Raw genomic sequence first — 72,089 nt, 5'->3', positions numbered from 1 at the left:
AGGGTGGTGGTCACAGTCTGATTAAGCAGTGGTTGCACTCCTGGTGAAGCAATGTTTGCAGGTTTGTTGAAAGCAGTGATCCTGTGGAAGGACTGGTCCTCCTATTGAAGTTTGGGCTCTCCTCCGGATCTGTCCAATGGCTGTGGCTGTCCCAAGTCCCCAGGGCACCCAGATTATATGTGGTCAGATTCAGGCAGGAAGGTTCAGTATCTCCCCCAGGGCAGGGAATTTCACAATGGGATGATGTATTTCTACAAGTCACAGGATATTTTGGGGATTCCTTGGTGGCCTAGGTGCTTACAGCTGCCCACTGGGCCCGTTGAGCCATTGTGGGCCATTGGCAGAGCCCCTTGGGCTGGGGGTAGCTACCACAGCTGAATCCCTTTGTGAGGATAAAGAAACGCTGTCCTGCCCAGGCTTTGCCTCTTTCCCGTATAACACCCTGCCTGCAGCTGTGTGTGCCCTGGGCAGCTGCTGGAAACCAGCACCATTGAGAGTTCATCAGGAATAATAATAGTAATAATAAATAATGCAGTGGGGTAGAAGCCATTGTCTGGTTAATCCCCTCGCTGTAACCCAGCACACTGAACGATAGATTAATTGCAGAGAGTGGAAATAGAAGACAACCCACTGGAGGGTTTGGTAACTGCTCCCAGAAAATCCCGTGCAGTGGCCACAGGCACAAGACCTGCTGTGTGGCTTTTGTGCAGCACTGGGGAGCTCCTGGCTGCCAGGACTGGGGGCTCCTGAGCAGGGAGTCCCTGGTGGCACTTCCCACTGCCTGGCACCAGTGTCCAGCCATCCCACAGGTTTCAGCAGGCTGAGGAGAGCAGGCTGCAGGGGCCTCACTGGTGAGAGTGAGTGTACACCCCCTTCCACCCTTCCCATCAGCTGTGTTGGCAAAGCAGAGTTGAGGGCTGCTGGTTGGGAGGATGATGATGGTCTGGTGACTGAAATGAAGAAGAAGCTGCCAATCCCTCACTCCAGTCATCCCTTCTGCCTGACATGAACCTCCCACAACAGTGGTGCACACAGGGTTTACCCTGCTCCTGCCCAAGCACGAGCCTCAAACAACACTATAAATTCTGCATTTTTTCCTATTCTCAGGGAAAACATTTTCTTGTTGTGCTCTCAGTAACTGCAACACAGAAAGAGTTTTACTTTGATTTTAAGAGGAAGAAAGTTACTGGCTTTTCAGCCTAGAGAAGAAAAGGACAGGGAGACTCCAGTGTGGCATATCTTAAGTGGGTTTATGGATTGGAGGGGCAGGAACTTCTCAATATGGGGACAGAGCAACAGGAAAAAGGGCAATGATTTTAAAATGGAAAAAGGCAGGATTAGAGCAGATTTTAGGAAGTTCTTCACAGTGAGGGTGGTGAGGTACTGGCTTCCCAGAGAAGCTGTGGATGCCCCTGGATCCCTGGAAGTGTCCAAGGCCAGGCTGGATGGGGCTCTGAGCAGCCTGGGATAGTGAGTGGCATCCCTGCCAGGGCAGGGGGCTGGAAATGGGTGACCTTTAAGGCCCCTTCCAACCTAAACCATTCTATGATTCCATGACTTTAAATTCTACAAGATACATCAAAGATTTCCTGACAATTTGTAAGTTCCTTTCCCTCAGCACTAAAACATTGATGCATCTTTTGTATGGAATGAAGCTGGAGTTTAAAGCAAAGGCATCTATTTGTTGGTATCTGCTACTGCATCTCTATTTGAAATTTGATTTTGCAACTAAATTAAACTATCGATGTCATTTGATAGCTTAGGAACCTCATTTAAAAAAAACCTATAAAGGAATAGTTTATCAATATTTTATTTATAATTTAATAATGATTTAACATAAATATCTGTAAATAAAAAGATGTCTAGTCATTATTTCTGTTGTATTTCATCGTGTGCTTTTCCCATCTGAAAGCTGAAGGACAGGAAAGGATTTTAGTTTTCCCTGACAGTGCGTTTTTAATTTGAGGACAGTCAAAAAAAAAAAAAATTATATATATATATCTATACCCAGGACAAAGTGCTGGATGTAATAGCTCTGATCCAGGGAAATGCCTTTATTCAGAAAAGAATTTTAACTGTATTTTAACATTATCAGTGAGAAAGAAGTAGGTGTGTGTTTCCAGAATAAAAAAATCAGCTTTGAACAATTTCCGTGCTTCATCCTTCTCCCCAGGAGGGATGGGAGGTCTGAGTTCCTTGATGAATGGGAACAATGAATATGCAAATCCTGTGCAGCGGCCTCTTAAGTCCTTTCAGGAGACCTGGTAAAAATAGACAGATCAAATAGAAGTAGGGGAAATTTTGGTGTGAATCTCACATCACTGGCTCTTTGAAATACAGAGTGCCTGAAGCAAAGTGAAACCAGTAAATGTAAGGACAGGATGGCAAAACTGGAGTAAGAATCTTTCAGAGGAAAAAAAAAGTTTGAAAAAGTAGTAAATGTTTCATTGCCTTAAATTCTGAAAGTTTAATCAATAATGGGAAAGCTACCAAGAATTTCTGTATCTCAGTATTGATTTTTATGCTATATTTATCCTTTGAAAGGCACAAGCAGGTCATTACTGAATCAGATACAAGAGCCCTGAAAAGCTGAGGACTTTTATCACCCTCAAAAGCGACATATTTGTCACTTAAGATCACAGTAAGCATTTATTTTTGGAAAACCATTAGTTCCTCATGGTATGTAAGAGAGAACAGTCCCAGCTGTCAGAGAACAAGCCTGATGTTTCTGTTGCTGTTTGTGAGGGTTCATACATCATCCTTTATGTTTCAAAAGAAGATTATTTTTCTAGCCTAACAAATAATTTATTAATTTACTTTGGCTTTTCAGTTAATCATTACCCAGCACTGCACCATTAGCAGGTTTGTGACCCTCTTTATTACATTTTTATGTAAAACCCATAGCATTTACATGTGGGACTTTGTATAAATAAACTCTGGACTAACCAGAGGCTCTGTAAAAGAAAACAGATACCATTCCAATGGCTAAAAATTTCCACCTCCCCTGAGGAGACTTGACAAGCTCTGCATTTGTGTGAAGGTTTTCAGGGCTTGGGCTGTTCACTCCTGGGCTTCCCACACGGATCCTCCTGCCAAAGTGCAATGTGCAGCCCTGTCGTAGCAGCAGTCCCCAAAATGCCCCTTGTGCAATGTTTATTTTACAACTTCTCTATATTAGCTTGCCAGTAGGTCTTCTGTTTAATTACAGTTTAAACTTAAATGCTTTAAAAAAACCAAACAGCTCTATCCCTTTTCAGTATCTCATTTCAGTGTCCTCTCTGCTTTCTGAGTACTTTTGCTTAGCCCTTTGTTTCCTTCTATTGCCTCATGGGGAAGACAGTATTTTCTTTGAATATTAAACATACAGTAGGATATAAAGGAGAAGGAAATCTCCAAGTTAAGCCTTATATCTCCTTATGCTTTACAACTTCATTTAGATTTTTCCTCTAATAGCCTACGAAGATTATGATGAACTGCTCCAGATAACCCTTTTCCCTCCACAGAGATGCAATGATTGTGTTGGGGTAAAAACCAGGAATTGTTTAGGAAATGATGAATTAACACCATGACAGTTCATAATCAATTTCATAATCAATTTCCATAATCAATTTGACTGTGAATAAGGGGAATGTGCTCTTGGGGGCTGAGCAGCTCCACAGTGGGTCAGACCCCTAACTCTGTATCTGCTGAGGCACCAGCAAACAGCTCCACCTGCATCCTGTGCATAAAGCAAGACTAAACTGCCTGAATTAATTCTGTGTTATTCTGGGGAGTGGGGAAGACCCCCAAAAAATAAAAGAAATAAACCCCCTGCCCCCATTGGTTCTTTTTTGCAAGTAAAAGATGATTGGGATGTTAAAGATAGCATGGTGTCTATAATTTATTCAGTTGTTTTTACTTCAGGTTTTGGTGCCCCAGTTAATAGAAATGGTATTCAGGCTTTCTTTGAAAAAAATAATTTCAAAATTTCCCTGCAGATAGGGATTTTTTGACAAGGGCTTTGTGATGAGTGTCTGATTTAATAAATGTGTGAGCTGCAGTAAAAGAGAGTTACAGTGAACCTGAAACTCAGCCCCAGCATCTTTTATATTCTTCCAGTGTCTAATGTCTGTAATTTACATAAAATCTGCTCTGAAGATTTTTTTCTCTTTGTGAAAAAAATGCTTCTTTTGCTCTTTTAATCAGACAACCGCTGCATCTTGTATTATTGACAGGTTGCCAGACAAAGTAGAGATTTAAGTTGTACAGTTTAATTTCTTCTCAGTTTTGAAAGATGTGGTTATTTCTGTTGATTTTTTCCTAAAGATTATAGGTCTTCAGGCAGAGAGCTTTAAACAGTAATTATTCCTGTCAGAATGAAAGGTGAAATAAATGGACTTGTAGGTATTTCCTATTTACACTGATGATATTCAGCCTTGCTCTAAATGTCATTATGTTTACAAGATAAAGGAACCTCCATGTTTTGGCACCAAATTTTGCTGCCTTTATTAATGTACACAGTCCAGGCTGTCAAAACAAGTAACAAATAGAATGAAAAGGAATCAATGAAACCTGTAGAAGACATGGACAAAATATTAGTTTTCTTATTGAAAAGAGAACTGAGCACACGAACCAAAGAGACTTCTTCCATTAATACTCTTCCCTGCATTTCCACTATTGCAAAGGTGCTTTAGTGCTGAAAATCAGAACTTGCATTAATATTAGAGCTGATTTATTCCATATTTTCCTGTTAAATAAAACCGGCTTCTATAAATGAATAGACCTGCATGTTCCAGGCTAATACCTTTTTACTCTGTGTTGTAATCTCTGTAAGTGTTGCAGTTCAGAGATTGCAGGAATGCACATGAAACACTGACTGCTGGACACTGTGCTCACTGCATTCTCATAAATATTCCTGTAAAGCATGTTAGGAATTGTCACATATCCAAATCAGCACTGGGTAGCTCTTAGCAAATGTTTTGCTTGTGTTCTAAGTTGTTTCAGCCATGACTATTTAAATTCAGATATCTTCAGGTAAAATGAAACAAAATACTATTAAAACCTGTGAGGTTGTTGTTTTATGTACCCTAAGGCTCTAATCTGGGGCAGTAATACAGCGGGCATGCCTGTGACAAACTGGATTCTTGCAGAAGTTTTGGAGGGAGGCAGATTTTTTATTTCCCTTTGTAGCTTGGTTTTCAAACCTTCTCCTTGTACCTTACCCTAAGAATTTTAATGAAATCAATTTTGAGCAGGAGGCTCTGTTCCAGTGTGAAAAATGTCACTGCAGGCTTGGTACTGAGAACATGATTTCTTGTGAGCATAAACTCATGTGCCAATAAAGTAATAATTCAGCTGGGGCTACTCTACACAGGCTCAGTCCCAGCAATTTCACAGCTAGTTTTGAGTTGATGCATATCCAATGTGAGGGATAACTCAATTTGAATGGACTGAAGGCAAACACCTTTTACCCTGCTCATCTGTATTTATTAAGTCTTTCCATTTACCTCTTTTAATTTCATGAAAAATGGTAGTGGACCAGCTAGGCATATTTTATCTGTCTACAGAGGGTGTCATGTTTTCTTTTACCACAGTACATTAATAATGATAATTTGTTTCTAGTTTTGATGTAGCAAAGGCTGTTCTTTATTTTCAAGGCTTGTATTATGTATACTGAATGTATTATGTATAATGAATACATTACTGGGACTTGTGGGTCCCATCCAACTCAGGACATTCTATAATTCTACAAAGTAGTTAATTCACATTGGCTTTTGTTTAAGTGGATTTTCCTAAAACCACCTAGAAGTTGATGTAGGTGTTTTTAACCATGAACTATGACTTGTTCACAAGGATTTCCTTCAGCAGCTCTCTGATAGCTTGTGCTGAGATGAAGATTGTACAATTTGAATTTTGCTGTCCAGGACTGCTCAGGAAGGCAGTGATGGTGTTTTCTGGCTGGGTGCCCGATGCCATGGTTGGGGTCACACTGGGGGTGTGACAGGTTTGGGTTCAGCTCATGATGGGTGACACTGGGCCAGTGCAGTGTTTGCTCCTGTAGTTCACCAGCAACACTCTGCTGCTGGCAGAAGATGTTGTGGGAATGTTGTTGGCTTCAATGCTGTCCTCTTGAAGGTCAGCTGCTTAACTGCTCAAAAATAGATTCCTTCCCTTGTTTTGTTAGGAAAGTAACTATTTCATTATCCCAGTTTGGGATTAATGGAACTCTTTGATGAGTCTGGCTGGGAGAGAGAGAAAGAAAAGCTTTCCAGGCATTCCTTTGGTTTATGGCTTATCTCAGCTTTAGCAAGAGACACAGCAGCATCACCATGACCTCCAGAGCAGGGTGCTGAGCATGTTTGTACTCGGTAATTTTACTGCATCCAGCAAAGGACTGATGATAGCAGCAGGTTTGCTCAGCACAGGGACTGTGGCATGTGGATCTTCATGAAACTCAGTAAAACTGACCCCTCAGCCCCTAGAAAGACAAGACATCACCCTGAGAGCCCCATACCTACAGATACAATGCCTGTCTCTGAATCTACGTTTATTCCATACAATGACACGATCAAGGTGACCTTTGTCGTATGCCAGAAATTTACCCTTGTGATGGGTAAATGTGTGGTTTTGCCACAGGATTTGGAACGGAAAGCTTTGGCTGAGTGGCAGCCTTGGTGTTACAAGCAAATATAGGTAACTACTTTAGCAGTGGCCGGGCGTGGCTCACAGATTAATGCCCACTGCAGTCTCAGATGCTGAGAACACAAACACTCACTGTAAGCACCAGAAGTCAGTTCCCAGAAGGCAGAATGTTGGTTTCTCTGCAGTTAGAACTGAACAAGAAGTGCAGTTGCGGTATCCTCCTTTACCTGACTTTCAGGCTGTTACATGAAAATCGCAATGATCAGGTTTCTCTAGACACTCACACCACCCCTTACCAATTTTTCCAAGCCATTCTGGCTTATCTGGATGTAGGATCAAGTGCTTGGACACAAGTACTGCTGTGTAGAAGTGCTGATTTGTTTTAGACACTCTCAGAAGCTTAGGGATGCTACAGAGATGGTATAAATTCATCTCTGGGGCTTCAATTCCTTTAAATTTCTTTGTCCAGGTAAATCTCTGGACTCTCACAAGGCCTTTGCAATACAAAAAATCTTTTACTGATAGTTACTTAGGTCCTGCAGCTCACTGTGGACACTGACATGTCAATGGAAATGGTTCAAAACTGCCCTAGGGGAGATTTAGACTGGGTATTAGGAAGCATTTCCTTACTTTTGGGGTGTTCAAAACCTGGACCAGGTTTCCAGGAGAGGTGGTGGATGCCCCAGGGCTGTCAGTGTTTCCCAGGCGTTTGGACAATGCCCAAAACTATGTACTTACAGCTGGTCAGCTCTGCTGTGGTCAATTCAGTGCATGCAAGCAATCAGCCCCTCTGGGACCAGCTCCAAACTAGCGGTAAACTGGATTATTTTATGTTTGTGTACACACACATCTACACTCTCAGACATCCTGCTAGCAGGGCAGGTAAAGGTAAAACTATCAATATCTTTTTATCAGATGAAAATAAAAACAAAACAGGTATGAGTACTCATATTGTGGCTCATGTCACAGATACTCCCTTTGTAAGGAACTTTTCTTTGTTAAATTCAGTGATTCAACTGCAGTGGAAAACCCACCAGAGCAATTGCAAAACTCCATTTATTGGAAAGTGAGAAACAAAAGAAAATATGACCTTGGAGAGGCCTGTGCATCACACCAATGTAAATTGAGACTAATTCATATTGGTTTTGTTTTCAAAATCTGTCAGGGATGATAAAACCGATGGATGCAGAGCAGGTTCTAACTGCTCCCATGCCCACAGAGCTGGAGATCTTGCCTCCTACTCCTTGCATTTCTCCTCTTGGGAGGAACAGGGCACTGTTTCAGTGCTCAAGTGATAATGTTGTTCTTTGTAGGGAATGTCTGAAACTTTAGAAAAGGGCTTTGGGATTAACCTGTCAGAAATCCTGAACTACTGCAGTGTGGGAATAAATGTGACCTGAGGACTAAGAAGTTTGTCTTGAAGAAATATTAGATTTTACCAGCATCTTCTGTCAAAGCTGATGAACAAAACTAAGTCATATAGACTTAGCGCTACTAGTGCACCTTTCAGAATTAGTGCAGCACATCTGGCAGCCTTACCTTAAAAAAAAAAAAATTAAAAATCAGGAAAAAGAAAAAAAACAAGGTTTTCAGTCAAGGTGTGACATTTAGAGCTTTAATCTAGATTATACCTCTCCCTACAGCACATGAAGGGGCTTAATCTGCAGCAGACTTTTCATTCCTAGTATTTGAAATGGTGGCAAACTGAACATACTCCTTGGTAGAATTTTTATACTGTTGCATTCATGAGAATCATCCCTGAGCTGATGAACTGCATTAGGAAAGAGGAAATCAGAGAGAAAATTTGGCTGTTTAATTGTTATCTATTTATTACAAAATAATAGTGAAAGTATCATTTATATTTTATCTGACCCTTTTTCTTCTCTTTTGGGAAGAGGGCAATAAGGGCAGACTTGGTGAGCAAGTGCCCCCAGGACGTTTGCAGATGACAGCAAGATGAATGATGCAGGTGACAAACCTGAAGGATGGGAGGGCATCCAGAAAGACATGGAGAAACTTGAGCAATGGGACCATGGGAATTTCATGCAGTTTAACAAGACCAAGTGCTGGTGCTGGCCTGGCCTGGCCAGCAGCACAGACTGGGAGAAGAGCTCACTGAGAGCAGTGCTGCAGAGAAGGACTTGGGGGTGCTGCTGGCTGAGGGGCTGGCCTTGACCTAGTGCCCAGAAAACAAGTGGTGTCCTGGGCTGCATCAAAGAGGAGTGGCCAGCAGGTCCAGGGAACTGACTTTCTCCCTCTACTCCGCTTTCATAAAACTCACCTGGAAAAATAACCACTACCAGCAGAAGTTAATCCAAATGTCTTGAACACAGGTACCAACACATCTCTCTCTTGATATTCCTCACTATTACTTTACTCCTCTCACACCTGAATAATGATTATAAATAAAAATGGCAACTGGCTGTAGTTCTTCCCAAATTCTGTCACTAAACTCTTAAATCTGTAGTTTCAAAAGGAGTAACTCAGATTGGCTGCCCCAAATCAGAGAGAGAGAAGCAGAGAGGCTCTGAGAAGCGACCAAGATCATGAGAGGAGCCTATGTTTGAGGATGCTGGGATTTCTGAATCCTAATGGCACCAGTGTTGACCTCTTCCCGTAAGAAAGTGGCATGACAGTGGATGACACACAACCAGGTCACACACGTGTGCGCCTGTCACAGGACAGTGACCTGCAGGAGCCCAGAGAGGCCTTTGCCTGCAACTGGCAAAGGCAGGTGGAAAAATGTGATAGCTGATAAAGAACATGACCTTATAACAATCTGAACATCTGCAGAAGCTAGAAAAACCCAGACAAGACAAAATTAATATCTGGGAGACAGTAAGTTATTCCTCTGGATATGAAGGAGGTCCTTAATTTGTCAGGACAGAGAATTTCCTTCAAAACAGTTGCTTATCTAGAAAAAATTTGATGCCAGTAGAATTTGTGAGCTGGAAAATGAGCAAAGTGGTTATCTTTCACTTCCAGTTTTAAGGAACAGCTTTGAAAACTACTGGGAAACATTCACACACTCTGCATTTATTGCTGCAATAAACTTGCTTTCATTTTTGAAGCTGAGCATCACCATGTGGGAATTCCACGCACTTGGTGGTTTTTATAGCTCATGAAAACATCTGCATTTCCCTTCTTGGTGTAGAGACGATTTGAGTCTCACCCAGAATACTGAAATAGTGTAGCTGTATTTCGTGTAACACCCTGCTATTGCTGTGCTGCCGTGGGTATGATCCTCACACCGGCTCCTGCGCAGCTGGGAGCGCACAAACACATCCAGCGAGGATGCCCCGGCAGCGGGGCTGACATGGAGTCCCTCGGGGAGCAGCCCAGCCTCTCCCTTTCCCCTGCTGCTGGCACCTCTGCTTGTGTGCACTTGGGTTCTCCTCCAAAGCCTTTCTGGCTTCCTCCAGAGGTGGAGGAGTCCACCCTCCCTGATCTAGGACTACAGCTTGGATCCCCAAAATCTCATCTTCCATAGCCCCAGTAGTGTGGACATCTTTTCACTGCAGTAAGACAACCCCAGTTCATTCCCAGTGAGGGACAGTTTATTTGGAGAGGGCACCAGAGCACAGGAGTCCTTAGAGATGGAAGTGAGTCTCAGCGTAACCATTGACCCAGGCAGATCAGAAAGACAAAAAGGCAGAGTGACCATGGCTTCTCAGCCCCACAAATCAAGAATACAACTGGATTTGAAAACAGTCAACCTCTCATGAGAGACAGCTGAATTCCTACCAAGAATTTATTTTAAGATACAGACACCATAACAAATCAGAAATGCTAGGGCTTTGCACCTCAGCCTCTGAAGTGAAGAGGAAAAATCCAAAATTGGTAATTAACTAGCACCAAGCAAGAAATCAATACAGTTAACTCATTCTTTTCTAGTATTGAATTCAGAGAGAACCTGAAGTTCTACATGAACAGTGGCCCTTGCACTGGGATACAAATTGCATCAGATCCCATTGCAGATAAACATCCTGGAATGTCTCAATAATGGTTATTTTTCATTACATATCCTGCCTGCACACACCTGTTCAACACTCAAAAATTGACTTTAAATGTTCATAGTTCAGCTACTCAGATTTTTCCACTTCTAAGAGTCTATTCCATTTACAGAAGTGCTTCTGGAGAGAAGGTGATGCTCACCAGGTGAACATTGATACCAAGATCTGTATTAATTCAGAAAAATTTTGCTATCCATTAGATAGCCTTGGTAAAGGAGCCATCAAATACATGGGGAGTCTCCTTGGCCAAAGTAGGATGTATTTTATCTTAGATTGGTATTGAAAGGCAACTGAGCAACTGGGAAAATATGACAGAACATTTAAAGGGCACATGGTATCTTGTCTGGCAAGTTTAATAGTGCTGTAGTGAAAAATAAAAAGGATTTTGCTATCACTTCAATCATGGACCTCAGTTTTAACACTGTGAAACCCAAAGTGCTAGATTAATGTTGTGCATGCAAATCACTAATCACATAATTGATTAAATAAAAAGCAAAGTTCAACATACATTTTAAAAAATCTATTTAAAATATCTCACTTCAGTGTATACAACACAAGGTATGTAAGTTTTGCTGGCAGCTGCTGTTTCACTGGAGGTAACAATTCTTACTACTAGCATTGGCTTGGCTTTCTTAAAAGGGCACCAGGATCACGGCAGCCTGTCTGCTGCTCAGTTTGAAATTGAAAAGAACACTAAAGCCTGCACTAAGTTTCAAAATGACGTGTTCTTTTCCTAAGATTTGCTTTATTGATTCGTATTTATCCAGTTCTGTGTGATACAACACTGACCTGCACAGTATCAGTGTAGTGAGGAAGGGTGTGAACGCACACACAGCTTGTTACCTACACGCTGCAGCCTTCAAATTTTCATGGGCTGAAGGATGATCATCAGGGGAAGCTTCATGCTCGTACATTATTGGTAAAAAAAAAAGCAAAAATATAAAATAATGTCTTTTTGGCTTACGAACTATCAGTTTTGAGACAAATGGGGGTTGGGGGAAATGTGAAATCAGTTACCTGGAACAGCAACCAAGCCATGAGGCTTCAGGATCCACGGTGATGAATGTCACCCAAGGTTCTCCACCACAGCTCTCACCATAAAGCAAAGTAAGGCATATACAGAAAATTAATAAGAGGGAAGGGTTCACAAGCTCTCATAGAGCTCAAGTCCTTCTCTGCAAAGTTTTCTCAGACCCTGCTTACTCTCATCACCCAAGTGGAAAATGTGTTTGACTGTCACTCTGCCCATCCTTGGCGGGTCAGGGGGCTGCTCCACATGGATCTGACTGCAGGCAGTCACAGCAGGCACTCTTCAGCACACAGGGTATTCCCAAAAGCAACTGTCTTGCAAAATCATTAGATTTAACTGACTGACTCAAAAGTAGAGAGTAATACTTTCAGGTGAAAGGAAATATAATTCCCCAATCCTGAAATGTGTAAGACTGGTTCAGGATACTTTAGAACAATCCAGCAGAGAGCCACTGAGAATTTGGGATGAATATTTGAGCTGTGACTATTCTGCCACTGCAACCAACACCAGAATTTGGCACCAATTGTACAAGACACTGTTGAGCTGCACCAGTCTAGAATTAGAACATGACATTCAAATATATGAAAACCTTCCTCACCTACCAGCTTTTTTCCTGAAGTATTCCATATTTTCCCTAAACTTCTTTTCCTAAAACTCTTCAGAAAAAAAATAAGCCTTTAGTCAAAAGCAAAGCAGCACCTGTATTACACATCTGTCATTCCCAGGATTTGTGGTTTAAGAACAGTAACAGAACCACAGTGACTTCATTTTAAAGCAAACATGGCAAGAAAGATTTTGTTAACTGCAAGAAGGAAAAAGGGACAATGAATTTGTATCTTCAAAACAGTTTGCAAAAGCAGCAAATACATGCAAAGTTTTAAGTGTTGCCTATCTGGAAAATTACCTGAAGAGTTGTTTGTTTGTTGCAGGTTTTGGGGTTTAGTTTTTTTGTTTGTTTGGTTTAACTCAATACATTACTGCTTTCTAGAGAAACAGAATATTTTCTGAAGCAGAGTGGCACCCCTGAAAGAGGCTTTTACAGGTCTGGCCTGGTTTTACGGTCAGATTAGAACATGTCACAATCACAGACCTTTTAGCTAAAAATTAACAACGTCCCTTCTTTAACAACTTCACAAGGGCTCCACAAAAAATCAGGTGATCCATTGAGTACATAACACTTTGAGTCCAGCTGTTCAGACAAAATCAGGTTATCAATCAGCTCCTTCCAAAAAGTGCATTTACAACCAGAGATGGTGATATAAGGGATACACAGCACCTACCCATTACAGCAGAGACTATCCTGACTAGAAGCAGCAGCGCTAAATTCCAGGAGTACTTACCAGGCCACAGGACAAACCACATCTCAAAGAGCCACAGGTTTAAGACATGGTTCACTGCTGACAAAAATAAAGCAATTCTGAGGAATGAATCAACCAGTTTTATGCAATTCTGCCAGATCCTCCTCCTCCTCCTGAGTTCAGGGAAACAGCAAAAAAATGGTGACCACTTGTTAGACTGGTGTCTTTTGGCTCTGTATGGTCTCCATTAGCACAATATAGGTACCACAACTTTTGTATGATTTTATTTTTTAAAATTGGTTTCAACTGCAATGATTTCTAAAGCAACAAAAATCAAATGATTAACTAAAATACAAACCTCTCCTGAAACTGTGATAACTTCAACTTAGCAAAAAGAAAGCAAAGTGAAATTCTTACCTGTGTTTCCTGGCTGAAGCACAGCAGGTTTGTCAGTGGGAAGGTGCTGAAGGACCTTTGGTGTATGTGAGAACAGAACCTGGCAGGGCACAGCCGGCTGTGGGGAGCTGATGCCATCAAGGCGATGGAAAACACAACCCTAGAAAAGTGCCGGATTTGTGCACTTCCACCTCTCCACCCTCTCCTGGAGCAGTGCCTTTCCAAGAGGTTAAAGCAGCAGAGGAACTTCTGTGATGCAGACACTCGGTACTGGTGCTAAGCAGGGATCCAGCCCATCATCCAGCCCACAGCCCAGAGCTGCTACAGCAGGTAAAGCTACTCCCTTCAGTAACCTTCCACTCAAAGGGAAGGGAGAAGTGCTAAGGTCAGCCTCACACTCTGAACATGCTATGTCCCGTTTCCACACCAGAAACTCCACAGAATATCCATCATCTAAATGGGATGCCTGCTCATTCACATCCACGGGAGCAGGATTTGGACCCCAGTTCAGTATTCAGCAAATGCATAATGATCACCAAAACAAAAACCCTGGAAGTCCTGAAACAAACTTGCTATAGCTACAGGTCCAAGTGGGAGACCAGAAACAACCAGGCTATGAAGGCCAAAAAAGGCTGTACTTTTAAAATGTTTCCTACTACATACAAGAACAAATGCAGGATGTGATGTTTGCTTAGTTTTATTAATTTATTTTTGCAGGAATCTGCAACTTGGAGTATGCACTTTCTGGAGGTACCATGCATGCATAGCCTCTGAATGCTTTTATACAATTTCATCTCTTAGTAATAAGTTCATTCACAGCATACACAAATCTAGAATGTAGACACCATATATACAGGATTAAACAAGATCGTGTCTTCTTTTTTTAATGAAAAAATTTAACAGGGTTTCACACAGCAGGAAGTATGGATTAGATACACTGGTGCCACCATAAATAAATAAGTTTCAAGAACACAGTTTTTTAAAATTGGTTTCAAAGATAGTGGAAATCCAGGATTATAATATTGCATGAACTCCATTGATTTCTGATTATTCCAAGAAAAATATCTGAATTTATGGACATAAACAGCAATGAAAGCCCCAACTGAAAAAATGTGGCAAAACTCAGTCATGTCTGGGTTTATGTAAGATTGACACTTTGAAACGAAAACAAATGCAGCTGCACACAGAGACAGTACTGACTGTGAGATGTGATATCTGTGCGTGTCTTCCTTCCTTGTGGGATTTGGAGTCACTGCAGTACAGAGCACATCAATTCTGTGGTACCAAATTGGCTGTTGAATTGTTTATGTCCAACCATTCACTTCTCATCAGGATAGTCATGGTCACATTCTAGGGTACATCACTGGATTTTAAAAGAAGGACCATCATCCTGATGACAAGCTTGTTTTTAACATATTTAATATTCTCACATTCTTTTTTAAAACATTCTTTATTGGTTTTATTTTGTCCCCATTTCAACTCAAGTATTTCTATTTCCGTTTCAAGGGATTTTACAATCAATATTAAATGTAAAAGTATTTAGAAACTGAAAAAGTATTAAAGTATTTAGAAACTGAAGTGAGAAATGTATAGCTGGGAGAGATAAAGTTACTGAGCAAAAGTTGTTTTTCTTTTTAAAAAAAAAAAGTGATTCAGTAGCGTATCATAATCAGAAAGTACTGAGACCAGCTCTTTTAAGAATTATTACACCTTTTCACCACACCTCCCATTTTTCAAGGGAAACACACACATACCACAGACACACAGATACACAATTCAATCTGATCTAAGACTACATTTTACAAAGTACTTCCTTTTGCTTGACTTCCCACCCCTTTCCTCTTCACCCACGCAAGACTAATAATTACATCAAATTAAAAGTAGATCCAAAGTTTAGGATTTCTTTTGGTTTACTATGTTCTGAATAATTTTTCCACAAGCCCCACTCTAAATAAACTTTTAAAGAACTACAGTAGTATCCTATAATTATAAGGGAATTCATCTTAATAGCACAGGAAATATAAAATAAGCTTTATAAAATTTCAATGAACAGTGAGATCATTTTCAATAACTGAATGTCCAAGTCAGTTACAAACTCTACCAATCTAGTAGCATGATTGAGGGAAAGCTCAGTCAATAAGGAAAAAAGAAAACACAAGTAGTGCATTAACTCAACACAACAGCATCAGCATCCCAACATTCTCACACACACACACATACACGTTTTATACAATACAGTGCATTTTGTATGGCAGCTGACATTAGGGTTTTATGTGCATTCAATAAATATTCCATAAACCAATCTTTTTGGTATAATCTACAATTCAGTTGGGGTTTGAATGGCATCACCTGCTTTCAGAAGGAAAATGGATCTTCAAATATTCAAAAATACAATTACATTCTAACAAACTAGAAATATTCAAGCACCATGTCAAGTCTTCACTATTAACGTTTGAGTATGGGCATTTACAAAAAAAAAGAATACAACAGAAGGTGTGGTGGTTTTGTTTGTTTGTACAAGCAACAAATGAGAGTAATTGAAAAAAACAAGTAAAATCATTGGTACAAAGGACTTCTTTTTCAAATTAATGGCACTAACTCACTCTTCCAATAAGTACCTTACTGTGGTGGCAGCCCTTCTTTCTCTTCCCCTGGTGAAGCTGGGACTAAGATTTGCAAGTCTCCATGTATGGTTACTGCAGTTCAGGGCATTTTTGGACCGAATGCATATTTGCACCTCCTCCTTCAAACAGTCACATCTTCAAAACTTCAAAACATAACTTCAAAATATAGTAGCATCTATTCTTTCTGAAAATGGCACAATGTATTTTTGCATGACAGCCCTACTCTCATTTGCTGTCACTTCAGTTGCTATCTTTTTGTAATTCCAGCAAAAACAAATGCTTCTAGAACTTCACCAGAAGTATAAAGAAACAGAAAATTGAAATAATACAATGACAAAGGCATCAGGATAGAAAAGCCATGAAGTTACTGCTATTATTTGGAGTCATTCATTATACAGCTGATAAGAGGAATGCTTCTGCTCATCTGCTTTCTAGTCCTCAGTTTTGTCAAACTGTCCACTGATACGCACAAAATTAATATCTGCCTTTCAATTACAGCTGACAGTAATTGACAGTAACTTGCTTACCCCCTTCCAAATGTGATGAGCTCCCCCCACAGAAATGTAAATCACTAGGAAGGGTGGAAAACTATCTCTGATGCCTTTGACTTTGTTTTGCTCATCAGTGGTACACACTGATTGCTGGAGATCTAGCTTATTTAAAAATTATCCTGAAGATTTAGTTAGTGCAATAACATATTGAAAAATGCCAGATAAAATATTGGTTCCTCATCTAAGATCAACAGTTCAATTCTTACTGATGTCTTTATAAAATTGTGAGGACAGAAGACACCAGATTGAGCAACGCAGTCAAGATGAGTTTATATCCACCCACCCCTTGCAAATGCTGCTTTATTTTAAATAAGGATTCAGACATATGATTGTTCTACCACAGCTTAGCATGTTATCACACATCAAGAGAACTGTGGTAATTGACAATATGGATGTGGCTGCCATTAGCTAAGAACAGCTTAAAATGAAGTAGTTTAAAACTCTCATGGTAAAGTTAATAGCAAATTTTGCTTTACCAAGTCAATTACCATAATTCAGCTGAAGTGCTTGGCTGCATCTCTGAATTGTGATGAAGTTATACCATAAAACTCAAATGCACTGTACCAGCCTCTGACCAGGACACAGAACACCATACTCAGTCACACAGTTGTGTCACAGAATCATTCAGCTGCTCAAACCCAAGTTCGATCACAAAGTATCGAGTGCTTTATTCCAGCAGCCTGAAGCATTCAGACAGATTGAACATCACCCTTAGAATACAGTGTATCATAGGCAGATAAGTACCAGCAGGATTTTCAATTGCAAGTCTTGTATTCTTTAACCTATGACAAATATTTTTTGATCAAAATAGAAAGAATGCTGTGTGTAATTCTTCAGGATCTGGTATCTGCTATTTTGTACAGGCTGGTTTATTTATAATGTGCAAATAAACCTTTACTGAAGAGCTGATTAATTATCTTTCAGCTAACTTTGATCTGGGGCACAAAGTACCTTCTGTGCTGTAAACACCATGAATTCTTCACAAATTGGAAGCTGAGAAGGCCTAAGGAACTGGGTACAAACTCTTCTCAAACACAACCATGGCTGAGCCCAAGTCTTCCAAATGGAATTTGGAGTAGCCTGTGTTTGGCATATGTCACTGTGCTGCTGCAGAGCACAGGCTCAGATGGTTGTATAGAAAAGCATCCTTTGAGCTTGGAAACACGACGGCCCAATGAAAGCATGCAGCAGGATTTTCATCCGCAACGTGGTAGAATTCATTCTTGGTTTATTACCAGTGTTGACACAGCCAGGTGAGCACTGTACAAGCAAACGGGATTGTAAAAAATTACCTCTGATTACACTCTCTATTACACTCACAGAGTTCCTCATTTAGTCACCTCAGGTCACTATTTCAAACAGCAATTTTTTGTAGACATAAGTTACCCTGAAAAAAAGCAGCAATTACAAATACCCTTCTCCTTTTTTTTTATACATTGCAAAATTTATCATTGCATTTACCTGTCTTCTTTTTCAGTAGCTTACAATCTAGAAGCACAGGGAGCCTTTGTTTTCCAGCTAGCTGTGGCCAGGTTAAGTCAGCTCTGGCTCTTCAGTTTTTCTGGTTAAGTGTAACACTTCACACCATTACTAAGAGTCCTATAATTTTCTTTTAAAAAACAGTAGTTTCGGGTTGTTTATTTTTAGAGCCACTAAGCAGTAACTATAACCACAGGAATAAACACCAGTAGTTACTTGCTTTCCTGCATACATTCTTCTCAAAATTAATCCTTTTACATTTTCAGGTTTCATTTTCTGCTTTGCTCACTGCAATGGAAAGGAATTTAACCCTTAATTTATTTATTTTCTAGTGCAGCAGAAGCAGGAACATCCTAACACATTACTCCCACCCCTTGCAATATGAAGATTGTTGACTGGCAAAGGCCGGGCAGATGGACTGAAAGGTTCCCCATGTTTCCTTCTCTTACAGCTGTTGGCTTGAGAGCCTGTGTTCAACCCAGTGCAGTCCCTTCCTGAATTTCAGGTGTATCGTGGCATTTCACATTGTTCACAGCGATTTAGTGCTGGGTGATTTAGAAAGGTGCAGCTACCACAATTCCATGGAGCCCCTTCAAAGTCTTCATCTCTTGGCTGAGTTCGTGGAGTCTGCTTGGAGCTGTTTTGATGCTCTAAAGAAAAGCCAAAAGAAAACATTTTTTTTCAGAAGAGAAGGATTAATAGTCAACACCACACGACTGGAAGGTCACCTATTAAACAGTCTATCTTAAAATGAACACGGAAACCTTTTCCTAAAGCAGTTCTAATTCAGTTTGTGAAATGAGAATATTTAAAGTATTTCTTCTGTAAAGAGTCAACACAAAACCAAGTAGAGCACTCACCACTGTTAAGTCACTGATACCGCTAAAGGTTTAATAGCTTAAAACATACAAGTTTGTTACTGGCACTGCAGCACCATCCTGTTAAGGTTTACACACAGCAGTTTATTTCCAAATTTTAAATTACAACAACCCTGCTTTTTACCTGAAGAGGGAAACTACTTCTAACTTTGTTGCTTCAGTCTGACAAAAGACATATTTTTCTAGCATTTATTCAGGCTGAAAAAGGATACAATCTAAAAATAAAATGACAGGCCTATTTCAAAACAAGACAATTCTTCCTCATACCTTTGAAGCAGGGATATAGGTATGTGAAGCAGCATTTAAGTATGTTTTCACTCATAAAATCAGTATGTATGCAAATCAGACATTAGGCCTTAACCCACAGAAACACTCAGTTTTCCAAGTCTCCTGACACCACCTCAACACCTTAGGTTATCTACTGTAAGTAAGGAATACTCCCAGGATGGGGGGAGCACAACACAATATCTATTAACGCAAACCCAGAAGGTATGGCTAGGATACCCAACTGCTAAACATCTGTGAACTTATGTCTTAACAGAGGCCAGCAATTTGTAACTGCACACAAATTTGCAGTTGCTGCCCCACCTGCTGAGAAATGCAGCAGAGGCTGATGACCTCAGTGCAAGTAGTACTTAAGTCTTCAGAGACAAACAAAGGAAATAAAAGTAACCTCTTTGCTTACATGCAAACAGTCTCCAGCCCAGAAGCTGCACAGTCACATCAGCAGTGCTTGACCTCAACAAATTCCTGGTAAGCCAGGCAGTGTGGGCACTCACTGCGTTCCACTGACTAGCCAGATGGCAGCACAGAGCACACCCTTGTCTGCCCACAACCGTCTGTCTGCCCACGCTTTCAACAGTCAATATTCAACAATATTTATTATTTAAAAATAAAATAAAATTATGTCTCCAGGTAAAAATCCAAACTCTGAATACAGTACAGCAGCCCTACAACTGATCTCTAATAAGCTGGCAGACAAAACCTGGAAGCTGGCTTTACAAATCCTTACAAGGCACTACCTTCCTAACTGCCAAATAAAATAATGTATTTCACTTGAGTTTTGCACATTATTTTGCTTTAAAATAATACATCAAATATGGTAGTGTAATTAAGAGAATGTCAAGCACCACAAAGTTAACAATTTCTTAATCAATTGCATGATCACTGCAATTTAAGGTGACTCCAGGCAGCTGCCTGCACACCATGGCTCACCGGATGCTAACTGCTTTCCTGGACACTACCACCTAATGCAGGGAACTCCTCCCCGTATTATCTTTTCTTTGAGCCACAAGCAGAAGTTCCATGCCTTCTTTTTCTTTTAAAATTTCCACACAGTAATAATTTTATTACATTGAAGGGCAAAACACTTGCTTCAAAAGAGGCGGGAAAATTTCCTAATATGAATTCAAAATTCACCTGCAGAAACCTTTGTGGAGTGTTATCAGCAACCAGAACTCATTTACAAACTTTGGAGTGCCAGGGAGACTGTAGGATTACTGATTCAGAAGAGCTACTTCTTTTCCACTAACAAGTGCAGTACGTGCTAGTTTACAGCAGGAGGAAACACAATACTATAAATCTTATCACACAAACCATTTTCAGGAAAAAGATCACTGATTTTTCCGTATCAGAGCGTAAGACCCCACATTGGCTATTTCAGCTCTTTTTTTCTAATGGGGAATAACTATTTATAATCAAGGGGATATTAATGGAACATTCATTTGCAACAATCTGCCTGAGGATAACAAGTTGTAGCCAGGGTTTACTGCACGTATAGAAAAATATTTTGGTTTGAATTACAGAGAGAAAAGTTAAGTAAGTAGAGCTGCTTCCTGTCACCACAGGGATTGTTTAAGAAACATTACTCAATGCAGATTTGATGATGCCTGTTTGTTGACCTACCTTTTTTATATGGCTTTGGTGGCACAACAGGACCAGGCTCTATGTTATCATAGAAGTTACATGTGGCTTTCGGATCAAAGTTTCCTGTCAGAAAAGAAAAGAAAGGAAGAAAGTGTAACCTGATGGTTATTTAAATGCCTATGCCAGCAATATGAACATCCAAACACTTCTTATTTTACACATATTTTTATTATGATATTATATCTTAGCTTTTTCACAAGTTATGTCATATTTTTAGTTTTCTGTCAATCAGGGTAATTTTTAGCAGGGCAATCCCATACTGGAAAATCAACTCCAGCTCAACATTTTGTATTGCTGTGGAAACTTGCGAAATGTATGTCTTCCTACAGGATACTTCATTGATAAAAAAGGACTGTGCATCTCCTGATCTCTTCGATTCTATTTAGGACAAGCTTCTGTTGCAAAAAGGACTTTTAAAAACCCCAGTAAAATTCTGTTTGCTAGCCTCTTGGTTGCAGCCCATTGTCCAGTTCTGTATGACATGGCCACAGCATTTGTCAGCAAAAAGTTAAAATCTTAAGTAAAGGATCTTCACAAAGGAGTATTTTTTTTTTTAATATGCTCCTGACAAAGTCATTTTATGTCACCACTCTTTCTTGCTAATGGAATTTAATTTGGCCAACAGAAGTATTAGCAAGTTATTAGTTTGCAACTGAAAAAACACCCGCCTTTTAGAGCTACGTTGTCATTGCTAATATAAATTGAACTCCAAAAATTCCAAATATTCATATTTAAGCACATGCCATATTAGAACCATAGGATCATTTAGGTTGGAAAAGACCTCAAAGATCATTGAGTCAAACCACTACCCCAGCACTGCCAAATCAATCACTAACCCATGTCCCCAGATGCTTCATCTACAGGTTTTTTAAATACCTCCAGGGATGCAAACTCCACCACTTCCCTAGGCAGCCTTGTTCCAATGCTTGACAACTTTTGCCCTGAAGATGCTTTCCCTAATATCCAATCTAAACCTGCTGTGGTGAAACTTGAGGCTGCTTCCCAGAACAAGGAATCTGTTACTTGTTACCTGGGAGAAGAGGCTCTACCTCACCACAGCCTCCTTTCACATTATTGTAAAGAGCAATAATGTCCCCCTGATCCTCCTTTTCTCCAGGCTGAACACCCCCAAGCTCCCTCAGCTGCTCCTCACCACACCTGTGCTCCAGACCCTTCCCCAGCTCCTCAGTGCCTTTCTTGTAGTGAGAGGCCCAAAACTGGACACAGCATTTGAGGTGTGGCCTCACCAGTGCCAAGTCCAGGGGGACAATCCCTGCCCTGCTGCTGCTGCCACACCATTGCTGATCCAGCCCAGCTGCCTTTGGCCTTCCTGGCCCCTGGGCACACCTGGCTCATGTTCAGCTGCTGTTGACCAGCAAACCCAGCTCCTTTTCCTCTGGGCACATTTCCAGCCACTCTTCCCCCAGCCTGTAGCTCTGCCTGGGGTTGTTGTGACCCAAGTGCAGGACCTGGCACTTGGCCTTGTTGAACCTCCTAAAACTGACCCCATCCCCTTGATCCAACCCATCCAGAGCCTTCCTAACCTCCAGCAGATTAACATTCATGACCATATCCAAATGATGTTTTTAAAAAAGTATCAATTGAATACCTCTAGATTGAAGGAGATCAACTTCTTTCAGTGTACAGTCAACATTTATCTGGAGTTGTCTGTTGAGGCTTCTCAATCTGGTCATTTCCTCAGGCTAGAGAGAAACATCCCAAAATAGTAATTGTACGAAAATCAGCATCTTATATGAAATAGAAATAACATTGCTCTATCTTTGTTAACAGCTTTATTAAAAATTGAGCATAGATAAGGCACTGAAAGAAGCTCAGCTGTCTGGCCCACTACCCCTAACTCATTTGCCTTCAAAAAACATTCTTCTATTAGCATGTGAGGAGGAAAACAGAAAAGTTACTTAATATTAAAATTCGTTAGTAAGATGACATAGCTGAGCTCAAGTTTATAAAACCACACGTTACTAAATTCTGTATAAATGGACGACTTGCTACCTGAGTTTGCATCACGATAATCAACAACAGAATACAAACTGCAGGCCACATTAACTATTACTTGATTATAACTGAATGAGGTCAAAAGTTTATTCATTTGCATCAATTCAAGGAGCTCCAAGAAGCCAAACCTTCTAGCCCAGTATATTTAAATCATTCAATGATGAAAGATTGTAATTATTCTTAACAGCATAATCAGTTGTTTAAGTGCATGTATTTGCATACCATTAAGAAACCCTAAGCAACTGGAATGAAAAGCTTTCTTAATGCTAGCAGCATCAATCATTAACACATTTTATCCCAGGATACATTCCAGCATCACAGTCATAAAACCACAGAATACTTGAGGTCACAAGGAACCTCTGGAGGTCATCTGGTCCAACTCCTCTGCCAAGTGTCCAATCAGACTTTGTGCCACTAATTGCCACACTCCAGTTTGTCCAGTTTTCAATGAACTTAAGTGCACATCCAGCTCTTTCTTCGTCAGTTTCTCTACGAAGATCTTACAGAAGACAATGTTCAAAGTTTTGCCAAAATCCAAACAGACAATAACCACTGTCTAAGTTACCAGGACAGACTTTGCATCCTAGAAGTTTACCAAATTGGTCAAGCTTGGCTTCCCTTTGGTGAATCTATGTGACTACTGCTGACAACCTTCTTGTCCTTCATGTGACTGGAAATGGTCAGCAGCATTAGCTGTTCAATCACTTTCCCAAGGATCAAGGTGAGGCTGACTAGCCCATAGTTCCCTGGGTACTCCCCTTCTTGAAGACAGAAGTGGTATTTGCTCTCCTCTAGTCTTTGGGAACTTTCCCAAACATCATTAATCTACAAAGATTATCTGGAGTGGCCTTGCAATGACACCTGCCAGCTCCCTCAGCACTCATAGGTGCATCTTATCCAGGATTATGACCTCGTGTATGCTTGCTTTGACTAGGCATTCCCTGACCTGATTCTCTTCCACTAAGGGTGTACCTTCCTTGCTTCACACTTTTCCCAGTGTCTCTGGGATCAAGGATTCCTGAAGGACTATGAAGACTGAACCAAGAAGTTCATTCAGTATCTCAAGCCTTTTCTATGTCCTACATAACCATGCCCCCCCAACTTGCTAAGCCCACATTTTCACAGGTCTTCCTGCTGTCACCTGGGTAGTAACAGTAGCCTTTATTTTGGTCTTTGAAGTCCCGTGCCAGATTCACCTCCAGTTGGTCTCTGGCTTTCCTAACCTCATCCTAGCACTCAGTGCCTCTGTACTTCCCCCAGGTACATCCTTGCCAAATGCTGTCCTGAAACAGGTGAGACACAGAATAGCCACAGCAGCTAAGGAGCCAACAACCCTTCTGTGCCTTCCAGCCTACGCCTGCCTGCATGGTTTGTATCAATACAGCCAGTAAGTCTGAGATGAATTGCTTAACTGCACACAGTGGAAGCTATTTTTCAGCCAGATGAAATTCCTTATCAGAGCTACACACATGTTTGGGCTAGAGTCACTTGCAGGTGGAAGTCACATAGATAAGAAGAATGAACAAGGAAAATAGGAGAGTTCCAATTATTTCAGGCAACACTGCCACTGAAAAGTTATTTGGCATGTCCTGCACATACCAAATGAGAAATACTGTCTATGAGAAGCAACTACTCAAACAATAAAATAGCTTTATAAAAACAAACCTTCCTGCATGAACACCAATTTCTGTATGGCTAAGGCCATACAATAGACTTGGACATATTTTTATTGGTTGTTAGGAAACCAAATATATTCAGTTCAGCTTGTAGTCCACAAAAGCACACGCATACAACTTTCTGAAATTTTGTTGGGAACACTAAGAAAACTGTACACATATCTATTTCATAAACTACAAGAATTAGCTTATGACAAGTCAAGTACTTAAAGTGTCTCCAAAGACTGAAGATTTTATACTCAGAAGTATTATTTTGAACAGTCCTTTAATTTCATCAAAACATAAAAAATAAATGTGTATGTTGAATTAAAATACTAACAAATTGCTTACTGTTGGAATTGCAGTTGTACAGCTGACTCTTCGAAGCCGCCTCTGCATCAGATCATGCTCCATACCATTGACTTCAGTCTTCAAGCGTTCAAGCTCTTCTTTCTCAAGCTTCAGTTCCTTTGCTAATCTCTCCATCCTTGCTCGTTGATGTAATAGCAAGGCTAATGTTTTACACAGAAGAAATAGTTACTAGCACATAAAAACCTGGAACACTGAATTCTTAACTTATGCGTAAGATTCATGAGTGACCTTTCTGGAAAAAAAAAGGTGATCGTAGACATGCAGCCAAATATCAGTGTGAAGATGCTTTCATGCCAAATGAACTACAATTTAGAACAGAGTTCTTCCAGAATAAAAACATATTTTATACAGTAACTTGAAGTTGTTATTACCATTTTGGTCAAAGCTTCTTTTTTTGCATTTGGTCTTTCTCGTCTCAAAAATACAAAGGCACCTGTACAAGGAGACAGCTTCTCAGGATGAAACAGCAACCTAGTTATACTAATACTCTACTGACAAAAAAAAAACCAAACAAACAAATCCAGAGGTAAGATCAGAAGGTAACACACACTTCATACCTGCTGCTCAACAGCAGCTGACACACCAGCCTTTTGCTGAGACATTTGCCAAATATCAGTCCCAAACCGGTTTTTTTCACTGCTATTACAAACGGTGGTATAACTTTTAAGTAGTCTTAGCTTTTCAGGGAATACTGTAATCCTTAATACTGTAAGTTCCCCAGGTTTCAGAGGTAAAACTATAGAGCTTCAATAAAATTAACTAGAGAATCCAGAAAAATCAAAAGCTGAGTCAGCTCAGGTGCTTAAAACTCTTAATTTTATGACAGATCAATTTCTCCAACCTCTCTCTGCTGTTAAGTCACTCCCTTAGTTTCATCATGATACTAAAATTTATGACTCTGTCACAAGCTCATGTTGGGCTCTCAGAGAACCAAAGAAAAGAATTTTGACGGCTAGAAGATAATATTCAGCTTCCTAAAGAACATTTCTCAGTATTTCATCATGATGCAAAGCTGGCCAAGTCAGTGTGATGCTTAATCCTTTCTGATCGGGCTGGTTTTACCTGATTGAAGTCTGCTAGGACAAAGAAAAATAAGATATTTGATGTGGGCATTCAGACAAACATGCTGCTCATATAACAATGTTCCAGCAAACTGTTCAAAGTAAGGACGATGTAGAACCGCAAAATGGCTACTTCATGAAAAGCCCCAGCCAGAACGTGCCCTTTTCTTCACCCCATCCAATGAAGGCAAAGCACATAATACCTAAGAATATTAACATAGGAGCTAAAAAGAATTAGAAAAATAAGTAACAACATGATAACTTGCTGCAAAAGCAGACAAACACCCCAACCTGTTAGAAGTAGATACCAGTATTCCACACAAAAATGTAGCACTGTAATTTGTATTTTATATGGATTCACCAATTCATGGTGAAAGAATAAACATCAAAAATCCCAGCCAAGAATAACATCATGTGTTTTTACACTATGTGCACCAGAATTACTGAACAGAACTGTTCTCCACTTTTTCAAATAGCATAAGTCACACAAGCAGAATTAAGAAAAAAGTATAGACCCCAGACTGAATGATTTTCCACTGTTGTTACCAAACCCTATCTCCGTGTGATTCCTTCAACTTAATGTTGTGTGACTACATCTCAGAGCTTCACATTATACTCTGGTACAACTCATCAAATATGACTCATATTACAAAGAAGCAGTCAAAGTACAGACACCAGAATGAATTTCTGGTAACACTTTTTGCAATGTCTCGCATTCCAGCAAAAAATAAATAAACTTGTTCCCTAAATTAAGCTGTTAAATATACTCTTTTCTAGGACTCCTTTGTGGTAGTAAAGAATAAAATGTTTACTCTTCTACAATTTATTTCTATCAAGAGTTCAGAGTGCAGCAATAAAAAAAAAAGCTCTGGTAGGTATTGCCACAAATGCAAACACCCCAAAAAGCATACACTAATTAGTTTTATTTGGTTTGCTTTTCAGAGACACAAATCTAGTGGAAGGCACAAAGACAAAACCAGGTTTTACATTTCAGAAAGTGTTTTTCACAGCTATGTGAAGCTACTTGTGTTTTTCTCACATAAAAGACAACCTTTACTGAAGCTGTAATAGTAACACCACCAACAAAGCACAAGGCCTCAGGTACTGACATACTGGCATTCACTTTTACTACAGAATTGGGTCTACAGAATTTCTAATTGGGTCTATGAGGTAAAAAACAGCTTTGTTTGATGAGTTAGAACAGCTCAAAAGGCAGTAAGTGAAACAAGAAATTAAGAAGCACTCTAAGCTCTCACTTCAGCTCTCTGAAGTAATAAAAAAGGCTTGAAGTAGACTCTTCTTTCCAAACACAGATCCAGAAAATATCTGTTGCAGGTTATCATTCTGTCATCACCCAAATGACTGGTTTGAATGCATGCAGATTGATTCACTTGCTCAATTTTAAATGTTTCAAATCTATACAGCAGATGACTCCAAGAAAATAACTTTTTAGCTTAGGGCTTAATTTAACATTTTTCTTCTTTACTGAACTCTAAATTCTTCATTTATTTATGACATTAAAACCACATTTTATCCCTATGCAGCAGAACACACATCCTAAAATTTGTCTGCCAATCTCTTCTTCCTCTTTGAAAACTCTAAGAGGAAGAAGTGAACTTTTAAATTCTTCAAAATAATTATTTTATTACCTTTAAAAAAATATTTTAATGCTTTAATTTTTAGCTGCATTCTCATCTCTCTCTCTTCTCTTTCACTTAATATTCTTCAATCTAAACCAAATGCAGAAAAGCCAGTGCTTCAGGTGTTCTAAAACACTTGAATATGGAACAAATACAAAACATTATAAAAATCCACATGTAAATTTATGACCCAGCTCTTCAATGCAAAATTGACAAAACTGACACAATATATGAATAAACTATTTATCTTTGTTAACTACAGTGTTTTAAAAAAGTCCCCTAACATCAAAAGCACAGCGAAGTTAAGACCCTTAGAAATTTTTTATGTGTTAGACATAAATTTGGTAGTATTAAAAAAAAAAATCAGATGAAAACATCTGATTTTTGACAGTTTCTATTTTCCTCTGTACAGGTTCAAAAATTCTCACTAAGTAGCAAAATCAAGCTGAAAATGTATTTTATGATACCACAATTTGCAGGGTGAAACATTTACCTTGAGTGTAAGCATAGTCGTCTGATCCAGAACTAGAACTCCTCTGATACTTATGGCTTCCTTTTTCTCCTCCAGATCCTGGGATTACAGAAATAGGCTGAATAGGTTCTGGTGCTGCAGAATGCTCTTCTTGGTCCACTAAATTTAAAAGATTCTCAGTCGGTGCTCGACCTACTGTGATTTTAAAAATGGTTGGGTTTGGCTGAGATACCATTACCCGAGGAGACTGTGTTGGTGCACCTGCAGGTCCAGTTGGTTGAGTGTAGGTAATATATACTGGATTAACACTAAACGGAGGTTTGGGTTGTCCCGACATACCTCTGGATGGAGAGCCTGAAGGAGGAGTAGTGGCTGCATACAGCGGGTGCTGGTTTCGTTGAGATGGTTGATTACTTATTGGTGAAGGGCTTCTGTTCATTGCAGTCCCAGGTCTTTGTGGTGGCTCAACTGTAATTTCTATTTTATTCATGGAACCTTTGGATAAACTAGGTCCAGCAAAAGGAGGAAGGTACGATACAGAATGACCACCTTGCTTTTGAAAAGTCTGGGATGCTTGCTGATACGGATGGGGTGGGACAGTGGAAGGACTAGGAGGCATGAAAACATGTGAACTCTGGTGACTCAGCTGAGGAGGCTGAACTTGGTGTTGAGGAGAGCCAAAGGGAGAGGGACACTGGGATGCCGGTGGTGATCGAAAAGCCGACTGAGGGATCTGGGGTTGTTTCGGAGAATACTGAGAAGGTTGGTAGTTCTGTTGATGTGGATATACAGGTAGAGGACGAGGAGTATAATGTGGAACTGGGCCCTGTGGCGATGAATGCCACTGTGTATTCTGAGGAGTCTGTCGTCCTGAAGAACTTTGAGATGTTTGTCTAATATAAATAGAGCCAGGAGTCCCATAAAGATTGCTTGGAATCTGTGGAAGAATTTGTAGAGCTCTGGGTATGCTCTGTCCAGAGGGGAGGTTTTGTGATACTGTAACAGTAATGGGATTTGTACTGTACCGAGGTATGTGCATATACGTGGGAGGGCCTTGCATAGCAGACGTGTTCATTCCTGGTTGTATGGAAGATGGCTGTGGAGGTGGCTGTGGAGGAGGAGTAGCTGCATTTCTATTCTGGTCATTCATGAAAAATGGATTGTAACTAGGAGAAGCTGCCACAACGGCAGGAGCAGAATGTGGTTCTTGAACTAAGCAAATCAGCTGTTTACCTGCCGTGCGCTGCGGGTCAATGTGTCCATCGCTTGAGCTGTGTACCAGTGTACGACCACCATTAAGTTGAGCTCCATCCCCCGCGTGATAGCTGGTATGAGGATGAATACCCAGATTAATGTGCAAAAGGCTATTTCTATTCATTCTGGTGTCATCAGGGCTGTGGTACTCCATATACAAATACTTGCTGCTCTCCTGTGCAAGGGCTCGACAACAGGCATCGAGGTTGTTGTTGTTCTAGGAGCAAGAACAGACACCTATTACTGCCAGAGAGCACAGGAAAGAGTCACCACTCCATGTTCAACAGTTAGCCTCAACCACCAGGCCTAGCACGGACACAACTAGGGGTAACTTTTCATACGCAAGTATTGTGAAATAAAGATAATACTTGCTACGTGGTATGCAAGTAATACACAGTTTACACTGCATCTGGCAAAATGCCCTGGTAACACTTGTTACACAATGACATTAAAAAAAAAACAAGTCCAGTTTTAGGAAAGCAATGGTTACAACTCTCTGTATGTTCTTCAAGGACCAAGTCTTTACAATTAACTATTTCTAGTAACAACACAAATCAAATTAAACTAGATCAAAATTGCAAACTCTGGAAAACCAAAAAAAAAAAAATGCAAATAACATTTCAATTTTTATCTGAGTGTTTACTGTTTTCACTTTCAGTTTACTGTTTACCCAGTTCTTGTCACCCAGAAGTCTAAAAACCCAACATTTTACACCAGCTTTTATTGGTAGAACAGTATTTAATACCTTAACAATGAGGTCAAAGTATTGCTTGAAGAAGTACTGGTGATTCCATACAGAACATTACAATTCCAAGCAAATTTAAACTGCCTTTAAGAATTTCAAGCTTAAGGCAAAGAAAGTTTACTCATACATCAGTGAGAAACCAAACAGTCCTTTTAAATGTTAGATTTGTTCTGTGGTGCTGGCAGTTGAAACTATACAGACAATAAATTATGAATCAAATGAGAAATATAATGGGAAATTCCTTTTCCCTTCTTGCCTTCTCCACTTATTTTAGCTTAATGTAGTCTGTTAAAAGAACAACACAAATAACTTTTCCAAACAAATAAAATCACTAGAAAGCGTTCCAGATGGTAGACTTCTTTTTCTCCCCACTTTACCATGTAACAGCCTCCATCAGCTGAGGTTCAGATTTTAACTTAAATAGTAGCTAAAGAAAACAAATTTCACTTGAAGTTCAACTAAATCTGACCCTTAGCACCCTAACTTTGTTAAACATGACCCAAGACTGGTACTTTCTGTGACAGAGAGCACCTCCTTCCACAGCAAGTGTGTACATATTTATATATGCACATACACCCCTGCCTTCCTCACTGTGTTAAAATTACCATTCTAAGGAATATACATTAGTAATGGCTGCACTTCTATTTTAAACACTATCACTATATAAATTTGTATGCATATATTACATATATATTGCCTTGCGATACTATTTTCAACAGCCACTGGTTGAAAAGTCACGTTACATTTATTTTCTCATGGACCAATACCTTGCCAGTCTTAATACCAGAGTGAAGATGATTTTCCCAAAATTTCGTATGATTTCCTTATCAGATGAAGCCACATACTCTGTATCTTCTTATATGAAGAGTTACTACTAAACATGCCAGAAGAGTCCAGCACTTAAATAGGAACAGCTCTCATTCTATGCATACTTCTCCCTGACAACCTCCCTTCATCCTGGTCTTTCCTTCTAGACATGAGTGGTCAGTGGGAATATCCAGACATATCACTAAAAATTTAAGACCAGAATATGTGGGAACCAGACCTCGTAATAACAACCAGCAGCACAATGCCAAGAAAGCAGTCCCAGAAAACTAAACCACTGCCATCAGCCACTTGCCATCTAAACAGAACTTGACAAACAGAGCCTTCAGCTTCCTTAGGTCACTTGATCAGGGTGCAGGTAAAGAGAATGTATGTAGGACAAGCTCCGATTTGATTTTATCAGGGTATGAAATATATTTGTCCTTTCAAAGGACCCTCAATTTCTGACAGGTCTAAAACTCCAAAATTATTTAAATCTAGAGCATTTATTGCAAATGGTTATTGGAAACCAGCTCATACATCTTTAAATATAAAGCGAGTCTGGAAACAAAATCTATACTTAAAAACATAGTATTTGCTGTGCAAAGTTAACTAACTATCCAAAATGCCATATTATAGATACAGAACACCATTTGCTTCTGTAGTGTTAGGGGTTCTTTAATTTTATCAGTTTAAAAAAAGTCTATGACAAACACAGTTCATCAAAAGGATCATGTACTTAACAGTACAGAAGATATGACTGTCAGGATAAGTAAAGCTTTAAATTGAAGGACTTCCCCTGCTTTACATTTGTTTGAAAGCAGTTTCTATTTGTATGGTTTAGAAGATAAAATGCAAAAATAACAACCCTTGTTCTAAGTAAGCCTACTCATCCGCTAGGGACAGGCAGGATGCAAGTACAGTTTTCCAACCTCAGCCATGGCTACACAAGGCCAAACCAGATCTTGCATGTTTCTATTCCGTTCCCAAATCTTCCCATTAATTGAAGGTATTCCCAGCTGACCATTACTTATTACATGCGGTAACTTATTATCACTTCCAATTTATGATTTTAGATGAAGGCGGCAGAATGAAATGGAAGGGAAAAGGAGTGCAGGGAGAAGAACCACCACCTGACCTAGAAAGAGAGAAGTACAACTAAACCTCCAGAGAGCCATGAAGAGGGAAAACTCTGAGATTGCTAGCTAAATCCAGCTCCTTTCCTTGGAAAGATGAGTGACTGTTCACTAAAACCTCCTCCTTAGGTGTCTGTTATTTATGGAGCCATCATCAATTAATATCCCGTGAGCCACTTTCTTTAATACCCATATGCATACAGTCACAGGTCACACGGACAACGAAAAAACATCAGTGCAAAATAACCTCCACAAACCTAAGAATGAAGAATGACAAATTTTTTGTACCTAAAAGACAAGACAAATGTAAGTAGTGGAGTCTTCCAACCTTTTAAAATAAAATCAAGAGAATGAAAATCTACGTTCCACATGTACTACTAAAAAGGGTTTTCATACTAAACTGATAGTTCGTGCCAAAATAAAATACACAGACTCCTCACCATACCTGAAGCATGCACTGAGATACCACCCCTTCAGGTATCTCAGGGAAACGCTGCCGGAGATCATGGAGTACCTGCACATCAAGCTGCTGGCTGCCCTGCGCCATGCCAGATGGATGATGTTCCAGATTACCAGAAAATGGAAGTCAACAGGCCTTCCAATGATTGTGGTCTTCTGAGGCTTCTGGCATTTTCTGTAAGAAAGAAAACACAATATTTTAAGCCATCACCACTTTTTGTCTTTTCCAAACTGCTTGTGTAGAAAAACTACCGTAATGCATTTTAACTACCAAGAGAGACAACAGCCTAAGTGTAAGGGTGGGAATAATCATGTCTCAAATAATAATATTAAAATATTTAACATACCACAGGTATGTCTATATGGCATTGCACTGGAATGTGCTAGTTCAGGTCTTTATTTAGTCCCACTGTGGCACTATGTGTAACTTTAATTAGTGTGACCTGCTTAATATAGAACTGTTATATATTTACTCCCAGTGAAATTCTGAACAGTCTGCAGAAAGTCTGAAGTTAACACCAAGTACAGATGTCCTATTTACAACATGCTAGAAATAATAGACTGGAAACTAAGTACCATAATCATCCAAAAAATACTACTCTATTACTTAGGTTCAAACTCTTTTGTCTTTACATCACTACAAATCCAAGAAGTCTGATGCAAATTTTGTGAAACTGAACAAGAATTAAACAGAATTTAAAGAGCCCTTTCCAGGTATGTAAGATTTTTGTAAAGTACCTGTTAAATTCATACTAACATGATGAGTGACAAACTCCAAACCAAACAAAACCCCCTAAAACTCTTTGCATTTAGAAATTCTTGTATTCAACAACAAAAAAATTCTATCTGAACTTCCATACCCAAGAACTACTGGAAGGCAAATGCAGTCTGAGTCAACAAAGACTTTTTGTGCTTGTGGCTCATGATCACAGCAGTAACCAAAAGGCAGCTGATGTCTAAGCAAAGATTCACAAAAACTTTGCATAAGGTGGTGCACGACACAGCCCTGGTTACACATCTATCACTACTAAACTTCAAAAGTCTTTCCAACAATACTGCTGAGTAGAATTCTTAACTGCAGAGAATGCACTGCTGTGTTCAAAAACAAAACCAAAATCAGATACCAGCAGAGCTGGTGTTTAATAATATATTAGCTACCCAAAGTCCCAAGCTTAAATCATGCTTATCTTGACCTTAGTGCAACTGCAGGTGGCACATGGCACAAGTATTACAGTCAGCTTTTCATTTGTTAGTTCAACTTCCAGCAGCACTACAGACCAGCACACACACATACCTCTAGGCACTAAAATTCCAACAGTTCCCTCTGAAAGTTTCTTCATTTTTATAGGCAAGAAAATAGAATATAAATCATCAAAGAAAAGTGTCAGGTTTAGGGTGAAAAAAAACAACCCTTGGTTGAAGCTTTATGGGTAAAAAAAGCAGGAGTTGAGTCCAATCCACAATCTGTGGCTCTGCACGTGGACAGCTCTCAGCTGCCATCAGCATTCACTGAACACCACACGTGTTCACAGAAAGGGTCACTCTCTGTCCCATCTCATGTATTCCAGTATCCAGTATGACACCTGCCACATCACACACATTCTCAAATAAATGAGACAAGTCTAAAGAACAGTGAGATATGTGAATTATCTTGATGTGACTTAAGAAATACCACAACAAACTTATATTGTACAATTCATTTCTGTCCATTGCAGTAATGCTTTTTTTAAAAGGAAAGGGAGCTTCCATCAGAAAATTCCTATCTACACTCCCAACAGGGGATCTTTCATAAAACTAATCTTTTTTAAAATGACGAACAAACATCATACTCTGAAAGACAGAGCATCACAAGAATACTCAAAGAAAACCTGACAGCAATCAAGCACTGTGTGTTTCTAGACAACTCTCCTTATCCCAGGAGGCAAAGGATGAAATGCAGTAATGAAAAAGTATCCTACCAGAATAAATTGCAGTTAAAACCTCTGTGGAATAACAAATGATGGCATCTGAAACAGAAGTTAATAATCATAAGAATTTCACTTGCATGGGCAAGAGCCTTTGCATCACTTCTCTCTTCAAACAGAAGTTTAAATGTAACATGGGTGACTGTGTAAATGCAACATGTGGACTGTAGATTCATCATCAATACATTTAGTGTTTTCAACTACAGTTTTAAAATAACAGAAGTTAATTTTTTGTTTTCTAATATTTCCCACGTGTGTGGTGAGTAAAGGTATTACACAAAGTAACTGGCCAACTATGAATTTTATCAGACTTCTAAACACAATGGGTAACAAAGTTCCATTTTTGAGAAGTTGAAGCTTCCAGTCTTTACAGTTACACAGATAGCCTTAAAAAGTCTACAAGAAACTCAAAATAACTGTTGGAAAGCATGAACAAACACACAATCATTCTGAAGTCCTTGGGTGACATAGCTAAGCTACTGTGAAAATTTGCTGGGTTTTTTCCCCCCAGCCAAAACCACAAAATTTATTCTTGTCATTATATACAAGCCTAGCCTTTTGTCCTACCTATTGTCCAGCATTTTGTTCAGCTTATTCTACTTGACCTGAGTACAACTGACTGCACATTTTCCACTCTAAGCAGGCACAAACTGGCTGGAATACAATACCCACTTCCCATGTTGCTCCACAGCACGCGGCAGGCAGAGAAGCAAGTTATTCAGAGAGCCAAGGGCTTACAGCAAAGGCTACACAGCTGAGATGCTTAGACAAGAACTCCTGCTGAGCCACAACACACTAGGAAAGCAATCTTTCAAAGACTTTCTTCAGCAGCATTCACAGGCTAAGGGACGCACTGAGGTGCCTTACATGACCAGCCTTGTAATTACTGAGTTCAATGGATCAAGCACCAACATTACAAAATGAAAACAAGATGCATCATCTGTAGCTGACAAGAAGGAGTTGAGAGTCCCCGAACCCTAGATGAAAAGTATCACATGAAGATGGAATAAATTAACAGCACTAAATACATGTTCTAATGGCAAAACCACAGCACATTGTCACAGAATTGGTCCTGCTGTGTTAAGACACAGAGCCAACCTCAGGAGCCACTCAGTGAATCTCAGGGATTATGCAAACCATGCCTCAAGGCCTAAAGAAATACAATAATTTGTTTTTTCACACCTGTTACATGCCCAAATGATATGTACATGAAAGCAGTATCTTTGCATTTAACCTTTTCCTTAAGCCATTTGCATATATTACAAGTTAAGAAAACAACCAACAGTTCCATCAGTCAACTGATGCCTCTTTTCTGAAAGAATAAATAAAAAAGCAGAACTACTACTGTCTTGATCCTCCCCAAGATCTATTCAAATATGTAGAGAAGGAAATCTATTCTGCTACCATCAGTTTTGAAGCACTAAATCAATTAAAATGAAAACACCTAAATCACCAGGAATAAGATTCAGTTGAAACTAAATTCTGTCAATAAATACTATCTGAAAATGTAGAAATTATATAATGATGTGCACTTATACAATCACTATGTATGGAACAATGAAGTAATTCCTGAGTGAATTTCCAGAAAACAGGCTAGCTGGAAGACAGTTTCTTAGGCTTTAATATTAAATTTAATTATTAAGAGTTTTATAACAACAGTTGGGCATTGAAATGAAAGAGGAAAAAAATCAAGAGGCAAAACATAATAAAATATCAGCTTACAGAATCATAAATACTCTGGAGTCAGAAGCGACCCATAAGGAATATCAAAGTCCAGTTCCTTGCTCTGCACAGGACAGCTGCAAGAATCATAGAATCATAACCCTGTGCCTGAGAGGGTTGTCCAAACACTTCTTGAACTCTGTCAGGCTTGGTGCTGTGACCACTTCCCTGAGGAGCTTGCTTCAGAGTACCCAACCACTCCCAGGGTGAAGAACCCTTTCCTGATACCCAAACCTGCCCTGACACAACTTCAGGCCATTCCCTGGGCTCTGTCACTGTCACCACAGAGCAGAGATCAGTGCCTGCCCCTCCTGTTCCCCACACGATGAAGCTGTAACTGCAGTGAGGTCTCCCCTCAGTCTCCTCCAGGCTGAACAGACCCAGTGCCCTCAGCTGTTTCTCCAGATCCTTCACCACCCTCACCGCCTCCTTGGCACTTACAACTCACATAAAACCAAACAGCTTTCTTCCCACCCTCAGTCAACTCAATTGTACTAACTCAACCTGTTAAAACAATTTGAAAACCAAACCAACCACTTTTTACTATAACAAGGTTTCTCTGCACAATGCATACCCAATGAACATCACAGCATTGCATAAAGGAAGATGAAAAGGTAAAAAGGGGAAAGGGATACAGGACCAGGAACATCACACCACCTCCCTCTTTTCAGCACACGTCAGTCATCTGATCTGTTAAAGCCATAAGAAGAAGACACTTTCACCTGAAGCAGATTTATAACAAACCCAAAAGCTGTTCTTGTATAAACAGCACTAAATCAGGATGGGGATTTTACCAAGTGCTGTCAATACTGGAGTTAAGACAGAGACCATGCTGTGGCACTGCAAGAAAGCTGCCTGTCAGCTGAGCCCTGAAGCTACCACCAGATACCAGATCAGAACTGAAACCACACTTCAAACTCCCCATCGCCCAAGCTCAACCCAAGCAATAAATACTAACACTATCCTCTACAAAAACTGTTTCTGAAAACTACGACAGACCAACTGATTACAGGCAGCAGCTCTTTATCACTGGAATGATTACACCCCTTGCATCTCTGCTGATGCACTGGTTAAATGTTTCCAAAGGCCAGGATACTGTCCATATACTGCTTGCCAACAGTAACACAGGAGAAGACAAGAGACTAATTAGCTCAGACAATGTATTTAAAAAGCACTTTATTAGACTGAGTATTAGTATCTTTAGGGTTTTAGCTACTACTGTCATTTTAACAAATAAATATTATTTCAGCCATTATTGCATCATCACATCCCAATTCCACTTCTGTATTTCAGTACTGAAGTAGATGTTAAGGTATATAATTATTGTGGTACTTTCTACCGTGACTGCAAACACACAGCAGAAAAGCTGCTGAAGAGCAATATTTTTGTAAATCAGTTTGTATAGAACCATTACATCTGAAGATAAAAATAAATAACCCAGTAAACTGAAGAGTTGCTTCACACAAAGGATTAAGTATTCAAAAACGTGTTTTTTAACATCCCATCCCATACATACCTACTATTTAATAGGCATCAATTATAGCCTTGTAAACATGCCCAGTATATGACCTAGCTGCAGATGCAATCATGTAATCCCACCTCTAATCCTTGAGTAGCCACTGTTACCTTATATTCAAAGGTGCCTGCCTGCAGGAGAAAATTACATTGCCTGTAATTGTTAAAGATCATCACAATCTATTCATTCCAATACTGAAAAGAAAGACAACAGATTTGTACATTAAGCTTGCATTTATTTAGCCATTCAAATAAGCAAAACCAATGAACTCATCCCACAAGTATCAATCACATCAATCCAGCTAAAACGTTGGATTGCTCTTGCAGCAAAGGCAGGCAAATGATTTTACGGTAATGTGACACCTTCACAAAGACTTGCTAGCTGGAAGACCTTAAAATCTCCAATATAAGAAACTAAAATGTTGTAATAGTGACAAGAGCAATTTTTCCTCACAACCATCTTCAGTCACATATTCACTGTACAAACAAGATATATGAGAAAACCCAAGGATTATTTTCCTGCAACTGTTGAGCTAAAATAATTTTTAGAATTATATATATAAATAGGCACAACTTTCCCACCTCAAAAATCAGAATGCCTATTTGTTAAGGAAAGTTTTCTTTATTTACAGGGTGATACATCCCCACAGCTTTGGGACTGAATTGCTTTGCACAGTGGAAAAGACACAACAGAACTTAAAGACATTTTGTCAGTTCATAGACTTCAGTGTTTAAAGCTAAACTCAGCATGCTGCTGCCACTGCTCTGAGTGACTGGCTAGGCCAGTAAAACCACAGCTTCATGGTTTGGCAAGCCATCTTCTGATGAACAGTCATTCACTTGTGTAAAGGACTGACAAATTCATAAACCCCCTGGATGGTACGAAGGCTATGTGAAGAACAAAAAAGAGGTATACAGCAGAATGAAACTAAAAATAAAGCTGACAAGCTATCATTGTTGACCAATTGATCTCTGATGGTAAAGTTATACAAGCTCTCCTGACAATTCCATATCCCTGTCCATTTAGCCATACAACAGTTACCATCATCTGATGGCCTAGAACAGCTCAGAGTACAGAAATGGAATGTAAATCATTAAAGTCAGCATGATTAGAATACTGTTATCTCAGATGGATGAAAAAGGAGTATAGAGTGACAAAATCATTCCTTCACTTGCTCAGGTTTGGTTTTTTTTTTCCAGTAGCTTGAATTTAAGCAGTTATCAGTTTTATCCATGTTGGAAACTTTTTCCACAGACTCTATAAATGAGTAATGTTGCAATACAGTGTGGTGTGTCTTTATCACACAAAAGCAATATATAACTTTGATGTACCAAAAACCTGGAGAGAGGAAACCCGTTTTTGGCAGAACACTGTGACACTGCCTAGAAACATGACTCAAGCATAAAAAGTTTCATCTGTAACCTGTGCATAAGTATGTTACACAAGTTGTTACAAAAATTAAGAAAATCATTATCAATCATTATTCCCTCTTAGGCATGTGTTTCATGTGCTTTAGTATTTGCTTTGCTTTTCTCCCTTTAATTACACTCTGCCATCAACATCAAAATGAACTAGTGATTAGTGTTATTCATTTACTGTTTTCTCTCTTCCATCTACATAACAGAATCTTTAAGGTTAGAAAAGACTTCCAAGATCATGAAATGTAACCTCTGACTGAATACCACCAAGCCCATTCAATCATATCAACAAGCACCACATCACTCATTTTCTGAAGACTTCCAGGGATGGTGACTCCACTGTTCCCTGGGTAGCCTGCTCCCATGATTAACCACTCTTCCAGCAAAGAAATTTTTCCTGATATCCAACCTGAACCTCCCCCGGCACAACTTGAGGCCAATTCCCTTTGTTCTACCTCTATTTAGCTGAGAGAACAGACAAACCCCCACCTGGCTACAACCTCCTTAAAGGCAGGTGAAGCAAGCAATAAGGTCACCCCTGACGCCTCCTCTCCAGGCTAAACCTGGCTCCCACAGCTGTTCCTTAGGAGAACTGTGTTCCAGACCCTTCACCATCTCCACTGCCCTTCTCTGGACATGCTCCAGCAAGTCAGTGTCCTTGCAATGAGGGATCCAAATCATGTCTTTTCAACTAAACACTTACAGAGAGACATTATTTATTCCATTGCTTTGGAAGCAAAAGGGGTAAAACTCATCCCTACCCCATATAAAAGTAAAATCTCCACGAAGTAGAATTTACTTTTAATACCTACATTACACTGGGAGATAGTAAAAACTGAATGATAATGAGAAGAACACTTAACTGGAACACTGATACTCCTTTAAGCAAGTAGATAAGAGGTTCTTGGCCAGTAATTCCTCTAAGTAAGTCATAGCACAGTCTGTCTGGGATGAGACCTTCAAGGGCCACCTCAGTTCCAAAGCCTTGCTGAGAGGGCACTAGACCAGGCTGCTCAAAGCCCTGTCCAGCATGACCCAGAACACTGCTAATGATAGGGCATCACTTGTCTGAGCAGATTGTTACAGTGTCTCACCACCCTCATCAGAAATTTCTCCCTTATGTCAATCTAAGCCTACTGTCTTTCCATTTAAAATCACTGTCCCCCATGCTGTCATGACAGACCTCGGTAAGAAGTCTCCCCTAATCTTTCCTCTAAGTCTCCTGTACACTGAGAGGCCGCATCACATAGTGGGAAGTACTCTGAAGGAACTGATGGTTCTCTCACTCCAGTGAGCAAGTAGAAGCAGCTCTCACTACAGAGCCAAGCTACAAAAGAGAAAGTTTTCAAGGCAGAGGGATAGTTCAGGAATGATGCTACTATGCCACAAATACCAGCTTCCAGAAGGGCTCTGCTGAACATGAGGTACAACAACAAGTTGCAAACACAAGTGAGTTTGTACAGCTCACAGATAATCCTGAGGTTACCACAATTGTACTCAAAGGTATGAGAACTGCCTTTCTTATGAGGACATATGATCTATGATTTTTGACTAAACATTTGTGAAATGAGGCTGTAGCTGGGAAAAATCCTGCAGGGAACAGTACACTGTCAGATTTCCTAATTCATCAATTTCTGTGCTGGCCCTGATAAAAGCAATTTTACGGTAATGCAAAAAGTTTTTGGTAGTGATATCCTATTATGTGACTCAAAATGAGCCAGAAAGGATACAAGAAAATGCAAAACTGAGTATATACTGTAAAGAATTGGAGAAGGGCTACTGTAAATGCATGATCATAAACTTCAGCTCTTTCTTAATTTTTAAGTAGTCTGCTATACATATTTCCAAGGTTAGCAACTACTAGAGGCTGAGGTTTATAGAAGAGAGAAACTGAGATAACGAAGTGCAAAAGTACTGGACTATCGTTTCATACACAATCTGTATGAGAAAGTGAGCTTCCTTTTCAGATGTTTAACACTTCTCAAAGAAGCAATGTTTCCAAATATTGTTACAGACAGTGAGTTACCTGCAGAGCACCGGTCTGAATCTTCACCAGCACAACAGGAATTCAACATTGTTCCAGCCTGAGATGTTTGATAGCTCCTACGCAAGGTGATTCTCAGATTAACTCCTACATGACAAATTCATTGCTACGCACTGAATTCACCTGTAAAACATTCGGAACAGGCTTTGTTCCTAAGATATATTTACAACAGTCAAAACATGAGCCTCTCCACAAGACACTTCTACAAAATGAAACACTGCAAGTACTTCTGCAGGAGTTTAGATCAGTAAAAATTCACTAAAGCCTGAAGTTGCAAAAGTCTCAAGACAGAAGTCATAATAAAAAAAAAAAAAAAACAAAACAAATAACCAACCCACCAAATTTGGATTACTCAAACTGAACTTGTAAAATTTCAGTGTTTCCTACACTCATAAATCAGCTGTTATACATTTCAATGGCTAGTCACATAATTAGCCTAAATGTGTCCCTCCCTTTTCTTTACCTTTTCACTTTGACTTGGGCTTCTCCCTATCAAAAATTACTGCTCTAAACAAATGAATTGATATCAGTAAATCTGAAAAGAGGCTCCATTTGCAGAGTAAAAGCGACACCATCACACTGTTTGTCTGAGCCTGCAGATACTTCTATAAAAGGCAAACCACTGCACTTCACACATTCAGGGCTATACTATTTGAATTTTTAACCAGTTTTTTACTTGTCTGGCTCAGAAAACAATTTTACAAAAAAAGTTTGGCCATACTCTCTGAGATAGATGAAGCTGTGCAATAACTACAAAATTTAAATTCACTTAGACAATCATGCTATGAATCAACAATAGAATTTGAAAAATAAAATCTAATTTCTTATGCTACCAAAGAAAATTTCATCTATTTGAATTAAAATTTGAAGTATTAGAATATTAAGCAATTATCAAGTCAGAAAGAAGGGGACAAAAGTTCTAAACCAACAGTTTAAATATCAGGTTTCCTGCTTCTGAAATACCCATAAGACTTGTGTTGGCTTGCATAGAAGTGTTTCAAACAACAGTTTAAAATAAATAGACCAGTACAGTTTCTCTGTTAAATCTCTGATGAGTTTTTCTATGACAAACCTTGAAAATACTCTATCTTCAATACATTGAATCAAAGCTTTCTACTTTGTTGATAACTGCATATATGGAAAAGCTTTACAGGATGCAGACATTTTCTGTAACATACCTTGTCTTAAACATTCAGATTTTTCTGTATCATTGAGAAAATGATCACAAAAGTATATTTACACGATAAAGTAGAAGTATTTCCTTTTCCTGCCGAGAGAGAAGAGAATTACCACTAGTTTCAAATCAAGTGAAATTAAGTAAAACCTAAGTTTATTAGCAGCCCATATAAGTCACAACTGCAAAAAGCAACATCAATTGCAGACTGCCTGAACATTTTATTCCCTATATTTCTACACCCAATATGGCCAGATAAGAAAGGAGAAGATGATACTGGGAAGCATTCAACAACATTCAACAGTTTCTGGCCTGATGACCACCAGCCTCTCTTCACTTTGACCATCTGAAACTAGAAAAAAACCCAAGATTGGAAAGAAGTGGAGTGAGGGGATGACAGAACCACCTTTCAGGATCCCAAACAAGCACAAATTGATGGAGGATATGACTCTTAACACATGAAACTAAGGAGGGAAGCAGACAAGCACATATAAACAGGAACAAAAAGTAAGAAACAAAAAGGAGAAAGCTGATAGAGAAAAAACATGGAACAGACAGGAGTCAATACCTAACAACAATACAGAAAGATATGAATCATACTCACTACACCAGAAAACATCAACTTCCATTTTTGAAGTTTTGAATTAAACTTTGGTGGCCTGACAGTGTAAATTTCTTTGACATGAATAACTGCTATAAAATATGATGAACAAGTTATGCAGCGTGCCTGTCTTTCCTATCATTCCAGAAGAATTTAACATAAGGAAATTTAGCATGGACCTTGCTGATTCTGTGGTATCTTCTGACAAGTCTCTGCATGAATACTTGCTCATGGGAGTGTTGCAAGACAGTCACATAAAGAGGTTACACACCACATTATATGAATGTTATTTATGTTTATTGCAATATAACATATTGACACATTGAGATTATGCGTGATCACACCTGTACATGTATAGGTGCTTGACCATGTGCCGTATTGGGAATTGCTGTGCCCAATACCCTTGGGCAAAGCAGGAGGCACCTTAAAATAAAAAATTATCTGCCAACAACGTAACATACAGACACGTAGGTGCATGAGCTATGTATGTATATATACAGATGTCATATACACCTTAGATTTTTGTTTTTACACTTTTTTTTTTCCTTTTACTTTTGGTGGGCAGAGAGGGAAAATGCCTTAAAAGTAGATTGTTGTTTCTGCAAAATGAGACCACAATCATCTTCTATTAACATTATTTTAGCTCATCTTAGCCCAAGATGGATCTTCTGGGGAGATGTGCCTTACATACTACATAATGCAGACATTTTGAAATGTTTTCTTTCTACACTGACTTCAGCATTCTCTATTAAAAATACTAATGGGATGCCATTAAAAAAAAAAAGTCTGATGAAAGGAAAGCTATGAGTTTCCCCTCTTTCCATAAGCTTTCCATATGTTACATCTGTTGCAGGAAGAAGCATTGGTATGTAAGGTAATATTTAAACAATTAACACTCAGAGAAAGCTGTAGCTGTCCTGTCTATAGAACTGCTTGAATAGCAAATCTCTATAAGGAAGTCTCAATATTATTTCAGATTCACTTGTTCCATCATCTTGGGCCAGAAATGGGATAAGCCAAAAGAGATGATGGAAAGACTAGAATATGAATATGATTATTCATCCTAAAATGCACTGATGCATTCCTGCCAAAATTCTTGTATAGCTTCAAAGGCTTTGAAGAGTATCTTTACTTGATGAAAGCATTAGATCCTCTTCCTAACAGAGAGCTCCAAACCAGGTGGGTTTAACACCTGAGAAACTACAGATAACAGCACAAAAATTGCAGCCACCTACACTAAAACTTTCTGTAACAAAATTAATTTCTGTTTAGAGTCACAGAATGGGTTGGGCCAGAAGGGACTTTAAAGATTACCTACATCCAAACCCACTGCCATGGGCAATGACACCTTTACACTAGATTTATATGGGGGTGTGTGTGCCCGTGTATGTATATATATTTGTTAATAATTTAAATATAATTATATTTAATAATAATTTTTATTATTTATATTTCTTGTATTTATTGCTTCTCCCAACTTAAAAATCTAACATCTACTCAGTAAATTCACCTGTTTCCAATTCAATGTAGTATCCAAAGTTGGTACATTTGAAAAAACAATACTTATAGCTAGAATATTCTATTATAATAATGTAACAGTCTTCATAATGTCAAATAACTTTCATGCTCTTCTGTATACTCTGGGCATAATTTTAAACTGATTTTTTTTCTAATATTTATTCTAATTTTATTATTGGAAGATTAATGGATTATAATCACTTGTAGGTCAGCTACAGTTACACAGAAGCACAAACTCCTCCTAAGACCCACACATTAGCTCTCTCTCCAAGGTTTTAAGTCATGATTTTGGTAGCTTAGCCAAAGCTGTGTTTGCAGTCTGGACACCTTAGTTACTCAACTCAATGACACTGCCTGCAAAGGCTGGTTGACAGTATTCAGGTCATCAGCCATAACATTTGTTTATTTCTCTTGGTCTGACACCAGGCCAGAAAAATTCAAATTCAAGTGATGAGATTAACACAATTCCTGGCTGGAGCATGTGTAACTTTTTACTTACGGCTGAGCATAAAAAGACCAATTTTGTGATGATGGAGCTGGATTGTCTTTCACTGAGCCTGTGACTGCAAGCTAGAGCAAGAACATCCCTGTGGCTTTACAGAATCAGCCTTGTGGTATACAAAGCAGAGGGAAAGAGGTCCTTGACTACTAGACAGTCTTTATACAGCTGACACGGTATAGCTGGCTGATGGTGAATTTACAAGTAAATGTCGCTTTCATCAGGTAGAGATATTAAAAAAAAATATGAATATGAGACAAAATGAATGAGGTACACTTTCAGGAACTTTCAGGAATAAGTAGTATTTGACTTTTCAAAGCATTTCATCCAAAAGTCCCTACTCACAATTTCAAGGGTATCACTTCAAGGTCTTTTTACAATACCTTATTTTTATTCTACATGATAAATATCCTTCCAAATATAAGTTACAGATGCAAGTTAAACACATTAAGCAATCAGCATCTCTGTAAAGCCAAATAATTTCCACACTGATCTGCCTTACTGTACTCCATTGAAGTTGGTAGGATAAACTGCACTGACTTCATTTCCCTTTTAGGAAGCTATCCTCATAATCCTGCTTTAGAAGAAGAAGAGAAAACCGCTAGGGCTCAAAGGCAGCTTCAACTTAAAATAGTTACTAACTCATTCTACTCTTAAATAAGTTTGGATTATTTCACTTCTCAAAAACAAAAAGATGCTGGCCAGCAGCTCAAGGTAGGTGCAGCCTCCAAAATCCATGTCCTTCTTTGTTTTAATAGACTTCGCTCTTCTCTCACAATTTATGGGGTTCTGTAGGTAGCTAAGTAAAGCAATAGCTAAAGAATTGTTGAAACATTCTCTACACTACACTGAGCTTGCTCTGGTATTTGTGCTGTGCTCAGGGCTCTTTACCCCCATCAGAACAGAACACTGGAACTGACACCCACCCAACAATTTGAGTGTCTCAGATGCACTACTAGAATGCAAAACCCTTTCCCTCACCCGATATGTCACAGTGGTTTCCTTCGCTTAGACATGGGGTATTTAGTTCTTTAGTTCTTTTCTTTACTGTTAAGAAGTGGGAGTGTCCATATGGCTTGTAGAAAGCAAGAACCTGGAGCATGCCCAGCTCTTCAATTAGTAACTAAGAATTTCAACCTTTTCAAACCAGTCTTTCTGTTACTTGAGTCTTAGAGGGGCATCATGTACAGAAAACATAGAGGAAAAAAACAAGAAAAAAAATCAAGGTCATATCTTCCCACAAACCCAATGTAGTCTTTTGTACAACAGGAGGTCAGACAGTAGAAAAATCTAAGCTTTAAAATAACTTGCTATCTCCCCCCACCCCAGGCCAGCCAAGCACAACTGCCACCAGAGTATTCCCTGAGGCCAGTAAGTAACACACAATGCCTGCCCCGGACAAAGGAGGACAAAGTGAGAGATTTGTACATTTCTGAATTAAAAAAAAGCCTAACCAGTTGAAAGCAAAAATATATTAAAATAATATTGTAATCTGATGCCTTGATTCCAAAATCAAAGCACAAGTAGTCACACCCTCTGCTTCACCAAACAGCCCAATGACTCCTTCAGAATTCTCACAACTTTACTGCAAACAAACTCGACTCTAAGCATTTACACAACCGAGACTCGAGTGTAAGCTTTGGATTCTCTCTGCTTTTAAAGGAGAGGGAGGAGAAGGAAAGAGATGAAAACCTTTGACATTTTTAGTGCTGCTTAAGCACAAGCCTTATTCTATTTTGTTCTGTGTCATTCCTCCCCCACAGGATGGAAAGCAATGCTACATGTTCAGTACGTGAATGGCCAGATGAGCTTAGCAATACCATAACAGACCTGTTAAGTCTGACTATAAATCATATGCAGATTCTCTTCTCCTTCCAACTTATGGAGAAATATGCAAATTAAGTAATTGGATACCTCTGAGAAGCCTGTTCTTTGATTCAGCATCAGCTTTAAAACAACAAAGGTACTTCATGTTTTAAAAAACCCCAGACAATGCAAAAATAATTGATGCTTATTTTCACACCTATTTCACACCACCAGTTTTCCATTATGGTGGACCAAACAGTACTATTTAAAGTTTGGGGGTTTTATTGGCTGAAAAATTATGAAATCTTTTTTTCTAAAACAATATTTACCCGAGAACAGCAATCAAAAGAACCCCCAGATAGTAGATTTGCATTATAATACCATCTCATCCAACCTTAGTGATTCCCTGTTTTATCCACCTTCTGCCAAGAAGGGTTACTGAGCTCCAGTCAGGGAATACAGAAGACTTTGGATACCCAACCCCCATTAATTCTCCATTACTGTCTGCACAGTTTAGCCTGTGGAGTTACTCTTAATTGAAATATCTTATTACATATTTTGTCTAATTTTCAAATGGATTAAAAGTAAATTTCACACAAATTTAAACACTTGTGGAGGACAATGCACCTTCAACTCTGTACATACTTCCTCAAATACATAATCTCTACTACTTTGATTATTTGTCAGATTTCCACACCCAACCATTCACTTTGATAAGAACAATTTTTTATGTATTTGAAAAGTTAATGAACTGTGTAGAGTCCATAGACAAAACAGCCTAATGAGAGACTGCCTTTAAAATAATCCATTTTGAAGTATGTTTAAGGATAACAACATTCCTTCTGTAGTTATACATGCTCAATTCAGCTAAATCAAGTCCTGAATAAATAGAAATTATAAATAAAAAAACTCTAAACAGGCACACAATTAAGCCACAGGTTCAAACACTGTAGTATTGACTTTCAACTTATTATTCACTATGTAAACTTTAAATGACATCATGAAAGAATCACATAAGCATGATAAAATTCTACTAAAAATTCTCAATCTGCATTATTTATTACAAAAAGCAACTTTTAAAATTCAAATTATTATTTTCAAATAAGAACCAAATATTTAAAGGAAATCTCATTACTAGAAATCAAAAGTATGTGGTTCCTAATTTACAAAATTTTTCATACAACTGCTTTTACCTAAATAAAACAGAACTGCCAAATATATTTTACATTTTAAAAGCAGCTTTTAAATTAATAGCATAAAACAAACATATACCTAACTACAACTGTGTAATAAACATATCCTAGACTGGTTTGGAGTCAGTAGAAAGACAATTGAGCAGTGAATTCTGGAATGTTAGAACTGCTGAATAAGATGCTATCGAAAGTTACTTCCAGAAAAAAAAAAAAGAAATTCTAAAACATCTAAAGTGCAAAATAATTAACAGAAGGAAAAAAACACACCAAAACTTACAAACATACTACACTCAAATACCAATCTTCTTATAAACTTTAATTGGGAAAATAGGGCTGCAATCTTAATTCCCTTCTATGCAGAGACACAGAAATACAGAGTTACAAGGGACAAGCAATACTGAACATCCAAATACATTTTTTTTTGTTCAGCATAGTGTCACAACTCAAAAGAGCAAGGAAACAGCAATCCCAGCAAAACAGAGGTGGTTTTGAAACTACTGTTGAACTCTGAAAAAACAAAAAAAAAAATTAAACAAGTGAGTATTAGGCACAAAACCCCTTTAACTTCAGGAAATAAACTGGGGTGGTGGTGGGGGAATCTTTGTCTGTGGAAGTATTTATCATCATAAAATGCTCTCCAACAGCACACATTCTGGGTGCTTCCACAAGGGAAACTGTCACAAAGGAAGTCTCATCTGACTGTTTCATAATCACTTTAAACAGTAAAAACAGTAATTCTGAAGGAAGAATTTTCTTCTTTCATTTCAATGCTTGCTCCTCCCAACACAACACCACAAATCTAGAGACCACAGGGTGACAAGGACATCACTAAAGCTAAACTTTGATTTAAAACACTAAACACTCACCCAAACTGGATCAACTCCCTGATTCCCCTCAAAACCCCACAATATCTTGTGCCATAGACATAAAACTTCGAGACAGAAGCAGGCAGCCAGGGTGAGAGAGAAAGAAGTGTTAGACCAAAGTGTCAGGATGAGATCTGACCACAAAGACCTCAGAGCAGACTCTCCTTTCACGTAAGGCACAAAAACTTATTAGGAATTAGACTTTCTCATTAAGAAAGCAGTCCAAGTCACAGTCCAAGGCTTAACTGTTTGATTCCATTTAGCAGTTTTCCTGTTACTCACAGGAACCCCATAGTTGTAAGGAACTATGCGATCAACAGTTCTCAACCAAATGTATCTGGTTGGTCACACTTTACCCAGTGATTTAGACACTGAAGTAAAACATGCAGCATTTCTATAAGTCTTATTTTCCACCTTAAATGACAGAAAAATCAGCATCTCCTTGAAATCCAGATGATCTATATTCAAACAAGCCAAAAACCTAAACCTTGGACAAGTGCTGACTGCTCTCAACTTCCTGAAAACTTGCCTTCCTGAATTTTCATTTTCTTTATTTGGAAGAACTGGGAAAAGTTCTTAGTCTTGACTACAGTAAAAACAAAGCCATCAAACCAGATTAGTTATGGATTTCAGGGATTAGCAAATATGAATCACAGAACAGAGAAACTAATCCAAAAACCAGGGCAAACTATAAAAAATACTAATATTGTGATTGAAACATATTAGTATTTTGAGATACACAGAACTGATGTGAGTTTAATCCAGTATCATATAAGAATTCAAACACACATCTAAAGATGAGTTTGCAATCCTCATGGATCCCTCTTGAAGTTATTCTGCAGAAAGACTTACACAGTAATATACTCAGAAGTTACTCATCTTTGAGTATTTAATAAAGCATTTAAAACCACCAAACACTAAAATTTGATGTACTTGAATATATGTGTAATAAAAACTTATTATAATTCAACCTTGAGGTTTGCACCTTAGTAAACTCATTTAACATTTAAGCAGTCCTTTTTCACCTAGTAAAATCATTAACCATTGAAGGAACCCAAATTAAATACTACTACAAATGCAATACAGCTATTTAACTGCTTTTTAAGGACGCATTATTCAAATCATTACCAAAATACTTTTTGAATATTAAAAAAAAATTCCAAATTTTTGGTAGTGTATTTGTCTACTGGATCTTCTTCTAGTGGCATTCTGTCACACTGGACATGCTATCAGGTAACCAAACAACTAATATGCTCATACTACAGAATATGGGATCATTAGTAGTACTGAACAAATAATCCCAAACATCAAGTTTTTCTCCTTGTTTGACTTTTATTATAGTTTAATAAAAATTAAGATTATTTACGATTATGTAACATGCTTACATAATTCACAAATTTTACTATAACTTTCCCTACAAGTCCAAGTGCACATTTGCTGGGAAAACAAAACAAACACCACCCCCATCCCCCATAAAACCAACTACAGTGCAAAAAACCAAAACAAAACCAAACTCAGAAAAGCAGATAAAAGAAAGCCCTAAGCAAGTCTAAATGCATTCCCCTTAAGAATGTAGTGTTCATTTTCTGAACAGACTAAACAGCTAGTGCCATAAATAGTTCCACTTAAAAAATGAGTGCAGCTTACATAAGCATGTGGCAGTCAACCATTTTTACTGATGGTACTACAACCAACAGTGGCAAAAAAGTTCAGAAAGCAGCACTTAGGAGCTAATTCAAAGTATCTATTCAAAGTCCTTACTCCAAGGCTGACTAAGTAAGGCTACTGAGAAATCTTAAACTCAAATATTCCATGAATTGTTAAGTGGATAGAGTAATCCAAGGATTATGCTCAAGAGAAGTTATTCAGAGTAGCTCCAAAGCAGAAATTTGCTACTGTCATGAGGACACAAGTTCTCCCCTAAGACACATCTGTTCTTCCTGGAATCTGTGTTCTAGCACATAATCAAAACATAAGGACAAGACATACCAAAATGTCAATATCATAACTACTTTCTTCTCACCTGAATCATAGAAATCCTAACACTTAAACCTACTTCTTTTTTTTTCCTCTTCTAGAGCTCACAAAAGCCTTACCTTTCAAAACTTAAAAAAAACAAGACACATTCAGAGACTTTAGAATGTCATTTTTTAAACGTCTTTACAAGAGTCTGGACAAAACAATGGTTTATGGTATAGATTTTAACAAGATCCAGTGGTGGGGGGAAGCACAATAAGGACTGCTTGGTTTTATGGGGGACTTTCTTAAACTCAATGCACAGAAAAGAGTTAAACTTTTGATCCTTTCCTGTCAGCTCCCCAACACCAATCCCCTTTCAGCTAGCTCTCCAAACCATCGAATCCATGAACTGCAAACCCCACAGGGACCATGGCTTCACTCAGCCCAGGACTAGCAATAAGAAATTCTCTCTACCTCATCCAACCACCAGAAGAGTGAGCAGAATCTCTCATAAGATATGGATTTCTTAAAAGGTAAGAGGAGCTCTTCTTCCAGCTCCTCTGTTTTTCCAGGACAGGAATCCTCCATCAGACTGGAAACACCAGTCCACTACCTCTATGTTTCAACCTCTCAATAACAGATGGACATGAGAACAAACTGCACTGGGATTTCTGAAATCAAAACCCAAGAACTGAATGGTACAGATAAGAACCAGACAACACAAGCCACCCTGCCCTGATCACATCTTGGATAACATATGCTCTTAGGAGAAGTGTCATAAATTTTTGCTACAACTTTTACAGAAAAAATGTCTCAGTTAAGGAAAAGCAGCTTTCAAGTGACTGAGTGTTCCTCCAGAAATAGAAGTACTGTTTATCACAGTAACAGAAATGTCTGTGTTGTTGGTACTAGTGCCTCCATGAGTAACAACAACAGAGATCACTGAAGATGCCTCAGTGTCCACATTACTATAGGAAGATGTCACTCACCTGATGGAACTAAGACCATCAAAGCCTGCTGTACAGAGTTGCTGAGAAGATTCTATCTTCTCTTGGGAAAAGCTGTCCTCTACAGAAGCCACCTCCCTCTTACAGACCCCTTACTCCTAGAGGAAGAACTTTATTTCAACACTCAGGTGCTTTTTGACTCTTTTTCTCTTTTTTTTTTAATACAGTAGATCATAATTCCTAAAGACAGACCAAAATAGCTGATCTTACTCAGGTCTCTCTTAGGCCTAAGGCTACCTTCAGCCTCATTTACCTCAAATCCCAAATCTTGAAAAGGATTGGCAGGTAGAACATTTACTTGACTTGGAACTTTCTTTAAAGCAAAAGAAGCATTTACAGCACCTAGAAGCTGGGCTTCAAAAGCAAAGAGGCAGATGTAAGAGAAACTACATTCTGCCATTTATGAACTTAATTCAGCTGCAACAGATGTGGTACAAACTCTCCTCCCTGTCTGACCTCCATTCCTTTAAACTGGATATTCCAAGAAAAGAGTAATGAAAAAAATGTTTGTTGCAGGAAGTGTCAATGAACTCAAACCAACACAGAAGGAAGCTGGATTAATTCTGGTGAACAGGGTTAATTCTCACTGTCACTACCTGCTACTAAACCAGTACACATTGAAGAGTAACACTATAAGAGCAGGAGAAATTACAAAACTGCAAACATATTCCTGAGCAATTATTCAAAAAGTTCTTACTCACAATGCATGAAACATTCAGTCTAACAATGAGATTTGTTGTGAAACACCTGCATAAAACACTGATGCTCATGAAGTTGGAACAGAATGTAAACTTTCATGACCACGTTTTCATGATGCTGCCCAAACAGCAAAAAACAATGCATAGATAAAAGATTAAATAGCTATTCCCTCCCCTGTGCTGTCCATTTGAAACTTACTGAGTTGAAAAAAATCCATGCTAATGTACAAAAGCACTGACAAAAGTTTTAAAATAATATTTTTTTAAGTGTTCCAAATTCAGCTACAACACTTACTCAGCAATTACTGAAGTCACATTTACAAATGTCCAGATCATTCAACAGCTAAAACTTGATTTTTACCAGGAAAAAAATAAAGTGACTTTTCAGCAGAATAGCTAGAAAATAACTTAAAAGTTTTTAACACACTCAAATCAGCAAAATCAGCAGTGAGAAGATGATATTTGATGTATTGCTTGCTAGTAGAAATTTAACCTGTTCTTGTTTTTTTGAGCAAATATGAAGCAACAGAGAAACTGTACCAAATTAACATTTCATCTTACCTAGACACATAATTTCTGATCCAACATTAGTAGGATTAGAGTGAGAATTACTGTTCCTTCAAGATAAACGTAAGAATTTCAAGAAAAAAAGGCAGATACACTTTAATGCAATGCTATGCAACAGCCTAGTACCTGGCTTACTGTTTCTGCAAGCTGATCTTAAAGAACATCCACATGAAAGCCAAGTTCTGTATTTTTCTTAACTTGCACAACATCTAGGTTAAAAAAAAAAAAAAGACAAAAACCAACCATCAATTAATCAGCTATTAATCAACTCTTATTGATCCTATGTCCAACACGAAAGAACACAACAAATCTGTAACTCTTTCAAGTGCTAGAAAAAAATGCCCACATCTTGAGTCAAGCCAAAATATAAAAACTCCCCTCTGAAGACAAAGAATTACACTTGATGATTTATACCAGCATGACAAATAACATATATAGAACAAAACAACCATTTTCTAATGCAGCTGTGGCACTGTAAACCAGGAAGAGTTGTGCAAACAAATGAGACTTGGGGGCTAATCCCCTCAGAATATAACCAAGGAATAGCAAAATGCTTAAGCTTAAAGCTGCAACAAGATTAAAATACCAGAATACCACTGCTGTGGTTCTTTTTGCCGAATTTGGTAAGAAACCATCAATACTGAATGCAGTTTATTAAACTGGTCAAGTTTTTTCCAGATACAACATCCAAGACAAACACTGGTAGTAATGGGGTTTCTTTTTCTAAAAACTCTCCATTTGTCCCTAGAACAACCATGATTTCACAGAAATTGATCCACTTTTCAAATTAATGTACACTTTAGTGAATATGCAATTTCATTTGAAAGGAACTATTTAATTTTGAGTGTTGAATAAGACTGATTGAACAGAATCTGCTGAAAGGTCTTTTCCAGAAAACACTCTTAATAATCCACCAGCAAGCCCACACGCAGGTAGGAAAACATCTGTACTTGAGTTGTGACCACCAGGTTACTCAACACTACCATAGCAGAAAGATCTCTTGCACTCTCTCTCTCTCTTTGCTACTTTGCTATTTGCTTACAAAGCCCCTCGCTTTAAGCAACTCTCTGAAAAGAGCAGTAATTTTCCTTACAATAGAGCCAGATTAAGACAAAACTTGGTAATTCAATGCTTTTAAAATACCACTACTTTGAATTCATGCCCTTAATAAAATAAAGTGCACCAGGAACTGAAGGACTAATGCTTCTTAAAAACACAAAGCTGTAGTATATAACCTCAACAGAGATGGCATTTTTCATTTTTACTCTGCAGTGCTATGCTGGCTACTTTAAAATAATACTTGGAAGAAACTTTTAACATAGTAATCAATGGAGTGTAAGAATACAGAAATGTTACTTCCACTCTGACATTAAGCTGAGATAGACATTGTGACCTATCTGGTATAATTAATCTTCAAAAAGAAAAGAAGAACAAGAAAAATGCCAAACAATAAGAACTCACTGCACAACTTGAACTGTACCAGCAATACTGTGGCCTTTTCTCACCTTATTATATACATACTGAATTTTGTGTCATGTATTTCAGCTTCAAGTCAATGACAACGCCAAAGTGATGTTTTTTCTGGAAGTTGTACATGTGAGTCTCCTGGATACCAATACCACAGTGCCACCTCGAAAACACTGACACAGCACAGAAGTTGCTGACCAACCACTCTCCTCATACAGAACAGGAGATATCCAGCACGGATATTCAGTACCACAGAACCACCTAATTATCACTGTTTGCCTGGAGCTGGAGAGAGCATTTTGCTTAAGTATTATGAGCACATTCCATGTTTAAAAGCCTTTCAAAGGACAACTCTGACTGACACTTAAAGGTTTGGCAGAGTACTGGAACCTATTCTAGCAGTGTTTTCAACCAACACCTTCAATATTTGCATGCACGAGTCTAAACAAGTATTTCAAAACTCTTCTTTCCATTTACAGTGATCACAGGTGAGAACTGGCACCATGACATCACCACGCATTCAACTTCTGCAAAAGGGTTCTCAATCTCTCACAAAAACAAGACAGTCAATATGTCTTTGGACAGTATTTTAGTCTCTTTGGATAGTATTTTACTATGCCCATACAGAAATAAGCCTAGATAAAATTTGTATTATATAGAAAATCGAGAGTTCCAATGTGGAAAAAAGAAAGATAATAATAGAAAACTTTGCCAGAGATTTGAAAATAAATTCCTAATATCAGTTTACTGCACTAGGTAGCACCAAAATTTTTCAGTTTGGCTTTATTTTTCTGTTTGAGTAAAGACAGTAACAGGGTCAGGAAAAGATACTGCAAAACCACAAGTAACAGATACTTCTGCCACATACCTTGCATTCAAAAGTAGTCCAAAGGGTGCTTATGATAATATTTCAGGCTTTGTATGAACAATTTCAGTTTCACACTCCATTTGTCACCTGCCTTTTAACCATACCATGTAACAAAAATAACTTCCACTGCAAACACCTTTAGTTACACTTTACTTGCACTTATGCGTGCGCACACAGGCGCTGCACCTACTTCAGCTCACAGCAGTGGGAACAGCTGCATCATAGATGCTCCCAGAGCAGAATGTGTCATAGCATAGTTGAGTTGGATGACTAAGCACACATGATAGTATCATTTGATGTTACCCAAAATTTACTAGATTTTATCATTTTCTCAATGACTTGATCATCACTAAAATACCTTTGGTGTCAAAAAAGTAAATCAAAGGCTTTTGCCTATGTTGGTGATTTTGCTGAAACACTGAAGCTGTGAAAGTAGGGATTTGAAAATCACCCCAGCTGAAGACAAAGCACTTTGAAAAATAATTCAACTGAACATCTTAGGTTTCCCATTCATTATGTACTGCAGTACATGCCGATGTAACTCTTGCCCTAATCAAGAATATTTTTGTAGGTCATGCTTTGAGGTTACTTATGCTGTTTACAGACATACAAAAAAAATTATCACAGGTTTGAAATCAGGAGAAAGCCTCTACAGACCAGTGCAACCAAAAACTCCATTTAAGCCCTACATAATTCTTGAGAGGGGACAGAGGAATTACTGACGGATAACCCAAAGAATCACATCAATGTATTCTCCTGGATGACTTCAAAAGAGTCATTTGCCATTAGGATTACCTTTACTCTGCAACTCAACTGAGAGACACCAGCACAGATAACACCAAAGCTGGGTGAAAGTCAGATATGCTTTCACAACACCTAGTCTTCCTCAAGATGAAAAATCATGGAAAGAAAAAAGAGCCTCAATGAGATTCAGTATACATGAATGAACACAGGTCTCACAATACCTTCATTACAGTCACCCGCAGTCATTATCTGTAAAGGTTATGAAGAAAGATGAAAAAAATACATCGTAAAAGTAAAGGATGATTTCATAATAAGAATGCATCACACTTATCCAGCTACCTGTGTTTAAACCAAAAGATTCAAGATTAAAGGCAGGCTTAAATGCTAGTTTTATTATTCTTTACTACTGTGCGCAAAATTTGGTATGGTAATTTTACAGACAAACTGAGACAATCTATATATACATTAATTCAGGTTGTTATGGCACTCTTCAGATTGCTGCTGTCAACAGACACCATTCACAAGGCATGAAAAAGTGCAAGCTTTTACAAATATTGTGAAATGCTTTATTTTTAAGAATCCTGTTCCTCTCTCTACAAAGAGGAAATGAATTTAACATTTCTTCTTTTCACATGAAGTATGTTCACTGCAAATATACTTAAGGAGGGGCAGAAGAAAGTATTGCTTTTCTCACAGATCTAGAAAATAAAATTAAAGTTACCAGAACAGTGACTGACCTTTGACTATGCAAGCTTTACCTGTAAGTTTTAAGAGTTCTGTTCTACTAAGTCCTCTGGAAACATCAGTGATCAGGTGGACCTGCTATGGAACATATGCCCATGAAGAAATACTACTCAATTTTGTCACAGTAAACACCAGCACTAAAAATAACAAACACATCAGCTGCACACGTTAACCTGACCACTCTCAGTATTTATTTAGAATTGAAGAATAACATCTTCAAACCTGTTAGCATTGAGACCTTCCATGACTGTTTTATGCATGTTTACCTGAACACTGTGTCTAACTTAAGTTTTTCCATTACTTTCCAAGTGTGGTGTTTCTGAGCCATTCCATTTTTTTGGACACAGAGAATCTCCACCAAACCCTGAATTACAAATACTCCCAAGCCATCTAAGCAATTGTCTTTCCTCTCCTTGTTTTCTCCTTGCCAAAGCCAGGGAAACAACGGCCAATATCATGTTACAAGTTATGTTTGAACAAGGGGAAAAGCACAACTGCATAGTCCTACACTAACACTAAACAGTGTAAATAAGAGCTGCATCCATCCACCATATCCACTTACATAAAAAAAATCAACTAAAATGAAACTCGAGTTAATCTTCCTCAGAGCCAATAGAAGCAGTCGATAAGATCTCCAACCCGACCTGAAGCCAAGACTCTGGACAGAGCTTAGCCAAGGCCTCGCTACCTTTGGGGGCCTTTTATTTCTAGAGCCAAGGAGCAGCAGCAGCATCGCGCTGCAGTCACGTCCAAGGGGCAGTGGCAGCGTTTACCTGTGAATCCATTAGGTTTTTATTAATGAATTAATTTTTACGCAGCAAGAGCATCATCAGTAGCCCAGCAGACACCACAGTCCCTGCTGAGGGGACACCCGCACGGGATCCCCGGGCAGTCCGCCCGCCTCGCTCCGCAAAGGGCTCCAAAAACAAAGACCAAAGTTTTCCCTGCTCGGTGCGTGGGAGTGCGGTAGCGAAACAGGAGCCAGGATCAACACGAGTCGCCTTCCGTCACCACACCCGGGCCCACGCAGGGCAAGACACCCCCTGCTCCCTGGGGCAGCCCGTCTGTGTCCCCCGGGACGGCTACAGCCCGCTCCTACACGGGAAGGGGGGGACACCCACAGCCCGGCGGCATGGGGGGAGCTGAGGGGTTTCACCCGAGCCTCCCTCACTGACCCCCGGCAGCGGGGCGGCCCTTCCCGCCCCCGGATTCACCTCCCACACCTGTCCCTCACCACCGCCCCCCCTCACCGTGCTGCGCTGGGGGCTCGGCTCCGGCTGCGGCTGCGGCTCCGGCGGCTGCATTCCCGCCCCCCGGCTCTGCCCCGGGCCCCGCTGCGGGGGCCCCCCCGCTCCTCCTGAGGAAGGGGAGAGGGAGAGGCGCGTGCCCCAGCGGGCGCGGGGAGCGGAGGCTGGAGCAGGGACAGGGGTCCGGGGCAGAGCGCGGCCGGGAAGCGCTTCCGGGCTCAGTGCGGGGCGCTGGGGCCGCCGGGCGGGGCGGGGCCCCGGCTGCGCCCAACGGCATCCGACATGGCGCGGCCCGCGCGCGCCGGACGGCACGGCTCTCGCGAGACTTGGCGGAGCCAGCAGCGGAGCGGGGGGAGCGGGGGCGCGAAGGCGCGCGGCAATGAGCGGGGGAAGGCGGGCCGGGGGCGGGGCCGGGAGCGGGAGCAGCCCCGGGTGGGGCGGGGCCAGCCCCGAGGGGCGGAGCCAGGCGGTGTGAGGGGCTCCGGGCTGGGGGTGCTCTCGTGTCTCTCCTCCGCCGTGGCACTGCGGGGGATACTCGGCGCCTATTAAACCGAGCTTACCCCGAGCCGGGGAAGGATACAGTGCTGCGTGCTAGAGGCGATGGAGGTTCCTCCTCCCGGGCTTCCCCCTCTAGAGAAGTCTGGGCGTGGTTGGGCAGTGACTGGAACCGAGGTGTTACTTCCTGAACGTAGACAGCAGTGATAAGGTGCGTGGATACAGTGGCTACGGCACAGTTCACAGAGTCACAGAATGTGTCAGGTTGGACCACAGTGGGTCATCTGGCCCAGCCTCTCTGCTCATGCAGCTCCATCCCAGAGCACATGGCACGGGACTGTGTCCAGACGGTGCTGGAATGTCCCCCGTGAGGGGGATCCATGCCCTCGCTGAACGATCTGTTCCAGTGCCTGTTCTTACATAGCGCCGGATAGCTATGAGCAGAAAAACACTGGTGTGCTCTGCTCCTACCCAGATGTCTTGTGATCGTGTGCCAGTCCAAGTAATAATTTTGTCCCTCTGCTTGCAGGACAGACTTGGGGATGTTATGATTAATATGGATTGATCCAATGTGAACTTTTAATTGACATCTCCGGAGGCTGAAACCTTCCTGTTGAGGCAGATCCTTGCAGATGGTTTAGTGGGTGTACACTGATTTTTTCATCCACAGGGCCTTGAGATTACACTTGGTTTGTGTGCCAGCACAAACCGGTCTAAAGCATCTTTTCCCAAATCATAAAGACCATGATTTGCGTTTTTCAGGATTTGTGTGTGAGTTTTTAGATATTTTTCTTTGTTTTGACAGCATCTGTCTTGTGTGAATTTTTTTTCTTTTTTACTTATCACAGTTTCAGAGACACAGAAACACCATTGCACTGATACCAATGAGAGCATCTGCAGAGCTCTGTAACCACCTTCTGTCTCTCTCTAGCAGAGAATTGGAAGTGCAGGAGGGACGTGTGTCTTGTATTGCCATTACTGACTCTCCACGTCATCTTCCGTGTGCAGAGGCCTTGGCTCCTGTGTCAGAGGTTGTGTGAAGTTAATTAAGGAATTCCTGTATTCTATTCCCTACATCGGAAACACACCAAGCCTGACTAACATTTCTGGAGGGGCAAGATGCAAAACTAGAAGTAAACAGGATCTCGGTGCAACAATACTTTTATCTAAAAGAGATTGATTCTTATTCTCTGATTAGAATTATTATCAAGAAGTTGAAGTGCATATTCCCCAGCAAAAATCTGTAATTCCCAAATATAAATGAGTGCTGTTAATGCCAATGAATGCCTCCCATAGCTGTATCTGGTCTCACTTAAAAGGTAAGAAACAGCCCTGTTGATGTTGTGCACATGACAGTCTCTGTGCCCTGGCTTACACGTGCTGGCCCTGGCTTCTGCAGCATTATTTGTGTTGTCCAGCTACTGTCTTAATTCATCCTGTCATTGTTGTTTCCAGATTTTTCAAACCAACATCTGACTCACTTTGTCATTGCCTCTCTGTAAACTCCTTGCACTACAGCTCCAGTGTGTCCTGGCAAACTACTGTTGCTTCATACAAATGGGCTCCATGGCTCCATTTCTTTTCAGAAGCAACCAGTGCTTTGTTTTTGTTTGAAATTATGTTTTTCCTCTGCAATTCTCTACAATGGACTAATGGAGGACTATAATCCAGCAATTGCCTGACTTTTATCCCACTTTCAAAGCAGGAGTGTTCCAACAGAAATTGCAGACACTCAGAATTTTTCATCTGCCCTTAGCTAGTTGTAGGCTTGAGAGCAGGATTGTGAGACTGGGAAATTAATCGGTCTTGAAACTTCACAATTAATCATAGCACAGCCAGGGCTGTGCTCAAGAATTTAAGAAAAAAATCCTTATGGGTATTAGGTGCCTGATTACCCCAGAAATCAAAGATTGTGTATGTTCTAACTTTGCTGAACACATCTCTGGAAGCAGTTAATTTTATCGCTGATCCAGCTTTTCTGTCTCTTAGCCATATGACAACTACAAAAATTGATTATTCGGAAAAGTAATATTAGGAAAATGCTTAATGCATTTTTAGCTGCTTCTAATGGGATTTAGCAGCTGGAAACAAGAAGACCTGGCACTGAGTAATCATGGCTGTTCTTAGACAGCTGTGTGGGAACCAAAGTATCAGGACTCTGAAATAAATCACCTTTTTTTTTCTGTATTTTAAAAAATGCAATATATGCAATTAAGAATTTTTAAGCTAGACCTCTATACTTGCAGCTCAGACAGTTAAAGTCAAGTGGAATTCATCATTAAATCCAGTCTTGTAATAACTTTTAGATGAAAATGCCCCTGGGTTATGTATGATTTTTTATTTTTTTTATTTAATGCTTATGGCAGTTACTATCTTTGAAAGGCCTCAGGTTTGAATTTAAATTCTATACTACATTAATTTTTAAGCAGAACAAAAATGTAGTTATTTCTGCTCCCCTTTTCTCTTTATGAGCAACAATCCAATAGACCCATTTTCCTGTTTTGGAAGAAAGCAATTTTATGCATGTTGGTGCCTAGGAATTGCAGTCAGAAAAGCATTTTGGTAAAATGACTCTTCCATAGGTTTTCTGTCTGAATAGCTCCTATACTCACTTAGTTCCATTTACAAATCAAAAGTATGATTTTTCTGATGCAAACACCATAAGCTGAGTTTTGAATCTAAAAAGTCAGACTGAGTTCTTTCCTCTGATACACCATTACACGTTTTGTCACTGAAATGCACCAAACAAGTTTATTTGGTGATGCTTAAGGGGGAATGCAGTCCCACTGTGTGGGAATGGAATGCATGTATTTGTCAGAATTTTATCAAAAAAATAACCTCTATTTTTTGGTTCTAAAGTACTTCAGGTATTTAACACTATCATGAAAAGAGCCAGGAATGCATGCCTAGAGTAAGAAGGTACCATTTTTTTCATACTATTTTCCTTATGGAAGGAAATTACTTTGGGATGAAATCTAAGCAGTCATCTACCTGTCTGTGGTAGTGCTTTGTGTTAGTGTCAGATCCTGCTGACCCCTGTGGTAGTCTGTGTTCAAGAAATTGCAGAATTCAGGGTCTAAAGAGGATTATATAGGTGGAATCCTATGGAACTGGAGCTCACAGTCAAGAATATCCTTTCTATGATAATTTTGATTCTGCCTGCATATTCTTTTACAAGTCCTGTGCCATTGGTTTGTAAGTCTGCCTCACTTCTCATTACATATTTCATTACATTTAAGGAATGTATCCTTGGCCTTTCCTCACCTTAATGTGAATTCTATGCCGTAAAAACAATTTCTAGAGTACAATTCATCTACTAGATTTCAAATTTAATCACAACTTTTTGGAATTATGCGTCATCCATTGTACTTTTTCTTCTGCTAAAGCTGTTTGCAAAGCTGTTTTAAAGCTGTTTAGACTCTGCTAGATACCCACGTTGTTTTTTGTTTTTTTTTCATTTCAAAGTGGTGTCAGTCACGTCACTGAGGTAGCAGTAGAAAATGTTTGTTTTAACATTTGATCATGGATCAAGAAATTGAGCTCAAAATTGAGATATTTTGGAACTTACTAGTAAACACAGCAATAGTGAAGCTGAGAAGTCAAAATAAACCTCTGAGAAAATGGAAAATATTCCCAAGAGCAGTCAAAAATGTTAATGCTTTATCTTAAGGTGGAATCTTTTGCTGCCTTATGAAGTGCAGATCTAAATAACTGCATAGTGTTATACCCTCAAAAGGGTCACTTTATGCAGTTTGGGGAACCTGTTGGTATATATTTAAGTGTGCACATGTGTCCAGGAAAGGATCAGACATTATCTCTCACTATTCCCTTTTTCCTTTACTCCACTTCAGATACACAACACATGTGGTCACATGTGTTTTTGTACCAGAAGATTTTCAAGGTATGACTTTGTACTCTGAAGTTCTGTGAGTGACTCCAGCAGCAGGGACAGAACTCTCCTTCTCTTTGGGAGTGGTCTTCTGACCTGGAGAACAAGGCAGACACTGGGAAGAAGTGTAGAGCTGCTCCCCCAGTGTGGCATTCCCTGCCTCTTTGTTGGCTTGCAGTCATCACTTTTATTTTGCAATTTCCATAATTAAGTTTGCTGCTTTACAGATTAGAGTGTGGCTTGGATGAACTAGACTTTTTGAAGAACAGATTCTTCAAAAGCTTGCTTAAAAACCTACAAAAATTTCAAGTACTCCTTTGCAGAATCTCCTTAACATCTGCGGTCCTGGCATAGTTGCTGTCCTTAAGCTGTTAAGTTGGTGCTGAAAGACTGATAAATTAAATAATTCATAACATATAAGGGATTGGGGCATAGGTGTTTTCTCAGTGTTGGAATGGGATCTGTAGTGTGAGGAAAGTGAAAAGACATCCTTGTGTGTATGTCTTTATAAGCATGAATTTTTGTTGTTAGGATTCAAAGGCTTTAGTAATAATTCAAATGGAATTTGTGATTTATTTTTTTTTCCTGAAGTGACATGAACACTGTGTTTCTCTTTTGGATGATATATATAAATATAATTGATTTCCTTAGTAGTGTTTTTCATCACTGTTAATTTTGGTGCTCTGCTTAAATTAAGGTCCTGAATACCTAGAGTTCCCCTGTGGTAGCAGAAATTGAAATGAATGATGTCATTTGCTCCTTCTGTGCCAGTGCTATTGTGTGGGACTACTGTATTCTATAAAATGAGCTTCCGTTTTTATCTTAGGTGTGGCTGTCCTTCCGCAGTGCACACAATGCCCCTGGCTTAAGTCCATTGTGCCATTTATGTGTTACATAGATGCACCTAGATTGGGGAGTCTGATGTGTAAAATTGCTTTTAAGGATTTTTAAATTCTCGGGAATAAAAGAAACGCATCTGTAAATTACCATGATAGAAGACTCTGTGTGCATTCCTTAATTTAGAATGATTTGGTGGTTTGCAGTTCCCTCAGGATGAGTAACATTTTTGCCTCAATTCCTGTAATCAGATCTAATAGCATTAGGGTGTTTTTTCCAGTTCCCAGATTTTTCACTGAAGTGTGACATTTGAAAAGGAGATAGTGCTTTTGAGTTGTACTGACTGCTTGTCCAAACTCATCATCACATACTGTCAGTGGCCTAGCTCTTGCTCAGTGCCAGCTGATCCTGAACAGGAACAGGGGCAGATAGCTGATCACCACATCACATCAAATATGGTTGCTAGTGTAAGCAATCAGAGTGATTGCGGCAGAAAAACCCAGTCTGTAGAAATGAAATACTCATCCTTATGGGAATGCAAGAGAGGTCTGTGGGACATATAGAAAGCATTACTGCCTAAGGATCAAATGTTCTTTACACTCTTTCTTGCTTTCCTACTCTTTTTCTGGGCAAAAGAGATACAAGGGGTGTTACAGCCCTGTGAGTTGCTCCAGAGGGAAGGAACAGTGTGTTTTGACTGTGAAACAAATACTTCATTTTAGTCTCTGTTGTTATATTCCTGGAAAGATGCACATGTGTAACAAAAAAATGATTTTCAAACCACTCTCTGTAATACCTCACTAAGGCGCAAACCTGCTGCAGGATATGAGTGAAAACCAGCTACTAACACAAGATTTGGGCAAGGTTCTTATTTATTATATAAAATACAATATATTTAATTCTGTGATTGTTTTGATTATATTTTATAGCCTGCTATGGAAAGTTTCATTTCAGCCATGCTGAAATATTTTGGGCCAGCAGTAAGAGCATAAGTTGTGTGTAAAACACTTTCACCATCAGTTTATTAGTCTATTATCTTTGCAGTATCTTTACTCAGTAAGTGATGGGGCATAACCACACCAAGTTTAATCCAGCCAGCATGCAGTTTGACAATCATATAAATACAGTGGGCTCACAAACTTTACATGTATATATATGCAGGATTTCCTGTGGGTTTGTAGTGTCAGTGATGAAGTGTGTGCTGGTGAGTCTGTATTACTTCTGTTTCTACCTAGGTGAAAGTTAATGTGAGTGTGCCAATACAACAGAACCAGCTCTTGTGGCAGAAGCATCTGCAGAGAGGCTGCAGTGGTGTCATAGTACAGGCTGGGTTAGTAGCCAGAGATTAATGTAATTTATGACCTACATGTGTTCCTAAATAGTAATGGAGAATTTTGCCTCAAATTACTGGGAAAAACATGTAACTTCTTGGACCTTGAAAAGGAAGCTTTAAGGTAGGGCCCTATGATGAAATGTTTAAAAGTGTCTTGACTATTGATTTGCAGTTTATGACATCTTGCAATACTGCAGAACAGCCTGCAGCCAGAGCAGTTCTATAACTCAGCAGCACCACTTTTGGAGGAAGATTGGGGTCTGCTGCACTGGTACTTGAGGGAGAGTTAAGGCCAAGGAGTTTTTTAAAACACAACTCGCTACAACACTTTATTGAAACAGTTTCCCTCAGTTCTTGTGAAACTAATACGTAATTCTGAAGGCATCTGTGACTCCCTGTTCCAAACTCTCATCCCAAGACAATAATTAGCAAAGTATTGAACTCCTAGCAGCCTGGGCCATATTGTGAGTATTTTTCAGGTATAATGATACTGTAAGGCCAGAGCACAAGACAGTGTTGGTGGTGCATGAGGACTGTGCACAAAATGACCTCAGTGATTTTGAAGCCAGGACACCATGGACTGGTGTGTGCAACAAGGAGATTTTGCAGTCACTCACAGACATTTCTTACAGCTTCTATTCCCAAAGTGACACTAGGTCATATGTGGGGTTTGAGCTGTTGGGTAACTTGCTTGCTGAGGGCACTAGTGTGTAAGCAAGGGACTTCTCTTGTTTCCAGTCAGCTGCAAAGCACTGGCCCTTCTTTCTGTGTGATGCTGGGGTCAAGAGTAGCAGGTGCTCCCAATACTTCTGGTGTGGTGTGCCCTAATTGAAGTGGAATGGGAAGACAAGTGATGAAAAAAAAAATCTTGCGTCTGTCTTTTTGCTGAGGTCCTTCTGTTAGCTGCCGGGGATTCCTTGGTAGTAACTTTAAATACATTAAAGTATTAAGCCACACTGTGTCAAATACTATGATTCTCTTTTGATCCACAGACCACTGGCTTTTTCCAGTTAGAGGACCTAATATAAAACATATGAAAACAGAAAATAAATCCTGCTCTCATCAGGTGGAATTAGATTAATGTTTCCTTTTTAGGAAATTCCAGATGGTCTACGGAAAGGTTTTCCCTGATACACTGATAATAAAGATTCAACACCTTCTGCTCTCTTTGAAAATATACTCTCTTGAAATTCATTCTGCCATTTTACTCCTTAATGAATAGAAGCAAATTTTCTGAAGACAAGGAAGAACTTCCTGCTGCTGATTTTGTATGGAATACTTAAATTTTATAAAACTATTTTAACATGCATGGCTTAAGATACATTTGTTCTGTACTAATCAAGGCTTTCATAGTCCAGCCTTCTGTATTTTTTTCTACACAGGTTATCAGAGCATGAAAATGAGTTCTGATTAACCTTCTGTCAGGTACTGCAGGAGTAAGAGCAAGCAAAAACAGGACAGAAAATTCCAACAGTTCTCCTGAGTTATATGACAAAACAAAATCTGGGTGGGTGGTTTTCTTCAAGCCTGTAGTTTGAAAAGATAGGCAAAGTTCACAGGGGGCAGAGGAAAAAAATCAACCAGAAAAAAAAAAAAAAAGAAAGAAAACAATATGAATGCTGACTTTCAGAGAGCTGTGCCTCAGGGAACTAACACCTTTTCAATAAGCCTTTAATCGGACATGCAGCTTTCCAGCACAGAAACTGAACATCATTACCAAGCAAAGTTTCCTTTGTGTCAAATCTGTGCCAACACAATAGTAAACACAGTGAATGCAAGTTAAAAAGAATGAAAATCTTCATTATTACAATTAAATTAATGGAGAAGAGAAAGTAAATACTCCATATTTCAGTCAAATAATATTAGGAAGTGAAGCAGTAAACAAATCAGGGTAAGTATTTCACTTTTCACTAATAATAGTATGACCTTAAAAAATCATATTTTTCAACATCTGTGAGAATTGTTTTCCTAACAAACACTTCCAACTAGATGTGAAACAAGGTAGCTGCTGATTTCCAAAGACAAATAACTGTATTTTTAATTTATGTTGCCACAGAATCCTTTATTGCAGTAAAACACAAAGCTTGTTCTTGACTTCTTTCAAATCAGACAGCAGCTGACAGCCCCTACTGTTGTAGGTTTAAAAACTTACTTTTTTGTCTGTCTTGTCCCCAAGGAAATGTTTTGTTTCAGAGTGTGCATATGCCTTTGAAAATGTACCTTCAGCAATATAATAGCTGGAATGGTGTTATTCATCCTTGGATTCAAGGATTCCACTCCAAAACTGTTACCCAAAGTTACCAGGCTATATCGCATGCGGTTTCAAGTGAAAGCCATTCAGTTTTCCAGTAATTGGAAAGTACAGTGAAGTTTAAAGAAACAGCTGCTTTTAAAAATTACCTTTCAAACCTCACTCACACAGGGTCTGCTACTTGTTAACATTCAATTCAAGGCAAAATTATCTGTGCTTCCTTTGGCACACAAGCTAATCCTCATGCGTCGTTTGCATGGGAAGGCAGCCAGACCCGAAGCGCAGACAAAACTCTGCAAGTATCCCCGGAGCGAGGGTTTGCAGGACACCTGGCCCTGCGCCTTTCTTAGCAACGCCATAAATCTTCTGGAACCCATCAACATAGGGGAGGCTGAGGCTGAGCTTTACTGCTTCTATTTCCTATCTCATCGCAGTCTTTCAGCCAGAAGATGTGTCTGCCAAGGTGTACATAGAGGGAGCTGGTGTCGTTCCAGGAGTGAGTTTGTGCTATTGAATTCTGTCAGCACTGCAGCTTCACTCAGATAAAAATGTTACCGAAGTCAATAATCTTGCAAGGACTTGCAAAAGCTGTGTGATTTGCTGTTTGGTTTGGTTTTGTGTAAGGATGAGGCGGGTTTTAGGACAATATTCAAATGGAACCATCATTAATTATTTTTCAAGTAACTATTACATTGTGTAGAGAAATTAACTCTTAAACCCATCACAGCTGGTTTTATTTTTAGATTTTTAAGGAGCACATTTAAACCTAACACAGCTGGAAGATTTTTCCACTGATTTAATGTGCACAAACTCAGACTCTTAGTATCTGAGAAGAGAATCAAGAGAAAGACATACTCAGTTGAAAGAGAATTAAGTATGCAGTATCTTCCTTCCTAAATGTAATTTTTTTCTGGGCTTGCTTCTCCGTTGTGGGAGTTAAGACCGTGCAGATTTTCCTTGCTGCATGAGTTTTGGTTGTTAATGACAAGAGCCACAGACATCAGAGGAACTTGTACTGTCAATTTTTATTTCCATTTCAGCCCTATCAACTGTCAGTGAAAGCTGAGAGTCTTATCTAGATTTGACTATGTCAGGCTAATACCTGTGAAACCAAGTGAAGAGGGAAGAGCAGGGTCAAAGTTTGTATGGGGCTGGAATAAATGGCTATGGTTTCATAGCCATTTAACGCTGGCAAAAGAGAATACACAGGATGGGTTTTCCTTAAATTGGATGAACAGTACCTGCATCAGTTCCACCACAGCATTTGTAATACATGTCACCAAATCCTGGAATTGGCTTAGAAATTGTGAGGAAGTGTAATTTTTTTTCTTGCTTGTGATTTTGCTAGTACAGTTAAATAGTTTTAGTGAGAGATTTGCTTTCCAAAATACAAAACACTTTTTTTGTTCTCCAAGTGTTCATTTAAAGCAGACAGATTAGCTTATGTACAGCAATTACTTCCTGAACAATAAATAGCAGAAATGTGCTTCCTAATGGATCTCCTATTCATCCTTCCCAAAGTATTTTAAGTAGATAACTAACACTGGGTGATTAAAAGTATCTTCAGTCTCTTTAATTGTACAGCCTATAATTTTTCATAGTAATTTGATTAATTTTATCTGAAGCTGTTCAACACATATCTTTGTAACAATTTAATTTGCATGCCTGGTTGGTACCGCCTTCCCTTGGTTTCCTTCATTTTGTGAGATGTTCAATTAGTCACAAGTCTGAACAGACAGATTCAGGCAGACTCACAGCTTGGAGTACTCCTTGCTCACTGAAATCCTTTACAGGACTTAGAAAGCACAGTATCCTTAGGGCTAAACCTCCAGTGCAGCTGCACAGCCCTCAATTTATAGATAGCACACCAAAAAAGGAGTGATTCCATGGTCATTACTTCCTAGCAAAAGGAGGTAAACATCCATGAGGATGGAGGGATCTGTTAGCCATGTGTATCTTTTTCCACAGCTTTGCAGAAGGCTCAGGATATTAACATCCCTGTTCTCCCCATCATGGGCTTCTGTGTGTTCTCTGCAAAAGCCCAGCCTCTCACTATGCCTGGTAAGCTGTGGTAGTTTTATGGACAGGGCGCTGCATGAATCTGAAACTGTGGGTTTGGCTCAGCAGAATTGACTTCTAAGTAATGACTGTATTCTAATGTCTTACATGAAAAGATGCAGTCGGATAGCTTTCGTTTAATAAAATGTTTAAGGAGTAAGCTGATTAGATATTAGCACACTTTTTCTGATAAAATTTCTAGGTGAATGCAAATGAGAAGTATTTCATATGGTAACCTATCTCCATTGTTGCTGTATAAATGTTTTAGCAGAAATACTCGTAATAAGAACATATATCCTAAGTGATTGTCAGTTTGATAACAGTTCTAATTCAAATCATGTAGAACAATGGACCATGCTCTGTATTTAGCTTGGCACAAGGCTCCAGCGAGAATAAGGTGGACAGAAGTATTTTCATGTTGTTGCTGTGCTGTCTGAATTCTGGGCTAGATTGGGTCTGCTCGCTCTAGGCCACAAAGCTCAAGGGTCTAAAGTCATAACTGGATCAAATTCAGAATCCATATAAGAAAAATAAAACTTAGCAGAACTTGGCACTAATGTACACTGCTTTTGTCATGGGGTCAAAAGTCACTTTTGGTTATATTTTTGATAACTCTTTGTGATGAACTGTGTTGCCCAGAGAAGAAACGTCTGTTTATGCCTGGGAAAACGAATTGTTCCAGCCATGATTCTCCAAAAATGTCATATATTCTCTGCCAGCTCCTGCATTCCCCAGACCTTCAATACTCATAAATCATTTCAATAAATCTTATTCCTGCTGGCTTTATTTGATTTTTCTGTATTGGAATGTATCATAGTGCATAAATGTTGTGCCATTTCTTTGTCCAGTGGTCATTTTCTCTCTGCTTTAAAAAAATCTGTGAATTTGGTTTTTCTCTTCCATTAGATCATGTAGGGAAGCATTTGGATCCTCCTTAAGCGTCATAATTGCATTTTTTCAAAGTTCCTTTATCACATTAGTTGCTACACTCATTTCTTTCCATGTTATTTCTAGTCCAGCCTTTCAGAATGACCAAAGCTCGAAGTATCAATGAAGGAGTTTCTGAAGAGGATTGAGAGGAACAGTAGCCAAGAAACTAGCCAGGCTTCCAGTGAAGAGACTGAATTACCAGCCTCCAGTAGTGAGAGACACTTCTCTTGGACATTTTAAATGTTTGCAGGGAGCAAACATTGGGGTATTTTATTTGTCATCTCCAAAAGTCTCTTTGCAACTAGATTGCTTTCTTTTAATTTTTAGCAGTTCATGACTATTCTGATGACGACTGAAGACATAATATAGAAAAAAAAAATATAAGGTTCTTTTTTACAGTGCATTTTGTTCACAACAAAGGGTGCCATGGATTGTACACCCTAGGGCACCCTATAACAAGTTGTGTAAGAAGTCTGTGGCATGGCCTAGAAGCAGATTAAATTGTTTCTGTGGCTTTTTTTTCCTTTTGGCAAGAGATGTATGAAATTCTCAGCTGGTAGAGATCCAAAAACTGAGCATTGTCAGCAAAAAGATAGATGTAAGTAGCTGAAGCCTTCATTTACCAACCCAGATTGTGCAACTTTGCTAAGTCAGAGGACTGAGTTAGTGTGAGGTCTATGACGTAGAAAGAGTTATTGGAACTTTTTTACTTTCAAGTGCTGATAATATTTCTGATAGAGTCCAAGACCAAATTCAGAACATGTTCTGATGCAACATCACCACCACCAAAATAACCCAAACTTCCGAGAGAATGCATGAGTGGCACTGTGACTTGCACACAAATGGCTGTCAGCAGATTTGATTCAAATTTCATTCTCAGTTATGTAGCTGAATTTAGAGATCCATCACCACTTTGACACACACTCTTCTGCGCTGGTTCCTGCTGGCAGTCCCTCCTGGTTCCAGAAGTACACAGTGGGATTGCCTCTTGCCCTAGGGACACTCAGGCTGTGGATGTGGGCTGGTTTTCAGGAACTGAATCTGTAGTGGTCAGCTGACTCCTTTCTGATCCTTTCATTGATACTGCAGTCCGCTGCACATGGCATCACATCCACATGACAGATCTGGAACAGAGCTGGCTTCCCTGCTATCATTAACTTTGGTTCATCACGATGCTTCAGCGACCTGCCAAGCTCTCCAGTAGTAATGGGATAAATATAACCAGCTGAAGCAACAACACGAGTGTAAGCAGCAACTTTATCTTGCCATTTCAACTTTACACTTTGGAAAAGGAATGACTGTTCTGAACAACTATCACAGCAGTTGCTGATATTAGCCTGAGCTGTTGATGGTGACAGGGTTTCCAAAGGAGACTTACGGCATCCCAGTGGATTCACATTTTATATACGTCAGCTTGTAAATGGTTGGAACTTCCTTTTGGCATTACAAGGGATCAGCAGTAAAGAAGCTACATAAGCCAATTTCTCTCTTGTAGTTGATGCAATTAACTTTTCAGACAGCCACGCCCAAAGTACACATTTAATGCTTTCAGTGCTAGGTTTCCTTATTCATTTTAATGGAACATCTTTCTTGGGTTTGTCCAGGATTTATATTGATACAAATAAAGGACACCAAATCAGGTTCCTAGAAGTGACCATCAAAGAACTCAATGCTGAAAAACAAGGGCTAAATACTTATCCCCACTGCTGTAAACCCAAACAAATACCAACAAATCAAAATTATTTAGTTTGACAGGAAACTATGATACCTAACACAGAATATATATAGCCTTCAGCACTCACTGTGGTAAATCTCAACTGACTTCACTTGAGGGACAGAGAGCAAAATGTGTCCCCTGTATCTTTAAAAGACCAGCAGCCTTAGAATGGCAAATTAGCCTTAGTCTGCAGTCTGTATGTTAAATGAATGACATTTTATCATACCTCCTCTACGAGTGCCAATAGTAGGGGTAGATATAGGGTGTACCTGTGCTTCTCATTAGTCGCTTAAGGATGACACCTTCTATGTTGTGCTTGCTACCATTGTATATTAATCTACTTTACAGTTTTATGTCAAATACTTTTTTGAAATCCAAGTAGATTATGTCAATTAATCACTTTGCACAGTCTGTGTTCCTTGTGATCTCATCTCTTATTAATATCTTAAGGATCTTGCCTACCACCAAGGTCAAACTGGTCTATAATTTCCTAGCTCCACCCCAGGCCTTTTTAAAGAGGGTTATGT

At 39.3% G+C, this 72,089-nt stretch overlaps 1 protein-coding gene and 1 long non-coding RNA gene across 7 annotated transcripts; one reads left to right on the top strand and one right to left on the bottom strand.

Annotated features, from left to right (window-relative positions):
* Positions 1–14,039: 14,039 nt before the first annotated feature.
* Positions 14,040–58,266, bottom strand: TAB3 (TGF-beta activated kinase 1 (MAP3K7) binding protein 3). Of its 5 annotated transcripts, none has more exons than XM_014249416.2 (8): positions 58,056–58,266; positions 32,417–32,605; positions 28,372–29,503; positions 28,054–28,227; positions 24,839–24,999; positions 22,426–22,519; positions 20,796–20,879; positions 14,040–18,662 (listed from the first exon to the last, which is right to left on the bottom strand). In XM_014249416.2, the coding sequence occupies exons 2-8, from the start codon at positions 32,516–32,518 to the stop codon at positions 18,514–18,516; spliced, it is 1,896 nt and encodes a 631-aa protein (XP_014104891.1). In that variant the 5' UTR covers positions 32,519–32,605; positions 58,056–58,266; the 3' UTR covers positions 14,040–18,513. The 5 variants fall into 5 exon arrangements, with proteins under 5 accessions (XP_014104891.1, XP_087907352.1, XP_014104897.1 ...); XM_088051226.1 differs by having other exon boundaries at positions 28,054–28,191; XM_014249422.2 differs by having other exon boundaries at positions 28,054–28,131.
* Positions 58,267–58,537: 271 nt separating this feature from the next.
* LOC106628049 (uncharacterized) lies at positions 58,538–70,281 on the top strand. 2 transcript variants are annotated; one of them, XR_001331267.2, is made up of 3 exons: positions 58,538–58,758; positions 59,482–59,866; positions 69,930–70,281. It is a non-coding gene; the product is annotated as an uncharacterized LOC106628049 (long non-coding RNA). The 2 variants fall into 2 exon arrangements; XR_015771905.1 differs by lacking the exon at positions 69,930–70,281 and adding an exon at positions 62,399–63,345.
* The last annotated feature ends 1,808 nt before the right edge of the window (positions 70,282–72,089 follow it).

Source organism: Pseudopodoces humilis, chromosome 2, assembly GCF_049639895.1.
Source record: "Pseudopodoces humilis isolate 2021_Gansu_Grassland_sample_001 chromosome 2, ASM4963989v1, whole genome shotgun sequence".
NCBI lineage: Eukaryota > Metazoa > Chordata > Aves > Passeriformes > Paridae > Pseudopodoces > Pseudopodoces humilis.
Note: the sequence above shows the minus strand (reverse complement) of the source record. Positions and strands in the feature narration are given on the sequence as shown.

What these genes read in the sequence shown, in the direction of transcription:
- TAB3 (XM_005516711.3), bottom strand. Translation starts at nt 32,518, where the DNA reads ATGGCGCAGGGCAGCCAGCAGCTTGATGTGCAGGTACTCCATGATCTC. An exon ending in TATCTCAGTGCATGCTTCAG is followed by an intron (nt 29,504 to 32,416) that starts GTATGGTGAGGA and finishes TCTTGCTCCTAG; the next exon opens with AACAACAACAACCTCGATGC. An exon ending in CGACTATGCTTACACTCAAG is followed by an intron (nt 25,000 to 28,053) that starts GTAAATGTTTCA and finishes GTAAAACATTAG; the next exon opens with CCTTGCTATTACATCAACGA.